Below are 72,089 nucleotides of genomic sequence, written 5' to 3' on the forward strand. Positions count from 1 at the left end.
TGGCCCAAGGTCACCCAGCATTGATGACAGCATCTGGAAGACAGCCCTTGTCCTGACCCCTATGGCCTCAGGAGTTTGGCAGCCCATGCTAACAAAGCTGAAGGCCACTGAGACGTCAGGACAATTCCCAGGCCTCAGGAGCCTGCCCTAGGGGCACACAGCATCCGGACCCAGTACCCTGGGGTCACTGCTCCCCAGAACAGCTTCTGGGAAGTTGCCCAGTCCTTCACTGGCCGCTATGGTCGAAGCATCTTAGGATGTCCCAGCCCAGAGGATGAGGCGAATGTGGGGATGGGGGTGGGCACAGAGGCCAAAACAGCCCTTGCAAAGCAGACTTGGCTCTCACTGAGAAGATGGGCCCCCTTTCCTGCCCCTCAGGGGCCTGAGATTATAGACCCCAGCCAAGACCTGCAGGAGGCACCACTGCTTAGACTTGGGGGAAATTCACCTGCAAAGTCGCAAGCAGGAAAACAGTTTCAACCAGAGCTTGGCAAACTTTGGCAGTAAAGGCCCAGGTAGGAAATATTTTAGGTGTTTTGAGTCCAATATGGTCTCTGTTCCATACTCTTATTTTTCTTTACAAGTCTTTTAAAAAAATGTAAAAATCATTTTTAGCTCAAGGGCCCGGGCTGCTGGAATTGGACCTAACGCCCCATAGTTTTCCGACCTCTGGTCAGCATTTCCTCGTCCCCTGGGACTGAGGTGGGGGTCTGGGCTTATATCTCAGCAACTTCTATTTATATCTCAGCGACTTCTGTTTATATCTCCTTGGCCCTACAAATGAAGGAAGGTGTGGGGAAGTGAGTATTTTTAACCGTGTACATTGCTGCCCCAAGTCTAAGGCTAGGGTAGGTGCTGAGCTGGGGCTGGGACTAAGCTGGATGCAGGAGCCAGGGTAGCGAGGTTTCAGTTCCAACCGAGGCTGGGACTGGGGCTAGCTGAGCTGGTGCTGGAGCAGCTGTAATGGAGCCAGACCAGATCCCCACATTCTCCCCTCAGCGAGAATCAATAACTATTTGAATTTCTTTCATCTGAGCAGGGATAGCAACACAGGCAAACACGAAGAGGGGAAAGGCATTGATCTTCCCAGCTGCTGCCAACCCCTCCTTGGTGTTCTCACCGCCCCCATCTTGCCATCTGGCCTTCCCTCCCCCCAGGCCTCTCTGCTCGACATCCACATCCGCTCTCTGTCCCACACTCAGGCACCTGCGGGACCTCAGAGGCAGTGAGCGATGCAAGGATGTTTTGGTCCCCACAGCAACAAAGCCCATCCCGTTGGTGTGGATAAGAGGACCCCACTTTGCAGCTGGGCTCTCCTTGGGGAACCTCCAACTCTTCTCTTGGGGCAGCCTGATTCTTATCCCCTGGGCCGGCTCCCCCACCCTGCCAGCTTCAGAAATCCATTTTCATATTCATGCATCTGAGAGACAAAGCAGGTATTTCATGATTGGCTTCTTGTGCAGACTGTGATTTCAGATTCAGCCAACATTGGCGTGGTTCCCTGAGGTGTTAGATAATGGATTTCATGGGGAGATGCTGGAGGCAGGGTGCGCAGCTAGGAGAATGAGGCACAGGGACGGACGGGAGATGGTGGAGGCCTGAATTGGATATGAAGGAGGAGAGGGGGTGGATTGAAACAGATCTGTGATATGAAAACTAGTAAGATTTAATGACAGGATGAGGGAGAGGGAAGACTCTGGGACAATCCACAGGATTCTGGTTTGGGTGAGCGGTGGCACGTCACTTACTGAGAGAGGTGACCAGGAGGAGAATTGGGTTTGCAGAGGAATATGGTGAGCCTGGTCTTGAATCTGTTGACTTGGAGTCCGGAAATGAAAAAGGCTGGAGGGTTGTTATATGAGTCTAGATCTCAAGGAGCATCCTGGACTAGAAATAGGAATTTGAGCATCCTCATTTCTACCCCCATCTTCTTGTAAAACCCAGTGACCCTTGCCATCTAGTTATACGGCCCTCTCTTGTTCCAATTCTCTATTGACCACTCTTCCTCACTCACTGAAGGCTTAAGATCCTGCAGCCCAGTTCGGCTTTGGGCAGCTCAGTTAAAAATACTGACTTCCTTACATGCCCTTTCACTTAGAGTGGCCAACTACCCCAGCTCCTTCTTGATGTCCTGACTTCCAGATGGGGAATCCCTCCACACGCTGGCTTTTTAGTTCTTGGCCTCTCCATCTCCCCTTTCCCTCCTCTACATTTTTCACACCTTGTCACCCCCAGAAACTGTCCCACCTCTGAAATAATCATTAAAAATACCCACTCTCCAATCAAAATCTATTATCATTCTTGTTTCTTTCTACAAGTTCCTGTAAAACTTGTAGAAACCAATGACTCCTCCAAGTCATTGGTCCTTCCACTTTCTATCCTTTTTTTTTTTTTTTTTTGGAGACAGAATCTCGCTCTGTCACCCAGGCTGGAGTACAGTGGAGCGATTTCTGCTCACTACAGCCTCCGCTTCCTGGGTTCAAGTGATTCTTGTGCCTCAGCCTCCCCAGTAGCTAGGATTACAGGCTCATGCCACTACACCTGGCTAATTTTTTGCATTTTTAGTAGAGATGGGGTTTCGCCATGTTGCCCAGGCTGGTCTCAAATTCCTGAGGTCAAGCAATCCACCTGCCTTGGCCTCCCAAAGTGCTAGGATTACAGGCATGAGCCACCACACTCAGCCTCCACTTTCTATCCTTAAACTCCCTATGTAGCTTTGAAATTGTCTTTTACTGGAAATCCAACTATGGCAGCTTAACCAAAAAGGAGCCTATTTTTCCTCCCCGAACAAGATGTAGACAGACAACAGCTGCTTAAGGAAGTCATCAAACTCCGCTGGCTTCCTGGTCTGCATGTTTTGAGGGTAGCTTTCATGCCCCTTGTAGTCCCTTGCATTACCAACCCCGGTGCTTGACCCCTCCCTGCGGCCCACCTGTTATCATGTGACTCTGAAGTTCTTCCCACTAAAGGAGACAAATAAATGTCTCCACATCCTGGCTTTGGGTTTCACCATGCTTCGGCCAACAGGATGAAGCAGAAAATGACTGCGTACCAGTTCTAAGCTTAGGCCTTAAGAGACTCTGCATTTCCACTTGTCCACTTGTTCTCTTGGGCTTTTTCCATTGCCCATGAGAAGAACATACCCCAGAAGGAGGATGAGAGATGCCTGGAGCAGCGCCTCCCCAGCTGCCACAGTCTGAAGCAAAGCTGAACAACCCAGCCTGGCCTAGAGCAGTCAAATCACAGCCAACCAGGAGATTCATGGGAAGCTGAGTTTGGGGGTAGTTTGTTTGGTAGCATTATTGTGGCAAGGGTTAACAGATACATGCATGATCTCAAGATGGAAGGTTCCCCTCCAAGCCTTTCATCTCATTCTAGAATAAAGAAGGACAAAGAGAAGAAGGCACATCCCAGATGAGTTTTTCCACTTTAAATAGCCTTCATAGAAGTCTCACTCAGCAGCTTCTGCTGACATCTCATTGGAACTGTTTCTAATGGCCACTCTAAGTGGAAGGGCAAATAAGGAAGTGAGTATTTGTAACTGAGCTGTCCCCAGCCAAAGCAAACATCTTTTTTTTTTTTTTTTTTTGCCTATCACTCTCCCCCATGACTTAATTTTCCTCCTTATCTGGCTTAGATTTCAGAGTTTGTCATTATAGTCCCTTCTTTCAAATCTCAATTCTCTTGCCCATCCTTCTGGCCATAACTGACATAAGAACCCAACTTTGAATAAAACCAACTATCTGTCTTCTCAGCGCTTGACCCAAGAGACTGAATGTGTTGAAGAAATCACACCACTGGGCAACCTGAAGCCATCATGAATCGATGATCACCTACCTCCAAAAGAAAATCTTACTACATTTAAATTCACCCTACACGTTCCACACTCTATCATTTGCCTCTGTTTTCAAACCTCTAATGTCCCCTTCACCCCCTCACTCTCAGCAGATAAACTTTTCTTACAGGTCACAGAGAGACAGAAAGCATCAGATTGGGAATGTCCTCCACTTCTCGCCACCAGATCTTCTAATCCGCCAGCAGTCGCGCTGGACTTACCAACTCCTCCCATCCTCATGACTAAGCCTATATGTCTCTGTACTGAGATCTCCCAAGCCTCCCAACCCCAACTAGACTAGGTTTCCTGGCTTACACACACCTAGTACTACCCAGTACTTCCCCAGTATAGCACTTATTATCATAATTATACATATCTGTATAGTTCTTGCTTATTGTCTCTTTATTCCATTTATGCACTAACAACACGTATGTGTTGCATGTTTACCATTATTTTAGTTGCTGAGGAAGCAGTAATGAACAAAACAAAGTCTCCCGTCTCATGGTGTTTACTAATCTGTGAGCTCCAAGAGGGCAAGTACCGTGCTTGTCTTTCTCATCTATATTTTCCCAGTACCCAGTCCAGGATCTGGCATCTTCTGGGAGCCCCATAGTTTTTGAATCAAGGGCTTTGCAGGAAGCTGAGAGTTTAGATGAGCAGATAGTGAGCCCACGCTATAACTCTAGGGAGCACTAACATTGAAGGATAGGAACAAGAAACAATAGTCTACCAATGACAGTAAAAAGGAACAGTCAGAAAGACAGAAGAACTAGTAATATGCAATGCCCAGAAGCCAAGGGGGAAACGAGTTCATGAGAGAAGGAGTCTATTGCAGCAAAAGCAACAGCTATCTCCAGCAGTATAAAACTGGGCTTGTCATAAGGAGAACATTTATTGCCTTTACCAAAGAAAAGTGATGGCAGCCAAAGGCAAATTGTAGTCAGGTAGGGAGTGCCTGGGAGTTCAAGAGGTAGACTCAACGGGTATGAAACAAGGCTGGGCATGGTGGCGCACACCTGTAATCCCAGCACTTTGGGAGGCTGCGGTGGGCAGATTACTTGAGCCCAGGAGTTCGAGACCAACCTGGGCAACATGGTGAAACCTTGTGTCTACAAAAAATACAAAAATTAGCCGGGCATGATGGCATGCACCTGTAGTCCCAGCTATTCAGGAGGCTGAGGTAGGGGGACTGCTTGAGCTCAGGAGGCAGAGGTTGCAATGATCTTAGATTGCACCACTGCACTCCAGCCTGGGTGACAGAGCGAGACTGTATCTCTAAATAAATACATAAATAAACAAACAGGTATGAAACAAGAACTCTTTCAAGAAGTTTGTCTGGTTGTTGAGGGATACTTTGGGAAGAGTATCTCACTCAGACTCATAGGATCATAGGGCTGGAAGAAGTTGGTTAGCAAACAATGAGAAACTACTACATACTAGACATTAATCTCGTACATAATGTAGATAGAACCCCTGCCTATTCGTGGGGAGAGATAGAAAATAAATACATTAGTAAAAAAGATAATTTTAGACACCCGTAAGTGCTGTGAAGAAGATAAAATACGAATAATAAGTTAGAGGGTAACTGGCAGGTCTGCATTAGCTCAGAGGGTCAGAGAAGGCCTCCATGACAGGGTGGCATGTGAGGTAAAACTGGAACAAGACAAAGGAAGCAGACAGTCAGACAGAGGAAAAGCAAATGTAAAGGTCCCAAAGTGGGAATGCATTCAGCATGTTGGAGAAACAGCAGGAAGACTACTATGGCCGAGGTGCAGCAAGTGAGGGGAATGAGGTCAGAGAGGAGGGCAGGGGCCACTTCTTGTAGAACCCCCAAGACTGTGATTAGATGTTTGGATTTTGTTCTAATTGAAATAGAAAGATGACTTCAGCTGCTCTGTGGAGGAGGGACCATAGGGACAAAAGCAGAATCAGGGACACCATTGAGGAGGTGGTGGTTGTATCCAGGCAAGAAAGCTGTGACAAACAAAGTTGTAGGAAGTGCTCATATTCTTGATATATTTTGTAGGTTTAATCACCAAGGTTGATAGATTGGATGGAGTTGGGGGCAAAAGAAAAAGATAGGAATCAAGAAATGATTTCTATTCAACATTGTATTGGAAATCCTAGCCAATGCAATTAGGCAAGAAAAAGAAATAAAAAGCACACAGAGAGAAACAAAGAAATATATCTGTCTCTATCTGTGGATGACATGATGGTCTACATAGAAAATCATGCAAATTGTAGATTGTCTACAAATAATCTTTACAAAAGTTATTAAAACAGATAAGATTAGCAAGGTCATAGTATACAAAGTCATATACAAAAATTAAATGGCACAATCAGTTAGCATGTGGTACTTATACAAAGTCATATATAAAAATCAATTCTTGTTCTAGATGCGAGCAATGAACAACTGGAAATTAGAAACTTAAAGGTATCACTTACAATAACACCAAAAAATTTAAAATGTTATTATAACTCTAGCAAAATATTTATGTAAAAATCTACCAAAACTGATAAAATAATTCAAATATAACAAAAGAAATTGAGAGATATATTGTTTACATGGATTGGAAGAATACTTTTAAGATGTCAATCCTCCACAGACTGATCTGTTGATTCAGTTCAGTACCTATCAAAATCCCAGAAGAAACTTTTGTAGAAATCAACAAGTAGATTCTAGACTTTGTATGGAAAAACAAACAAATTATAGTACCCAAAACAACTTTGAAAAAGAAGAACGAAGTCAGAGAAATCACACTACCTGATGTTAAGACTTACTACAAAGCAAGAGTAATCAAGATGTGGTGTTGGCAAAAAGATAGAGAGATCAATAGAATAGAATAGTGTCCAGCAATAGACTCCTATATACATGGTTAATTGATTTTTGACAAAGGTGAGAAGGCAATTCAATGACAAAAGAACAGTCTTTTAAACAATAGTTCTAGAACAATTGTACATAAATATGCAAACAATAGAAAAGAAAATTTAAAAATAAAATTGACCCACACCATGTACCATATATAAAAATTAACACAAAATGGCCAGGCACAGTGACTCATGCCTGTCATCCCAGCACTTTGGGAGGCCAAGACAGGTGAATCACCTGAGGTCAGGAGTTCGAGACCAGCCTGAGCAACATGGAGAAATGCTGTCTCTACTAAAAATACAAAATCAGCTGGGTGTGATGGCACATGCCTGTAATCCCAGCTACTCAGGAGGCTGAGGCAGGAGAATCACTTGAACCCAGGAGATGGAGGTTGCGGTGAGCCAAGATGGTGCCATTGCACTCCAGCATGGGCAACAAGAGTGAAACTCCATCCAGAAAAAAAAAAATTAACACAAAATGGATCATAGGCCTCATAAAACTTTTAGAAAATAAGAAGGGTGGTGGAGGTTTGGACTAGGAAAAGATTTCATAGATATGATACTAAAAATATGATCCATAAAAGAAAAAATTGATAATTGAACTTCAATAAAATTTGAAAGACACTGCTAAGAATGGAAAGGTAAACCATAGCTGGAGGGAAAAATATTTGCAAAGCAGACATCTGATAAAGAATATGTAAAGAATTCTTAAAACTCAGTAATAATAAAAGAAAACAATCCAACTTAAAAATGGGTAAAAGTTTTGAACAGACGCTTCTCCAAATAATATATAGATGCCAAAAACAACAATAGCAACATATAAAAAGATGTTCAACATTATTAGTCATTAGGGAAATGTAAATGTAAATTAAAACCACAAGGAAATACCATCTCACACCCATTGGAATGGCTAAAAAGTTTTTTAAAATAGGCAGTACCAAGTGCTGACAAGAATACAGAGCAACTGGAACTCATATACATTGCTGATGGAATGCAAAATGGTATAATTTGGAAAACAGTTTAGGGCTTTCTTATAAATTTAAACATCATTTTCCTTATGAAGAGCAATCTCACTCCTACGTATATTTACTCAGGAAAAATGAAAACACGTTCACTCAAAAACATCTACACAAATGTTTATAGCAGCTTTGGTCATAACTGCCAAAAAATGGAAACAATTCAGGTGTCCTTCAGTGAGTGAATGGATAAACGATGGTACATCCATAACATGGGATACTATTTAGTGATAAAAAATAAACCTACTGCTGATACATGTAATCCCCAAGGGTGAATCTCCAATGCATTAATCCCAGTGAAAGAAGCCAGATTCAAGAGGCTACATATTGTTTTTATTCAATTTATATTACATTCTGGAGAAGGCAAAACTGTAAGGGAAAAAACAGATCAGTAGCTACTGAGGGTCTGGGGATAAGGGAAGTGAGTGACGATAAAGAGGCTCAAGGGAATTGGGGGAGATGCTAGAAACGTTCTGCCTCTTGTCTACAGTGGTGGTTACATCGATACACATGGGATATGTATGAGACAGATACAATTCACCCAACTGTATCCCTTGAGTAAACTAAGCCAATAAACCTGACTTTTAAGAGATATTTCCAGGTTTTTAGATCATCTCAACCAAGTTCAAACATCCAACAGAAGTTAGTTTTATGAAGCATGGAGGAAGGAAAAGAGATGTGTACGTACATGGGAGAATCAATAGGTGAGTCAACTAGGTCTGACTAGCTGACCAGCTGGCTGGACAGACAGCTGGACCATCATCAGAGTGGAGATATAGACTGGGCTGGACAGGGCAGGAGGCTGCAGGGAACAAGCAGGCAGAGCAACAGCAAAAGCACTCACTGGTCTCAGGGCTATACCATTTCCAGGTGTGCGACCTCGACAAATTCCTTATTTTCTCTCTTGTAAATGGAATAAGAATCATCCTCTATCAGCTAACCACATTTATCCATTTAGCAAACATTCACTTGGCACCAGCTCTGTGCCAGGTATCATTCTAAGTGCTTCACCTATGTGATCCACACAACAACACATCCATATTCCTGTTTTACAGAGGAGAAAACAGATGTACAAACAGGGTGAGTGACTAGCTCAAGGTCACCCAGAGAGTGAGTTGTGGAACTGGGACTGGGGCCAAACAGTATGACTCTAGAGCCTGAGCTCTCAATCCCACACCATAGCCCCAGCCCAATGCAGGGGTCATCACACCCATCAATGTCAGGTTGGACCAGATGAAATTGCTGATATGTGATCACTTCTGACTTACAAAAATGGCATTTTTATCTGGTTCCGCCTAATAATAATACTATTAGTAACCACTGTTTATTGAGTACTTCCTGTGGCCAACATTGTTTCTAGCACTTTGCATACATTATCTTATTTAATGTTCCCCAAAACATTCTGAGATAGGCATTAGCATTCCCATCTTATAGATGGGAGGGCACTGAGCCTCAGAAAAGCAAGCATCCTGGACACATTCAAACAGCAATTGGCAGAAGTAAGACTGAATTCCATCCATGACTTCACAGCCTGGAGCACCTCTGTTCCCTGATGGGGAAAAGCCAGGTGCTGAGTCTTGACCCTTCCATTAAGCCCATTTCACTTCCTGGAAGCCCTGGAAACCACCCTTAGTCCTTCCAACCTTCCTCCACCACGTCCCATTCCCCATAGGGATCAGCAGATAAAGGAGAGAGACCAGCTGGCAGGGAGATGCTGTTGGGCTCCTCCTTTTCACAAATTTAGGAGTTTCTAAACTCTTTGGCACCACTAATATTTCAGGGCCTGCTCAGGTCATTTGTCTCCTTCCTTCCCACTGCTTCCTCCAGGGCTCCATAACCCCCTGCAAGGCCAGACTCCTGTGCCATCCAGGTTATGAAAGGTTTAAACATCTGGGCAGCCCTGCTTCAACCACTGGGGTCCCAAGCCCTGGCCCAGTCCATAGCCCCTGGCTGGCCCCCAGCCCAGCTTTGAATGATGACAAGGAAGGCAGCCTTGGTGACTGCCAGCTTCTGTCCCTCTGTTGGTGCATTGCTGGGGCTCCAGTGACTCAGACCTCCCACATCCAAAGTTGACCTCTGCTCCTGGCCTCTCCAGGCCTCAGCCCAGGCCCAGCTGAGCTTCTGCCCTGGATCAGAGCTGAAGGAAATGGTTGTTGCTGCTATGGCAACGAGGCTTTGTACTGTCTGTCCAGACAAAGAGGGTTTTCTTGTCCCTCTTTGGGTCCCAGGGTGGGGGAGCAGCTGCTGTTGGGCAGAGGCCAGGAGGATGCTCTGTGGTATCTGACAAACCCTGTACCCAGCATTCTGTAAGCACCAACAGCTAAGAAAAGCCCACTCCCTCCTAGCGACTTTGGATGCTCAGGAGCCAGGAAAAACACATTTCCAGTCCTCTACTCTGTCCTATGGCAGATCTCTGAGTAGCATTTTCCATCCAGGACACAGGGATGCCCCCCTTTCCTAAGGTAGATACATAAAAAAGAATGCGGAGGCTATAGAATGTGGCCTCTTTCCCCAGTTCAGAGAATCAAACATGTGTTTGCTTGAAAGTATCCCAGCCCCTTCCATTCGCTATTCAGATAGACACCCTGAGACAGGCAGGAGATCTAGGTCACATAGCCGATTTTCATCAGACTAGACCCGGCAACCAATTCTCCCAGCTCTCACGGCAGCCCCCAGCCCCAGCTCCTCACTACCTCCTGCTGATACGGTTTGGCTGTGGCCCCACCCAAATCTCACCTTGAATTCCCATGTGTTGTGGGAGAGACCCAGTGGGAGGTCACTGAATCATGGGAGCAAGTCTTTCCCCTGCTGTTCTCATGATAGTGAATAAGTCTCACGAGATGTGATGGTTTTAAAAAGAGGAGTCCCCCTGCACAAGTTCTCTCTTTGCCTGCTGCCATCCACGTAAGACATGACTTGCTCCTCCTTCCTCGCCTTCCACCATGATTGTGAGGCCTCCCCAGCGACCTGGAACTGTAAGCCCAATTAAATCTCTTTCTTTTGTAAATTGCCCAGTCTCAGGTATGTCTTTATCAGCAGCGTGAAAACAGACTAATACACCTGCTATGCACAGAAGCCTATGATTCAGGCTTACATGCCCTTCCTTTAACTGTAACAGCAGCCAGGTGGCTCCTGGACTCCCATCCTGACACCAAGGGTCCCTGAGAGGCACACAATCTGGATTTGTAGCTGGATGATGACCTCCAAGCATCAAGCACAGGCTGAGCTTTGGAAGATCATCGGAGTTAGGTAGTAGTGATCCCCAGAGCAGGATAGCCAAGAAGTTCTTAGGTACAAAACAGTCACTGAGGCAGAAGCATCAAAGAGTCAAACTTAGAACGGAGGATGGATGGAGGGATAAGATCCACAGATGGAGTACAAGAGCAACAGGCTTGGCAGAACCAATTCTCCCAGCTCTCAGGGCAGCCCCCAGCCCAAGCTGTCAATCTGTACTGTTTGGCAGTCAGTAAATAACAGAATGTGACAATTAACATATGTTGAATATATGTAAGAATGAATGAATGAATGAATGAAGAAACTGTGAGGCGGGGGGTGCTTAGCTTCTAACTCTTGGCACCAGCAGCAGGCCAAGAGCATTGGACCTGAGGAGGCTCCTGCCCCGCTCCAGGCCTTACCTGGTGGCACCAGCCACCCCCAGCCACTGATGGGTGATGCTGCTTCCACTGACCCCCAGTAGAGAGCACTCTGCAGGGAATACCTGTAAGTGTCTAATTTCAAATGCATGGTCGGGAATTGATCCTCTTCTATGATGTTTCTCTGTTGTTTTTAAGCAAATTGCACAGTCAGAACTTTTCCCGAGCTCTCCTGAAAAGAGCAGACCGCTGTGAAGCAGGAGAACATGGTTTCTGCAGAATCTTGTGTATGCCTCATTGTGGCAGCACTTCCACTCCCTTGCTCCGGGACTTCGGACGATCCTCTGTACTTCTTTTTGCCATCTGTTAACTGCAGGGGTTAGCCAGGAGATCTCTTCACTTTCTTCCAACTCTGAAATTCCATGGGACCAGGATTCCAGCTGCTTTATTTGTCTTAAAATCTAAATGATTTGGGATTGGGGATCCTTAAATTGTTAGTATCAGCTAAGTTTTGGGGGTTATAGGTAGATATGATTGATAGATAAAGGGTGGGGAGGGGATTCTCCATGCCTTTTCCCTTAGAGTCAACAGCCCACTGGATCTGAGATCATATCCTGACTCTACACTGGGAATGACCTTAGGCAACTTATTTTTTGAACCTCTCTGTGCCTCAGTTTCCTCATCTTATAAAATGATGCTAATAAAAGTATCTGTGCCACTGGGAGGTTGTGTTTTCAAAGTAATAAAGTGTATAAAGTTCCCAGCACAGGGCACGAGGGTGCCCCCTTTTCCTAAGGTAGATACATGAAAAAGGATGTAGAGGCTACAGAATACAGCCGCTTTCTCCAATCCAGAGAATCAATGATGTGTTCGCCTGAAAGTATCCCAGCCCCTTCCATTCAATAGTCGGACAGACACCCTGAGACAGGCCGGAATTCTCCTAGGTCACACAACCATCTTTCATCAGGTTAGACCTGGCAACAAATTCTCCCGGCTCTCAGGGCAGCCCCCAGCCCAAGCTGTCTATCTGTACTGTTTGGCAGACAGTAAATAACAGAATGTGACAATTACATATGTTGAATATATGAATGAATGAATGAATGAATGAATGAAGAAACTGCAAGGTGGGGGGTGCTTTGCTTCCAACTCCCTGCACCTGCAGCTTGCCTCGGGTGTGATTCAGGGCCATAACTTCCACTCCAGAGCTCCCCTGCATGATCAGACTAAAGCTCGTCTCTGTGGATTTTGTCTGAAATCCCACTCTCGGTGGCTTCCTCTTCTTCCTTGCTCTGTGTCTGTCTTTTCCTTACTGGCTTCCCCTGGAGCACTCTATCTCAGGGCCTGCTTTGGGATACCCTGACTTAAGACTTGTCTCGGCCAGGGGGATTGCCCACGCCTGTAACCCCAGCACTTTGGGAGGCCAAGGTGGGAGGATCATGAGGTCAGGAGTTCAAGACTAGCCTGACCAACATGGTGAAACCTCATCTCTACTAAAAATATAAAAATTAGACTGGCGTGGTGGCACATGCCTGTAATCTCAGCTGCTCAGAAGGCTGAGGTAGGAGAATCGCTTGAACCCAGGAGGCAGAGGTTGCAGTGAGCTGAGATGGCGCCACTGCAGACTGGGTGACAGAGTGAGACTCCATCTCCAAACAAAAAAAAGAAAGAAAAAAGACTGTCTCAAGGAACTTAGTTGGGAAGGGCATCCTAACGCGATGGCAGAGCAGGGAGAGAGTAGCGCGGAAGCCAGCCCTGGGAAGGAGGAAGACGTTGGTGCATGGGTAGAATGTGTGGGGCTGAAGTTACTGAAGTCCAAGTAGAAAAAAGTAAGCCCTATTCTCTGGCAGCTGTTCATCACCCCATGGGTGAGCCATACCCAGTGACCTTCAGGGCAGTCACATTACCCAAGCTCAGCCAATCATGTTCTCTCTCCTGAGAATTGGGACCTGGAGGTAAAGGGCAGCTAATTAGTCTCCTCACATGTCTGTAACTATAACGTGGGCAAATAAACATCAGACAGGGCTACAGAGGTGGTCAGCCAGAGGCCAGAGCACTGGAGCAGGGGTTCTCAGCAGAAAGCGGATGGAGGCTCAGGTGGCAGGTAAGGGCCTAAATATGTGGACAAGGGCATGTGGGCAGGATCCTGGGCCAGAGAGGGAGGGTTGAGCAGCAGACAGGGAGACCAGGGAGGACACCCCTGGGATAGGACTGGGAGAAATGCCTGGCTTGTTCAAGAGCCCAGTGACTTGGGTGGGGACACAGGAGCACTTGGGCAGACCCACAGCCACGAGACCATGCAAAGGTCCTGGTGCCCAACCTCTGGATTCTTACAGGCCCCATCCTGGGGCAGAGCCAGGAGCAAAGCTGAGCCTGGGAGTGAGGGCAGAGCAGCCTGTGGGGATGGGGCTCTGGAGCCAGAGCAGGAGGGGAGACTGAGGACCGCCCCACCCCATCCGGGAGAGACAACCTGGCTCTCCAGGGTCCTCAGCCCAACAGCCTCGAATTATCCTGCCATTAGTGGTGATCCATCCCTTCTGAGCACTGTGCCATTTCATCACACCATCTCAGCATCCAACATTAGGAGATAAGTGCGCTCACAACATATGTCATTACTCATTAAGGGACTTTTTCTGGATTATGGCTGGGGCTTAATGACTTGTTAAAGATGTTTAACACTTACAATTTTGTTTTTAATTTAGGAAGCAGCATGATCAAACTGCGCCCTGAGACTCTCTCCTCGATTTGGTGAAATCTGGAGATGGGCCGGCTCAGAGGCTGTCTGTGCAGGGGAGGTGATCCTTAAATTGAATTGCAGCCCTCCGAGGGGTGTTTGCCCCGTCAGCGGCTGCCAGGATCTGACATGTTAATGGGGCTGAGGAAACAATGGGTTTCAGAGGTAATTGCTGAAGCAATGACTTCCAGGCAACATTTGACTTAAAAAAGGAGGGTTGCTGCTGCTATTGCTGCTGCTGCCGCCGCTGGGAAGGGGCGGGCGGGGGCTCTGCTCCAGGCCTGTCTCCAGAATCCCAGCCAGGATTGCCTACCTCAAGAGCTCAGGTGGGTCCGCGCTCCACAGCGGCCCAGGTGCTGACAGACCATTTCCTTTCCTGCCTGCCCTTGGTTTTGCCCATTGTCTACACTGGGAGTTGTTTCTGAGGGGGACTGCCAGGCAGAAAGATTGGAATAGCAAGTTCCTGATTACGAATTTCATAAGAAGATGGACATGAGTCAGAAAGGGCTGTTCACACTTGCCCCTGCCGTGCAGGAGCCAACTCTGTGGGTCGGGGTAAGGCACACTGTCGTGAGGATTCCATGAGTTACTCCCTTCAACTCTTTGAGGTGGGAAATATGATGTCCGTTTTACAGATGAGGAAATTGAGGCCCTGAGAACTGAAGTGCTGGAGCCAGAATCCAAATTTAGGCAACTGATTGCCACTTTCTCTTACCTCCACATTAGATCCATTGTTAGGCAGTCGCTGCTTACTGGTTATGTGGCTCAGCACAAGTCACTTAATCTTCATGTTGGGACAAAGTTTATACCACAAGCTGGTTCTCCTCCCTGTCGGGCTGCATTTGGGCTTCTTGGAGAGTCTGCAGCCTGCCAGGAATGCTGGACTCTCTGATACGGAAGAAGAATCTGAGATCTCTCAAGTGTCTTTGCTCAAGAAGGAAAAATCGGGGAAATCACAAAAGAAACTTTAGTAGGCCAGGCGCGGTGGCTCACGCCTGTAATCCCAGCACTTTGGGAGGCTGAGGCGGGTGGATCATGAGGTCAGGAGATCGAGACCATCCTGGCTAACATGGTGAAACCCCATCTATAAAAATTAGCCAGGCGTAGTGGCGGCCACCTGTAGTCCCAGCTACTCAGGAGACTGAGGCAGGAGAATGGCGCGAACCTGGGAGGCAGAGCTAGAAGTGAGCAGAGATGGCGCCACTGCACTCCAGCCTGGGCGATAGAGCGAGACTCCGTCTCAAAAAAAAAAAAAAAAAAAAAAAAAAGGAAAGAAACTTTAGTAAATGTGCGGCTGCCTGCATTAGGAAATAGGTCTGAGGCACGTTCTGGGCATAAGCGAGTTTAATATCAGCCTCGGACGAGGAGGTAAGAAAGAAGAATGGACCCTAAGCCTGGCTTCCTGGAAAGGACATACCAGATGCAAGTGAAGAGAAGCAATAACCAGATGGAAGTCCTGAGTGGAAACAGAGGCTCCTTGGTTACTAGATCATCCATGCCTACATTCATCCACTCAACAAATATTCAGCCAAGTACCTGTCGTGCATGTGGCTCTGTACTGGGCAATGGTAAAAAGACAGAGGCCCTTGAACTTCTGCAGCTCACAGCCACCATCGACCAGTGCTTATTGAGTGTTAACCTCCACCTCGGTCTTCTTCCGGCCCTTGATCCTGAGCCTGCCGGACTCCTCAGCTCTTGTTGCCATGGCCATGAGTCTCACTAGTCACACATACCCTCTCCACCCAGCAAAGAAGAAAGTCACTCTCCATCATATGACTCCCAGGACTCTTAAGGGACTTGTTCTGGATTATGGCTGGGGCTTCATGACTTTTTAAAGATGTTTAACACTTACAGTTTTGAGCTGCACTCTGTACCCTGGCAGCAACTTCCCAGGCCTCAAGACCAGGCCTCAGGAGAAGGGAGGTTGGCTGTTCAGGGCCCTCCACTACAGGGGAGTGACTGGGAGTGTGCAAGTTTGGGAACCAGTTCCAGAAGCCTCTGAGCGCACTGGGCCTCTGCCCTGAGCCCTTCTGTGGATTGGGCTTGGAAGGAGGCCCTGGTGGGCAGGCAAGCCTTTACCCACTGAGGATCAGGGTCTAATAAGATGGCCTAGCTCCCTCACTGTGGAAGCTGCCGGCCCAGCCAGTGTTTGACAAAGCCTTCAGATTTCTCAGGAGACTACTGCTAAAGGAGGGAGACTTTCTATGTCAAGAAGCCCCGACAGTGTTCTCGTGTGGCCCGAAAGTCCTGAGCACCTAGCATGGGTATACAGCAGCCCCAAGGTAGGAAAATCCCAGCAGGGGGTGGGGAGTGGGGGGAAGCCCAACTCACCCCTGTCTGGCTCAGGGACAGAAAAGGCCTTGGAGCCATGGCTAGTGTCCTTCAAATCCTACACCAATGCCTACAAAGAGGAGGGCTCCCTCCACCTCAATGGCTTCATGTGAGTCATAGAGAAGCCACCACAGGGAACCCAAACAGACCAGAGCTTCCTGAGGCAAAGGCAGGGCTGTCCCCATCAGCATGTCACCTCTTCATGCTGATGAGGTGACATGCTGACCCCGCCTCCAACAACACACAGAACCACAGGCACGAGCTTAGCTCCCAGGCCAGTGTGCCTACTTTGCTTTTGTCCTAGAAAGCTTCCCACACACCCCCAACCACTTATCCCTCCAAACTAGGATGCCGCCTCCTCCATGAAGCCTTTCCAGATGTCCTTTCCTCTGGGTTCTCATAGTACTTTGCCCAAACATCTATTATAGGATGTAACTGTCAGTTCACACACATGTCCCATCTACAAGACTAAAACTCTTTGACAGCAGAGATCTCATGTTGCTCATCTTTTGTCCCAAGCATCAAGCACAAAGTAGTACATCACAAGCATTCAAATATATTTGAAGGAGAGAGAGGGAGGGAGGGAGGGAGGGAGGGAGGGAAGAAGAAAGAGAAGGAGGGAGGGAGGAAGGAAGAGAAAGGAGGAGGGAGGGAAGGAGAGAGACAGAGGGGGGAAGAAGGGAGGGAGGAAGGAAGGGAGGGAGAGAGAGAAGGAGGGAGAGAGGAAGAGAGAGAAGGAGGGAGGGAGAAAGAGAGAGAAGGAGGGAGGGATGGAGAGAGGCAGAGAGGGAGAAGAAGGGATGGAGGGAGGAAGGGAAGGAGGGGGGAAGCAGATAGATGGAAGGAGAGAGGAAGAGAGAAGGAGTGAGGGAGGGAGAGAGGCAGAGAGAGGGAAGGAGGGCAGGAGGGAGAGAACGAAATAGAAGGAGGAAGGGAGGGAGGGAGGAAGGAGGGAAGGAGGAAGAGAGAAGAGGAGGGAGGGAGGGAGGAAGGGAGGGAGGGAGAAGAGAGCAGAGGAGAGAAGAGGGGAGGGGAGGAGAAGAGAGGAGAGGAGAGGAGAGGAGAGGAGAGGAGAGGAGAGGAGAGAAGAGAGGAGAGGAGAGGAGAGAAGAGAGGAGAGACGGGAAGGGAAGGGAAACATAAGCAGTGAATTGTAGCCATCTCCTGCTGTGGAGGTCTGCATTCCATCAGCTCAGGATATAGTCATAACTCGACTAAATTATTTTTTGTGAGGGAGGGAAGAGCCAGACACATCTGTCACGTTCATGGTTTCTATTCTAGTTCATGGGTGACTCCCATTCAGCCACTCACAGTTTTGCCCATTTTTTCTTTGTTTTTACTTTCAATCTTGATGGAAAAAGAGTAACATTTATACCTTCGTGGAGCAAATAGAACTATGACTTCTGTTTTGGCGGTTTTTTGCGTGTATTGCAATTTAGAGGGGAAAGGCTTATTTAAACTTGCTGTGTTACAACAATAAAGTACCCTCAGAGAAGAACAACACTGTCAGGAGGCACGCCTTCATTAGGAAAACATCACGTCAGCAGTGCCATTGCAAGCTTTTGGATAAGAGTGATTGTGTGTGTTTATACACACACACACACACACACACACACACACACACACATAAAATTGCCCTTTCCTCATTCTTCCTTACTAACTGTTAAAATAATCTGTTTCACTGTTTATGAAGCAAATTTCTTCTTTTAGTCTATGACTTTCTCTATCATCAGAGTTTCTCCTCTCCAGGAATCATCAGGGCAGGCATGGACCTGAGCTTCCTCACACCCCAGTCTAAAGCTATGTTTACGGCTAACGGGACCTAGGAAACAAATGCTTCCTGGAAAGCGTTCCCACTGGGCCTATGATGGGCAAGGCTGAGGTTCCAGAGGAGGGACATGGAGGCCCCACATACTCTCTTCCCTCCCAACACCATCCCCTTTCCCACAGGGAGCCACAGGTGCTACAACATCAGCAGTGTCTGAAATGAGGCCAGGATCTCTAAAAGCCACTGCAGAAAGGGAGTAGACAGCATTGAAACCTACATGTGCTGGCACTAGAGTGGGATAACAAGACTCATTATTTAATCCTCAAAATAACCCAGTTTTACCGATGAAGACACCAAGGTCATAGAGGTTAAGAAATAAGAACCATTCAGCAAATATGTGACGATATCCACTGTGGACAGGTAGTGCAGCAGGCCTTGGGGATGTCAAAGAAGGAAACAGACAGGCCTCTGTTCCTATTGAGCAGGCATCCTAGCTAGAGGTGAGGGACCACAAAACAATAAACATAATCAATACATAAAACAAAGCAAGTTGGAAGGTGATTCATACAGAGTGTGTACACACACAAGGTAAGGAGACCAGGAAGGGAATGCCTGTCATGGGGTAGGGGAGGGGCATTTGAAGTCCAAGGATCAGGGTGGAGCTCACTGGAAAGGTGACATGGTGGAGGTAAGCATGCGGGCCCCATGGATAGCTGGGGAAGAACCTTCTAGGCAATGGAGCATGGAGTGCAAAAGCCCTGGGACTGAGGTGGTGAATGATGCCGAGAGTCTCTAGAGAGGTGGTGGGGAGATCAAGGGGGGATACCAATCCCGGGATGGGGGGGTGACCATGGAAGCGTCCACAGCCATTTCAGACTTTGGCTGTTACTCTGAGTGAAGCACAGGAGCCACTGCAAGGTTTTGAGCACAGGGGAGTTATGATGTGAGTCGTATTTTACAGGCTGTCTCTGGCTATTGGTTGAAATACACCGTAGGGGGCAAGGGTGGAAGAAACACCATCAGTTAAGAATGCTGTTGCAATAACTAGGTGAGAGATGACGGTGGCTTGGACCAAGGTGCACCTTGTGATATATAGGCGGAGGGTGTTCCAGGCAGCAGATATGGTGAGAAGTGGTCAGATCCTGAAGATATCAGGAAGGAGGAGCCACTAAGGCTTCCTGATTGATTGGATGTGGCAGATGAGAGAAAGAGGGGGTTCAGGAGGTCCCCAAGCCTTCTTGGCCCGGGCAACTGGAAGGACATGTTCGTTTTAGGTGGCTACAAGATATCTAAGTGGAGACGTTGAGGGGCAGTGAGATATATAAATCTGGGGTTAGGGGAGAGCACCAGGATGGAGATACACATTTGCAAGTCATGAGCCCAAGGCCGTATGTAAAGCCATGAGACTGGATGCAATTATGAGCAGTGAGGGTAATCAGAGACTCAAGGAGGAGCTGGGACTGTGGCCACTCCATGGGTAAGAGGCTGGAGAGAAGAAGGTGAATCAGTAAAGAAGACCCAGAAGGTGTAGCCAGGGAGGTGGGAGAAAAGCCAGAAAACCACAGCATCCAGGAAGCAAAGTGGAAGAAAATGTTTCTAGAAGGAAGAGGAAGTGGTTCACTATGTGCGGTGCTGTGGGTAAGACCTAGCAAGATAGGAGCTGGCCATTGGATTTATGAGCCCTGGGTCCCAGCCGGTAGATGGCAGCTGGGATTCAAATCCAGGTCTCTCCCACAATCAAGCTGCAGGTTTTGCCTATTTCACAGCCTTCGGAAGGGAACCATGCAGAGGACCCTCCATTTTCACTTATTGGATACCCCCGCTGGTGCCTGGAGAGGAGTCTCCCACAGCTTAGCCAGAACCCCAGAAGGCAATTGAACTTATAAAGAGCAGGCTTTGGAATCAAGTGTGCTCCATCCACGTCCTGGCCCTACTACTCACTGGGGCGGGGCCTCAGGCGGGTCTCTGAGTGAAGAGACTTCATCTCTCTGGGCCCCAGTCTCCTCACTGGGAAATGGGAGTGGGTGAGACAGTAGTGCAGAATACTTAATGCAGTGTCCAGGCACATGGTCAACATTTTTTTTTAAAAGTAGCCATTACAATGATGAGAGAATCAGAGCAAGAACAATGGAGGAGACACAGGCATCCCACATCATCACTGGGCCTGGGTGACCCCCTCCCTTCTCTCCCTCCCACTTGCTTCCTTTATCAGCCACAAGTCACTCTTGAGAGCATGTTGGCCATGAGATGTTTCCTGAGGGCCTGTTCTGAACAAAGCATCTACCGCTGAGGCCAGTGGGCAGCAGCACACCAGACCCAGAGGCACACCAGGGCCGTAGGCAGCGCTGCAAGAATTTCTGTTCATAACCATGCCCAGGCTGTTGCTTTAGGAAGGGTAGCAATGAATGGCACTAGTGTGCATTTCTGGAGGGGATGAAGGCAAACGGGGGCTTGGGCTCCTGCCCCGCAGAGGCATGACACATTGAGGTCTTCCCCCAGGATTACCTGGGGCTGTGGGTTAATTGTCTGTGTTTCTAGGGAATGACAGCAAGTGGTATTTCCAGCCTCTGGAAATGGTGCTGTGGACAGGGGTGAATGAAGACGTATGTGTGAGTGCGTGTTCATGCATGTGTGTCTTTACATGTACATCGCGGCGGGTATACAGGTGAGTGGCCGCACATACATGTGGCTGTGTACACTCATGGGGGTGAGCATATATGTGAGCTATGGCTGCACTATGCCAGGCGACTCCTTGCCCAGTGTGGAATCTCACAGAAGTGGTGGGCAAAGGCCCACAGTCTGAGGGTGCCCTTCCAGGGAGGGCAAACTGGAGCATTGTGGTGAAGTGGAGAACATGCCCCAGGGATCCCACTGGCTGAGCTGTCTCTCCACGTCACACTCAGGCATGTGCTGCCACCTCCCCTGGCCTGGGCAGGATTGTCCCACTAGGACAGCCACAAATTGGTAGGAGAGTCCTACCATGGTTTATATGGCCAAGTCCCTAGAAGCCTTTCCTGGGAAAGGTCTCTTAGACCTGGTGATGGCCTCTCAGTCTTCACACTGAGAACTCAGGGTTGGAGGAGTGGGAAGTACTGGGCCACACTCCAATGTCAACTAAGGTCCCTGAGCAAGGACTCCACCCATCTTGACAAGGCTGGGGCTCTCTGCACTTCCCTATGCAATCGACCAAAGTCGCAGCTGCCCACCTTCTGCCCTTGAAATGAATCATTTAACATTCCCCTTTCATCCTGGAACCTCTCAAACAGCCTCATGAGCTGTGAGCATGTCTCCCTAGGTAGAATTTAAGGCAGCTGCAAAATGCCTCGATATTTTCAGAGGCCTTATTGTGCTTAAACTCGTTAGAGAGGCCATGGAGTTAATTAGTATATAGATTTTCCCATAGAAAGCTAATTTTCGGAATGATTTGCAGCCACTGGATCTGTAACAGACTGCGATCCATTTTCTTCTCAACTTTCTGTTTTTCAAAAGAAAAGTCCAAATTGTGGTGACCAGACGACTTCTTCCATGCCTCAGTCCCAGCTCACCCACCCCTTTAGTGGTCTGGAGCCCCTCCAAGGCTGGCTGCTTCCCCATCATCCTGCCCAGCTCACTGGCTCTCCACCATTCATCTGCCTTTCCATAAGCACCAATGCAGGCTGCCTGAGGCTGGCTTGAGCAAGGGGAGCAGAGTGAGTAAGCTGAGGGTGCATCTTTCAGTGGTACAGGGTGCAAGGGTTAAGTGCACGAAACTGGGTCAAATAGGGACAAACCCAAGCGCTCCCTTTCTGGCAAGTTACTTCACCTCTCTGTGCTTCATTTCACCCACCAGTAATATCAGGAGAGTAATCATGACCTCATAAGAAGTGTTATAAGAATCATTATTAATATTTATTTTTTTAAAATGGTAACATGGGCTGGACAGGATGGCTTACGCCTGTAATCCCAGCACTTTGGGAGGCTGAGGCAGGAGGATCGCTTGAGCCCAGGCACTGGAGGCCAGCCTGGGCAACATGGTGAAAATCTCTCTGTACAAAAAATTAGCTGGTGTGGTGGTGTGCACCTATAGTCCTGGCTTCCTGGGAGGCTAAGGTGGGAGGATCACCTGAGCCTGGGGAAATCAAAGCTACAGTGAGCTGTGATCATGCCACTGCACTCCAGCCTGGGCAACAGAGCAAGATTCTGTCTCAAAAAAAAAAAAAAGAGGCAACATGTTTTGGTGCTCGCAGTTTTCTAACTGGACTTCCATTCCGCTGAAATTCCATTCAGCAAACATTTCCTGAGCATGCAAGAGCCAGGCCCTTCACTGGGCAAGCTCCCACCGTGTGCCAAGCCCCATGAGTGCTTCCTTTGTGCCACACCCTAGGCTGGGTGTCACCACATACACCAGCACCTATGCTAGGTAGACACCAACTGTGTGCCAGACCCCAGAATGGCAGGGCTTCTGCCTATTTCATGGGAGGAAACTGAAGCTCAGAGAGGTTAGATAACTTGCCCAACATCACACAGCTAGTGGGTGACACAACAGGGTTTTGAATCCAGGTCTGCCTAATTCTAGAGCTCTAAAGAGATGAAGTAACTTATGGGAAGGGGTAGTTACTATTATTATTATTATGAATACAGCTACTACTGTTACATTTTCCCCAGAATTCTAAGCCTTCCCTTACATTTCATGGGATTCTGCCCTCCTGTGCTCCTAATGGTGGAAAAGTAAGAAAATCAGACTCTCAGCACTGGAAAGTCCCCTAGAGATCACGAAATCCATCTCTCCCCCTTGGACAGGTGGGGAAGTTGAGGCCCAGAGAGGTTCATAGAGCGACCAAGGGCACGCAAGGAGAGAGAGCAGGCCGGGCTCAAGGACTGTTGACCGCTGGCCAACCATCTTCCTCCGCACGGAGCCCGCCGCTTTGCTGTATCAGGAATTCAAGCTCCTCAGAGGGCCTCTCAACATGCGAAGCCAGGGGAAGAGCTGACACCTGACAGCCTAGTGATGGTTTGGATGGTTTCTGAAGCCCTCTGCTGAGTGAAGGCAATATTAGTCATCAGAGATCTGCACGCGCCTGAGCATCCTTGTCAGAAAATGTGATGACTTAGTGGACTGAAAATGTATTTCCCTGCCTTATCACACATCTGGAGTTCCAGCAGAGCAGCCTCTGGGCTGGGGAGGCAGTCAGCCTCAAGAATTTGCACAGATATTGGTGTTTATCAGAAAAAGTCCAAATGGAGGCTGAGTCGGAAAGGTGACGGGAGTAATAGCTTGAGAACATGCCGATGGTGATAAGGAAACAGTATCTGCTCATTACCTTAGAGACCTCGCCCATCACCCCCAACCTGCAGCCCTGTCTGCTCCTGCCTTTGAGAGGGGATCACATTTGCTTTTTCCACCGGGGTGAAGGGAGGGAAAGCACCGCCTACTCTGACTGGGGAGAAGCCAGCTGCTCTCCCAGAACTGGGCTTCCATTCCACTAAAATTCCATTCAGCAAACCATGTCCTGAGCACCCAAGAGCCAGGCCCTGCTCTGGGCAAGCTCCCGCTGTGTGCCATGCCCTAGGCTGGGTGTCACCTGCATACACCAGCACCTATGCTAGGTAGACACCGATGGTGTGCCAGATCCCAGAATGGCAGGGCTTCCGAGGTGCACCAAGTCCTATGCTGTGTGGGTACCTCCCAGCAGGTGCTGTTAATGCCAAGTCCTGGGCATAAAGCTCAGTCAGGTGCCCATAAGGCATTTGTAGTTTGTCCAGGAAGAAAGACATGTGACTCATTAGCTAAAACACCCTCTGAGCTATCCATTGCCAGTTGGTTAATAAAGTCCTGTAGGGGCCAAGATGGGTGAGAGATTTGTTCTGCATAGGGCTCTTGGGTGAGGCTTCCTGAGAAGTCAACTTGAAGGTATAAGCTGGAGTCTTCCAGTCACAGAAAAAGGCAAGAGCATCCCAGGAAGAGGGCACAGCTTCAGCAAGGCAGAGAAGAGTGACAGGACTTGGCACAGTTGGGAAATGGCAGGTTGGCCAGTGTTAGGGAGGAGGAGGGCAAGAGGAGACAGCAGGAGATGAGACCTCAAAGGAAGGACAGAGGCATCTCATGAGGGGTCAGCCATGCTCTGAGGAGCCTTGTGGGTCTGTAGAGAAACCTTAGAGGGAAGCCGCGTGGGTAGACTCTGGGAACTCCACCACATTTCAAGCAGAAGAGCTCCATCTTTATTTCATATATTTGGCACCTGTGTAAGATGACTCTTGAAAATTGGGTTTGGAAGGTAGGAAGGAAGGGGGGAAGGAGGGAAAAAAACACGAAGGAAAGAAAGAGAGGGAGGGAAAAGAGAGGAGGAGGGGAAGAAGGGGAGAGAAAAGGAGTGGAGGGAAAGAAGGGAGAAGGAAAGGAAGGGAAAGGGAGAGGAGGAGAGGGAGGAAGGAAAAGATAAACAAGGTTAAGTCCAAATTCCATAGGTTGCAAAGATAAGGAAACTGAAGTCCCAAGAGATTAGTTGACCAAACTTGGAGTAGAACCCAGATCTTCCCAGGCACTGTTTCAGTGTTTGGCCCCAAGCCTGTTCACGAGTAGAGCCCAAGATAAAGTTCTGCTAAGCACAGACGTCCCACAACCTACTAGAGTGCAACAGTGGCTGCATCTCCCAAGCCACAGAAAGCACCAAACCAATAGACAGAATGTTTCTTATTTACAATATTTCACCAAAAAACTCTCCTAAGCCTTTGTCTTGGCTTTCATCTGCTCTTAGGCAGGCTTGAGGGAGAATATACCCCGATGGTTTACATTTTCCTGGTGTCTGAAGTAGTGACTTCCAGCTGCTCTGTCGTTTCCAGATAAGGAATCTGAGATGCAGAGGGAAGAGGCATTGTGTCCAAGGTCACATGGTGGGCAGTGGCAGGGACAAGGCTAGATGCCAGGTCTGTTGGCCTGGCACCAGGCTGCTCCACTGTGTCTGCCACTGCCAACAAGCCCCAGGAGACACTGTTAAGGCCTACTGGATGCTAGTCACTCAATGTGACTGTGTGGGTACCTTCTTGGTACAATCAAGCCTAGACTAGACACATGAGTGCTCCAGGAAGGTTATATTTTGAACCACCTTCAATCTGATAGACTTAAAGGATTTGCTCATTATTTATTTTGAGGATAAATTGAACCCCGCCTGATGAAAGGTAGAGAAAGCAGACGTGTGGCCTCTCCTAATTTGTGTCATGTTCATTATCCCAGCAATTACACTCCACCCCAAACTTGCATGCCCTCATTTAGCAAAGCAAAAGCCCTGGATTCAGCTAACCCACTCTCCTTAGAGGGAAGTTTAGAAGCCACCTATTTTTCCTTTGGTTTCAGGCAGGGGGAATGGCAGTGCAAGGAGATACCTTATCCCTGCCCCTCACTCCCAAGCAGCTCCTGTTCAGCCATACCCAGTGTCCTCCCTGAGACAAGTTCTAGAAAACATAATTGACCCCATATTATTACATTTCCAGCATTGTTACATGCCCTAGCCTTGGTCAGTGGGAACTACCATGGTGAGGTGGATCAAGTCCCTGACCTCAGGAATGAACATTCATTGAGCACCTACTGTGTGCCAGGCACTGGCTAGTGGCTTTCATATCGTTCATCTCATCAAACTCTCACCATGGCCCCAAGATGTAGGAATTGTCATCCTCATTTCACAGATGAAGAAACTGAGGCTCAGAGAGATGCAGTCACTTGCCTGGGGTCCCACAGCACAGGACCAGGGTTTATTCCCAGTTCTGCATGTCTGTTGCCCACCCTATCTCAGGGCACAGGATTTCTTTCTCCCTCCTCATATGGGTCCCACTTCCTAGATGGTGCAAACAACTCCACAGGAATAAACTGTCTGAGCCTGGTTACTCAGAAAACCAATCCTTTCTCCCACGGTCACTTGGAAACCCTGGGGTAGAGGGGCAGTTCTCTAGCTTGCAGTCCAGGTGGGCTTTCTGTGACCTCTGCCCTGCAAACCCCAACTGCTTAAATAGTACCTTCATTCGCAGAGACTGGCCCCCTTACTCCCTGACTGCTATTTAGCACCAGTTCCCCAAAGGGTTAAAAATGGGAACCAAATAATTTATTTCAAGATCTTCAAAAACAAATTCAAATTTTTTTTAATTATGTCAAATTAAGGCCATTAAAAGTTAAGCTGTGTACCCAGAGCATTTTCCTGGGAAAGGTGCTGTAACATCATTATTTCTCCCCAAAACGCACTTACTGTACATTTCTCAAAGCCATCAGCCTTGATTGAAGGCTAATGAAAAAGCTGTCCTGCGTCAGTTTATTCCTTGTATCCATTAAGAATAATTACGGCTGAACAATTTTTGATGCCTGTAACCTTCGAAAGCGTTGCTAATGGCATTATAAATTGCTCCTTGTCCAATGACTATGGCGAGATGCTTAATTCAAAGGCGCTCTGTCAACAGGACTGATTTGTGTGGCTAATGAGTGCGTTTAAAACAACAGCCTCGGCTCATGCATCCGAATGTCAATAAGAGGACGAGGTTCAATAAGGAGGCTTGTCCGTAATAATTAGCAGGGACAAGCGCTCCAGATCAGGCCCATTGTGGCTTTCACAGCACTGTTCTCAAGACAGCGCTAGCATCCCTGAGGCCTGCCCGGGCACAACTCTTCACTCTTGGACTGGAGTTAGAACCAGGACCCAGAAGACCAGGGCAAGGGACAATGGCAGAGGAGGACATGGTGACCACGGTGTTCAAGACAGTGATAAGAAGAAGCCTAGAAGCATTTATTAAGCACTTCGTCATTAATTCTGCAGACATTTATGGAGCACCTACTGTGTGCAGGTGCTGGGGGAGACAGTGGTAGGATAAACACAGATCCTGGCCTCCCCATGTTCACCAACTAGTGGGGCCAATGAACTAAGCCATCACTGGTGAGGCTGGCAAGTGTCATGCTGGGAAAGCAGAAGACGCAGCAAAAACAGCAAGCAGGGTGCCCAGACAACCTAGTACCAGGGGAAGTGGTGTTTAAGATGAGACGGAAGCATCACTGAGAGCCAGCCAGGCAAGAGAGCTGCCATCGAGGGAACAAGACAGGATGAGGAAACTAAAGGAAGGCTCACCTGCTGGAATGGTGGGAGGTGACACTGCTGGGGTTGGCAGAGTTGGTGGGGGGATATGGAGCCGTGGCTGCCATGCACATGAGGTGTGGGTGAGGAGATACCTAGGGGACACTGAAGCACTTTAATGTACACCTCTCTCCCCTGTCTCAGAATGCCCTCTCCTATCCCAGCCCTCTAAGTCTCAGTGCCAATGCCATCTCCCCCAGGAAGTCTGCCCTGATTTCTCCTTGTTTTCTTGTTTGGCTACAACCCCTGCTAGCATCAAGGCTGCGCTTGTCAGCACCTCCTTGTGTCCTGCGTGTCATGTAGACAGTCATCTCCTTAAGAATAGAGACTGATGCCTTAGTTTGCTGTTGCCCCACAGAGCCAACCACAAAGTCAGACACATAGCTGGCCCTCAGTCGGGGCTTGCGATCTCCCTGTTTAATTTTTCCTGGTATTCCCACTGCTATTGCTATTCCCTTGGTTAGCTTTTTATTGCACAAACATTTGTTACAAATTAGGATAGGGGAAGGAACAGGAGTAGAAGAGGAGATGCAGGAGTTGGAGGAGGTGCTCAGAGATGAGAATGTGAGCCCTGGCCTCCAGGACCCCCCACCTTTGTCCTAGATGTGAACACACACAGCATGTTTGCTGAACAGCACAGCTGGCCAGAGGCTAGGGTCTGAGACCCGTTTGAGGGAGGATTACAAGTGAGGCCTCGAAGGTCCAGTGAAGGCATTTGGCTTTTAATGTACAGCTAAGGAAAGCCAATGCTTGCTTTAGGCTTGGGAGTAACATCATAGGTAATATAAGGAGATGCCTCTGACTGCATGTGAGGACTGGATTGGAAAGAAAAAATCAGAGGGAAAGAAAGGGCTAAGAACTCAGGATCCAACTGCCTGGGTTCAAATCCCTGCTCTGCCATTTACAAGCCATGAGGTTTTCAGCAAAAGTTATTTGCCCTCTGCAGACTCAGTTTCCCTCTATTTAAGATGGCAATAATAAGAGAACCTACCTTACGGAGTTATGGAGAGGGTAAGGTGAGAAAATGTGTGTAAAGGATTTTGCATAGTCCCTAGCACTTAGTAAGTACTGTTATTGCTATAGTCATTGTATATCAAGCACTCCAAAAGAAAAAAAATGGAACCTTGTTTTACCAAATGAGGAAACGAAGATGCAAAGAGGTGAAGTAACTGGCACAAGGTCACTTAGCTGGTATGAAGCATGAGAGGTGGCTCCAACCCAGTACACTTTCCTCTACTCCAGGGGCCTCCCCAGCACCGTGAGTGATGGTTTACAGCAGCCGGGCTGTGTGTGCATGTGTATGCATATGTGCGTGCGTGTGTGCATGCGACACGGGTATTTGCAGGAGGAGCAGGGCGTTGCATCAGAACTGGATATGGTGCAGTCACACAGCCCTGCTTCAGAGTGGGGCTCTGTCCCAGGACAACCCTGGGCCTGCTAGGAGGGCTCCAGGTGTTTGCCTGCAGGAGCTGAGGGGAGCAGTCACGTGGGGGCCACTCCCCCGCCCACCCACTGGTGCCCCCTGCCTCCGGGGGTTCTCCAGGTGTGAAGGCAGCAGACAGGTTTCAGAGGATAGGCTGTCATGATCTGTCTTCCCTCTTTGGATGACAAGTCTCAGATTCCTATCTCAGCAGAGAGGTGCTAGTGAAATCCCGGAGGAAATGATAAACGGGGTGCTTGCTCCAATCAATCTCCGAGGAGAGATTTTGTTTGAATGCTTTCCACTTCCTCTCCTACCAAGAGAGTGAGGAAGCTGCTGTTGAGATCCTGTGCTTCAGTCTTCCGTTTTCTCCAGGACGGCGGGTGTTTGAGGCAGCCCAGTCTCTGCCTCAGTAAATGGAGCAGTTTTTAGTCCTTATCATAGAGGACCCCCTTGCAGCCTCTGACGCTTCTCACCTTCCGAAAGCATTCTCCTCCTCTGGCTTCCATGACAACTCTTCTGAGTTTCTTCCAAAATCTCTGGCTGGTCCCTCTTGGTTTCCTGGACAGATATTTCTTCCTTTGTCTTTCTTGGAACTATCCACATTCCTCTTATTTCCAACCTGTGTTCTCTTCCCACTCCAAGCCTTCTCCCTGAGTGAGTTCAGCTTCATTTGTCACCTAAAGGCTATGGCCCCTAATCTCTCACTCTGGCCAGTGCTCTGCTGACTTAGACCTAATGTTGCCAATTGCCCTTTGAATATCTCTATTCAGGTGACTTACAGCGATCGCAGCAAATGTCATCATTCACCATAGTCCTCCCCAGCCAGGTTTCTTCCTGTGTCCTTCAACTCATTAAAATAGTACCATCATCCATCTGATTGACAGATAGATGATATCTGTCTCCTAGAAACTTGACCTAAAGAAGCTTCCCAAAATGCCCCTCCTCCCACAGAAAACTGGGGAGCAAGAATGTTTGGGTTTAGATCCAGGCTCTACCATTTACCGGTTGTGTGACCATAGCATGTCACTTAACTTCTCTGAGCCTCTGTTTCCTCATCTACAAAATGAAGCTAATAGGCCCCACCTCAGGAGTTGCTGTGAACCACAAATGAGTTAATATATGCAGAGTTAAAAGAGAGACCCCTATATCTAATTAGTCACTAATTGGATCAGTTCTAACCCCTAAATGTTTCCTAATCCTCTACTTCTTTCCACCATATTGTCAATACTTATAGTAAGTTCAGGACTTACTGCAAAACCTGCCTAATGATGCTCCCCTCCATCTGTCTTGCTCCCTTCATGAACGGCCAGAGTGAGTCTAGAGGACATATCAGATCATATCCCTTCTGAGGCTCCTCATCACTGTGTGACAAAGTTGAAGATTCTGACCTGGTTTTGTCAAATGGGGCCCTTCAGGGGTTTTTCCCCCTGTTTACTTACCCAGTCCCTTCTTTTGCCACCCTCCTCTGAGCTCTGGGCTTGAGCCACATTAAATTACTTGCTCTTTTCCCAAAACATAAGGCCTCTGAGCCTTGCATATGCTGTTCCCACTACCACCACCACCACCATGAACAACAATTTCATCAGAAGCAGTCTTGCTCCTTCTTCAAGTCTGGGTGTAGGCCTTGCTCTCTGGGAGGCCCTCTGTAGTGGATACTGTAGTGTGCTACCCAGATCTCCTCTCAGGACCAAGGTGCTCATTCCCAGCTGCTGGGAGCAGGAGCACTGGCTGCCTCCCTCATGGTTATGCCCCATCCCTGGGGCACCCACATCCAGTGACTGGTTGGTATAGTGTATAGGCCTAGCCCCTTGCCTCAATTCTGGACAACTCTGTCCTTCCCAGCTCCAGGACTCCCTGTGAGACTGGCTGAGGCCTCTGGTGCAACTGCTTAGCAATTAAACCTCTCCTGGGCCAGGGTGCTCCCTCATCTTCTTATGGGCGTGACTTCCCAGAACCCTCTCCTGTAAACCTCCCCCATACAAATCTTCATCTCAGAGTCTGTCTCCAGGAAACCTGACCTAAGATCCTTCTTAAAATGCCCCTCCTCCCTAGGCTGGGCTGGGTTCTCTTACTTACTGTGGCTCCCCACAAAGCAGTCTCCCTCTGCTACCTTTATTAAACTCCTGCAACACTGGATAAAATCAGTGGTTTCCTTGTCCATCCCCCTCATTAAGTGGAAGCTACCTGAGAGGAACCACACTCATTCCTCTCTGTCTCTACAGTGCCTGGCCTGGTGCGTAGAATGGTTTCATGATACTTAGACTCAGAGCTTTGTTTTGTTTTGTTTTGTTTTGTTTTGAGATGGAGTCTTGCTCTGTCACCCAGGCTGGAGTGCAGTGGTGAGATCTCAGCTCACTGCAACAGACTCAGAGATTTTTATGGAGCCATCTCCAGAAAGGATTTTTGATGTGGCTTATACAACAAATCATTTAACATTTTGTTCTTGGTGGTTATCAAATAATAGGTATGATAGCCATCTCAGAGCATCATTCCATCCTTGGACCTGAAGGATGTAGGAGGCTTGAGGATGCTATAAGAGATGGTAAGAGGCTGGTGGCTCACGCCTGTAATCCCAACACTTTGGGAGGCTGAGGTGGGCAGATCACCTAAGTCTGGGAGTTCGAGATCAGCCTGGCCAACATGGTGAGACTCATCTTTACTAAAAATACAAGACATATATATATAGGACTCAAGGCTCAAGTTTCTTCATATATATATATATATATATATAAAGAGACTTGAGAAAAGATGGTAGAGACCAGAGAGAGTGAGGGACCAGGAAAAAGATGAGGATTAGTGGAGCATGCCTGATAGTCACGTGACTTGGTAATGGAAAACAGCATCTTTCACACTTTGATGCAGCCAGTAGGGTAGCAGAGCAGCCATATAAAATATGCCTCATGCCCTAGCATGGCATATACTGGGTGCTCTCTAACAGTCTATTCAATGGCTGCAGTTGCCCCCCTGATAAAACCTAGACTGCTTAGCAAGTCTCATCATGGCCCTACGCCAGCTAACCCTTGCCCACTTTTCTGGTCTCATTTCTTGCCCTGCCTCCTCACATAACCTCCTGTTCACATGCTCCTGCCTATGCACAGGCAGCTCCTGCCTTTCCCCATTTTTGCCACTCAGGGAATTCCTATGCAACTGAAGCCCTCCCAGATTGCTCCAGGAGGCCATTTCCTTTCCTTCTCTGATTGGTTTTGTATCACTCTGCATTGGGATCACCTGTAATCTTGTCTGTCTCCCCAAGCAAACCGTGAGCTTCCTGCACGCAGGGAATATGACCAATCTGTCTCTATCTCCAGCACAGCGCTTAACCTAACCCAAAGCATAAGATCACACATTGTTGGCTAAGGAGACGGATGAAGTTTCTCTGCATCTGAGTTGGCTCAGGGCATGCCTTTGGGTATGATCTTCAGCTCCCTGGGACATAGATTGAGAAGAAGCTTAGAGCACTCTGGCACCTCTGGAAAGCATGTAGTTAGAGACCCAGCCACAGTCTCCAGAGAAGGTGCCATGGACTTGGTGAGTAGAGCCACAGGTTTCATCTAGATCTCACTTGGGGGCAGTGGGGACCAACAGCCCTGACACTGACTTTTAGAGCACCTGCCCCAGCACCATCCCAGCCCACAGTATCTCCACTTCACAGCAACCCTGCAGTCGGGTGTGATGCTAGCCCTATTTGACAGACGGTAACTAAGGCTCCTAAACTCCTTACAGCTCCACCATTCCTTGATTCAATGACTCTTCCCGGATCTTGTCCATCTGTGACTCTGGCCAAGGAGAGCCATGGAACCCAGTGCTGGCCCTAGCTCTAGAGCCCTTTGCTGAGAGCCAACTCCTGCCCAAAGAGCGGCAACAGGACTGGGGAACAGAGGAGGCATCTCTTTCCTTTAGAAGGGCTTACCCTGACCCTCCAAAGTTGGCTAGCATTTCAAGACCCTGCCAGCTTACCCTCCAGTTTGGGCAGGACTTAATCCACACTTGGTCTCATAAACCTCCCATGGATTCTGAGGCCAACCTTGAGATGCCATTTACAGGACAACTGATACAGCATGCATGATTGGGCTTTTGGAATTGCAGAGTGTCACAAGGAAGTTATTATTATTATTGCTGCATTGTTATTTTCATATATTTTATTTTGGGGGAAGAGGGTTCCTGGCATCCCTTTGTTCATAGAAATATATTCAAGAGCCATCCTGAATATGGAACATTTCAAATAAACCATTGAATAGAATCTGTGATTACTTTTTAAAATACAGTTTTTTATTCTAGAAATATCTCAGCTGGGTGCAGTAGCTCATGCCTATAGTCCCAGCACTTTGAGAGGCCAAGGAGAACAGATTTCTTGAGCCCAGGAGTTTGAGACCAGAACTAGGCGATATGGTGAGACCCCATCTCTAAAAAAAAGAAAAAAGAAAAATCTCAAACTTGTCAGAGATTAAACAGAAAGATAAATGATCAGGATGATTTTGAAGTTTTTTTTTTTTTAGTTTGCAAATGTATTTATATATTTTAACTCACAAATCATCTGTGGGGGCTGGGAGTATTGTATGTGTGTATATGTGCACACATGCACACACAGCCATCTGAATACACATGTATGTAGATACACCTTGGCTGTAATGTCTAAATTTTGAGTTCCCCAAGGGCAGAGACTGTGTCTTCTTTCCTGTCCCTCACACAGAGCCTGGCACATGACTGATGCTCAATAATTACTTGTTGAGTGAAAGAAAGTGAAGACAGTCCGGTCAATAACAAAGAGCTGATGTAGCAACCTTCCCCTGGGCAGCATCTTGATGGGCCGTGACCTTCTGTCAGTTACCAGCAGAGGAATGGGGCAGGAGAAAGGGACTGAATTGCTAATGCTATGAATCTGCAAAGTACCAGGAACTATTTCCCAAGGTTGTCATTGTGCCCACCCCTGCACCCTCATCAGAGGTTGGCTTTCTTCTTCATCCACCACACATCAACATGTGCACACACATGCATGCACACACACACAAACAAACACACACTGTCTCCTCTAAGGGCCCGAATGGCCTCTACCATTCCTGATATTGTTGTCTTCAGTGCTCTGTGACACCTCTCCTCCCTCTTTGAAGACCTTAGCACCTGGATCTCAGTCTACATCCTAGAGGACCTGTGTTGGGGCTGATGGTCTCTCCAATCCCCTGGACTCTCAGGTGGCCTTAACTGCAGTAGATTGGAAAATACCTCTTCCTTGTGGCTTCTCCCATAAAGATGAGGAGATTAGTTCTTGTCCCCTTCATTTTGGACAGGACTCCATGCTCCCTTTGGCCAATGGAAAGAGGCAGAAGTGATGTTGTGCACATTCTCAATCTGGGCCTAAGCTGCATGACGAGACAGACACACAATGCCTGGTCATCTCCAACACCCAGCCAATGGCCAGTCAACCAACCCCCAGCCATGTGAGTGAGGCTGTCTGAGACCAACCATGCCAGCTGACCTCAGACACATGAGCCAGCCCAGCCAAGATCAGCCAAGCCTGGCCAAGATCAGCAGGACCTCCCAGCTGACTCTAGACATGGGAGCAATAACAAATGGTTGTTTCCAGCCACTAGGTCTCTGGGTGGTTTGTCCCCCTTTAGTGATATCCCTGCACTGTGTCTCAGCTGCCACTCCATGACCCTTTTACAGTCCCTTTTACCTAGAGCCACAACACCCCTGAAATGGGTGACCTATCTATCTACTCTTGGACCTGAGCCCCTGGGCCCTCCAGCCCCTCCACCCTCTTATTTTCACTGCACCTGTCCTTTGATCTCCACAAAACCACCAACTTTTTCTTCCCCTCTGAGTTTTCCCAATCTGCCCTTCCAGGCTTTCCTTTCCTCCCAATTCCACCGAGGTCCCATGGTCTATCCCATCATCCATGCTTTGCCAGTGGCTTTGGTTCCTTTGTCCCTTGTCTTTCCATCACACCCTTAGAAAAAACCCACTCCTGGGTCAACCCAATGGTCCCCTTGTGTGCTGCAGCATCTGTGCTGCTGAAGGAACTCACCCACCCGCAAGTTCATGCTTATCAACAGCAGTCCTCTGCTGCCCACCAGGCCCTCAGAGTTTTCTTGTCACATGGCCCTCTGAGACCTGTCCAGGCCCTCACCTGTCCTCCCTCCTTACTGAATGCCCTGCACATCCCACAAGCAGGCGACCTCCCTTCCTACTTCACAGAGACACAAGGCCATCGACATCCTGCAGCCACCTGTAAATGTGTCTGCCTCCCTATGCCCCCGTTTTCCTCCCACTTTCTACAGTCAGAAAGTCATCCTTCTTTTTGCCCAAGACTTCCTCCTACCTGGACTTCCTACTCCAGAACAGTCAGGCTGCCAGGGTGGTTAGAAGCACAGGATTCAGTGTCAGACGATCTGGGTAGGTAGAAAGTACCCTGCACACATGACCTGGCCTTGCCATGGAAGGGTGACCTGGAGAGCTGAGAGCTGAAGGACCCATTTCTCTTCCAGCATAAGATCTCCTCCTGTCTCTCTGTCTCTTTCTCTCTCTCCCTATCTCCCTTGTCTATATGTCTCTGTGTGTGTCTCTCCCTCCAGATGCTCATCGTGTGTGTGTGTGTGTGTGTGTGTGTGTGTGTGTGTATACATATGTGTGTAGAGAAAGAGAAACACCCACACAGACACAGTAGAGTGGAGCCTGGAGGATGAAGAGGGATGATCTTGGAAAGGTGGGGAGGAATCCCGCCAGGGTCTGGTGAGGAGCCTTGAAGGATTTTAAGCCAGGGAAAGACATGGTTCAATTTGCATTTTAGATAAATCGCTGTGAGAGGAGAGTGGAGAATGGGGTGAGCTGGAGACAAAGAAGCCAGCACAGAGCTGTCAGGAGAATGCGCCTGGCCGGAACCCAGGGAGCCTCACTGGAGAGGGGCAGGGGGAGGCAGAGAGAGACAGACATGGAGGAACAGGAAAGACCCACAAAAGAAAGAAAACAGAAAGAGATGGAGGTACAAACCAAGAGAGCATCTCAGAGACACGATGAGAACACAGAGAAGCAGAAACAGAAACAAAATTGGGAGGGGAAGAGAGAGACAGAAATTCCATCCATCCAAGGAAAGTGTGGCAGAGAAACCAGACAGGAGATGCAAGCAGGTGCTGGTGATCTCTGCAGGACCGGCCCTCATGGGACCCCCTCCCTCCACCCTCTCTGCCACCCCTGGAGGTACTGAGCCTGAGGGAGAGAGGCAGAGAAGAGAAAAATTTAAAAAAGAAATAGAGAAGAGGATGGGGTGGGATGGAGGAAGGGTGAGGGAGGGCGACCTCCATGCAGGCCAGGCCCAAGAAGCCCAGTGGCCATAGCCCCAGCCAAGCTCCTTAACAGGCTGGCCTCTGCAGTTCCAGCCTCTACACATCCTGAGACAGATTTATACCTGGAAGTCTATCTGAGTTTATCAAGCAGGGGAGCAAGGCGGAGTTGGATATTTCTCATTTTGGTGGTCCCCAGAGGCCCATGTCTGCATTAGCGAACTGGAGACATCATCGGAGATTCATTCCCCTGCCCTTCCTTATAAAGAAATGGGAAGAAAAAGCTAAAGGAGAGAAATGCTTGCCTCAAAGAACAACACAAAAAGCCAACTAGAATTGGGAGGCCCCATTCGGAACAGGGAGGCCATCTACTCCAGCTGGGGCCAGTGACACGGATACCTGCCCCCAACTCCCACGTGTCCTCCCCAGCATGGCTTTACCTCCTCTGCTCTCCTCCTGCCCAAGAGAGGATAAAGACTCCAGTCTAGGCTCACAGACTCTCTTTGCTCCTCAGAGAGTAGCCATGGAACATTGGGACCTCTCCCAGACGTGCGGAAAATCTGTGCCTCAGAGTGAGGCCAAGTCTGCAGGCCCACCCCACCTTCCAATCATTAGGTGACCCAAGACAGATCACTTAGCCTCTCTGAGTTTACCTTTCTTCATCTCTAAGATTGAACCCCAACCAGGTGCCTGGTGCCAGACTTGAGTGGATCTGGTGAAATCATCTATGTGAAAAAGCCTTCTGTAAACTGAAGAGGGTGGTGCCCGTGTGATCTGTCCAGGCAACGGAGAAGACCATGTAGCACTTCCTCCAGCATAGTGCCTGTCTCCTCTCCAGAAACGTGCCAGGGCATCAGACCTCACACCCTGGCCCCTGGCTCACATCCCCCTTACTCTCTTTGTGCAAGTCTTATCTTTCCACACGGTCAGAGTGATGGAGGCTCAAGGCTCAGGAGGCAGGCCCAGGGCCAAGGGAGGAAACATCCACTCAAGCTGCCTGTCACGGCGCTCGTCAAAGAGCTGCCAGGCCAATGCCAGGGCTGGGTCAGGGCAGCTCTGGAGAGAACAGAAAGGGGCTCCTGGGAAGAAACCAAGTGATGGGCGGCTGCCCAGGGCAAGCCTGGGCCATTTCACAAAGAAGAACAAGGCTTGAGACCATCTGCATTTAACTGAGGGTCTCTGGCCAGACCCCAAGCAGCCAAGGAGAAGCAGGCTGATGAGTGGAGGCCCGAGGAGGGGACCCCCGTCAGCTGGGAAGACAGCCTACGCACCTCCAGGGCCATGCCGCACCCACCGCACCAGATTCAACAAAAGGAACCAACCAGCCATGCTTGGGTTGGTGGGGGCGGGGGTGGGACACAAGGCCCAAGACAAGTGTGAGGAGGAGCGGGATTCTGTCCATAAACATCTCAATAGCGTGATTAACTGAGCATCGCAAATTGTAACCCTTTCCTTTAATGCACTTTCCCTGAATTACCACAGGAGCCTGTGGTGGAGGAGCCTGTACAAATTGCTGGAATGGGCAGTTAAGCGGGGAGGTCGGAGGTTAAATGAACACGGTTGTTTATGAAGACACAGCCCGAATCCATTTGCATTTTAATATTCTCTCAGTGAGACGGAAAGCCACTTTGAGGACAGCTTGTTTGGAAATCCCATTAACGGGTTATTTATGGGGCTCGTGGCTGCGTGACCCTTGCCCTTGTTTTGTTAAACATGAACCAGACATGAATCAGACGGGCAGCGGGCTAGCTGCTATTGTTTCCTGTAGCACAAAATGTCATCGGATTCAATTATTCTGAGGCTGACACTTTCTGAATTATCACCCTCATAATGCTCAATTTTCCCTTTTTTCCCCTTTGGTCAACCTGATTATTTCTGTCTTTGTAGAAAGCTGAAATCTTGAAGCAGCCATTTCACCACCACTGGCTGTCAAGGGGGCTGGAGGCACCACCGTTTGGGGCTGGATGAGGCCCCCGAGAGGCTGCCAGCCTTGGGGGATGGATGGCGCAGGTGGTGTTGGGGAGAAATCCACCCCCTGAACAGCTGGCAGCCTCTCCACCCCACTTTTAGGTGTGGGGACAAGCTCCGGGGCCCTGTGTTTCCTTGAGAACTGAATTCATGGGCTCTGTCACCTGGATCTCTGAAAAAGCCTTTTGATCAACATTGAAATTGACTTCTCTGAAAAAATGAACCGGAAACTTATCATAAAGAGGGAGGTGGGCACGGAAAGTCAAGGGATATTCTGGCATGAAAAGTTCAGTGGATTAAAAAGTCTTATTTTAACTCACATGATAAAACAGAGGCAGGGAATACTCCAAAGTGAGGAAACAGCCCAGAGTTTAGTCTCACGCTCAGATGTTTGCCATGTGGAGGCAATTCACTAGTTCTCAGATGGATTTGCCTTAAAATGGATGTCATTTTAAAAGTAAAAAGGGATCCTGATGTCCTGGACCCCAAGTTTGGGCCATGGCCTGGGGCCATCTCTCCTCAGCACATTCTGGCTCCCAGCCTGGGCACATCCAGGGCTAGTAGGGCCACTTCATGGGTGTGGTATCCATGGCTTCTCTCTGGCTCAGGAGACCAGGAGGTGGTCAGTCTGTCTGGCCAGAGCTCGGCCTTGCAGCCCCACAGTCCAGCACCATTCAGCAAGTGTCACTGGCCTACTAGGCCCAAGAGCCAGATCTGGGTGCTGGGAGAGGTGACAGAATCAGACTGACATTGTCACCTTCCCCCTGCCATAGAAGCCATTATTTCAGAACAAGGAAAAGCCTTGAAGGGCATCCCAAAATACCTGGGGATATTGTGACCCAGAGAGAGGGCAGGAGGAGCTCAGGCTGACAATTTGCCAGGCAAAGAACTGGGACTAGAACATAGGGCTTATCTCTTTGGCATGGCCCCTTCTGTGACACAGAAAGCTGACATGGCACCTGCCCGTCTGGAATAAAAGAAGAGCTTGATGGCCAGGCGTGGTGGCTCACGCCTGTAATCCCAGAATTTTGGGAGGCTAAGGTGGGGTGATCACTTGAGACCAGGAGTTCAAGACCAGCCTGGCCAACATGGCGAAACCCCCTCTCTACTAAAAATATAAAAATTAGCTGGGCATGGTGGCACATGCCTGTAGCCCCAGCTACTCGGGAGGCTGAGGCAGGGAATCTCTTGAAACTGGGAGGGGGAGGTTGCAGTGAGCCGAGATTGTACCACTGCACTCCAGCCTGGGGAACAAAGCAAGGCTTTGTCTCAAAAAAAAAAAGAAAAGAAAAAGACGTGCTAGAACCCAAGGAAGTGCCTTGGGATGGGGTTTGGGAATCAGAGAGAATACCAGTAACCAGGTAGGATGCGCTAGATCCCGTCACACTGACCACTCCAGGCTGTACCTGCCTGGCTCCCTACAACCTCGCAGAGGGCTATCTCTGGCTGCTGGAGCCCACGTTGCCACCTTCAGGGTAGAGATGAGGGAAGCCAAGAAATGAAAACCAATACATTTATGGAGCAGCCCTCCATGATGCCTTTTAGGATTGGGCGTGATAAACAGCCCAGCTCCCCAGCCCTCGTGGAGGCTAACTCTAAGAAGCATGGTCCCCTCTGCCTCTGGTTGCCCACAGGCGTGGCTGACTTGATGCAGGACTCTTTACTGGCCCCCCCAGTCCCCCAGCCCTGACATCTCACTTCCCTGCTCCCCTCCCTCACTCCCAAATAAGCAATTTGTACTTAAATCACTGTCTAGGGGACATCTGACCTCAGCATTTACACCACTCAAGGCTGTACCCAAAGGGGGCCAACCTGGGGTGGGCATGAGAGGGCTCAGGCCTGAGCGCCCTGCTCCCTCTGCCCAGGTGCAGGGACTGCTGCGAGAGCACCTGCATCTTCTCAGGAACTCTCTTCCTAGCACTTGCCGCAAAAGCCTTTCCACCAAGTTTAAAATAGATTTCTCCTTATGAATGGGCCGTCTGAGGAATTCTCCTCCAGTGGTTAATTCAATCTTAATAGAAGCTGATTTTTTTTTTTCTCCCAGAAGAGAAGGGAACAATACATCTTTAGAACGGGGTTTATAAGTGTCATGATTTTTCTACTAATTTACGCTGCATTCTCTGCTTTAAAATGTGAAATTACCTCATTGTGTCTCTGAATATCCTCTGTGCTTGGGCCTGAAATTAAGCTTGCCGGAGAGAGGCCTAAATGACCACAATTTGCTGTGTGAAATGCCCTGATTGCAAGAGCAATCCCCAGCAATCCCCAGCTCCAGCGCAGCCCAGCTCACTCAGGCTGATTGGCCTTCCCCACGCAGGAGGCTTTGCCAAATACACCTGGTGCCACCTGCTGCGTGGGGGAGGGGCGGTGGCGGGGAAGTCGCCCGCCTGGGCCGATCCATCTCCAGTCCCCACACAAGCCACCTCCCAGGAACCAAAGAGGATATGCTCCCTGCTCAGCCACCAGGTAAACAGGGTGGCCCCACAGATAAACACGGCCCACGGCCCACCAGTCCTCTCCGACCAACATCTCACCTCCAGCACAAGTGTTACTAACAGCACAAGTGTCCACAGCCTCTGGATTGCTCCTCGTTCTTCATCAATTGCTCTGTGGTCCCCAGCTTTTTCCACTTCTCCCAGGGCTTAGCCTCTCATGAGAAGATTCTGTGTCACTGGGTGCCAGGCCCAGCCTGGGGTGGGGGTGAGGAGGTCAGACTCCTTGAGTTCGAATCCAAGCACTTACTATGTGACTGTGAGTCACACATCACTTCCCCGTGTCTCAGTTTCCTCCTCTGTAAAATGGAGACAGTAATATGTGCAAAAATAGCATTGTCAGTAGGATGAAGAGAATGCAGTGAAAGTGTCTGGCTGTGCTGGGTACTCAGTCAGTATTAATGGGTCTGTTTCAGGCCACAAACTCAGGTGTGCATAAATTTGAACTTTATTTTTCTATAATGCACACTAATGTCTCCTTTTTCTATAACACACACTAAGTGGATTCATTTCCATGCAATGAAAAACACTTTCATTTGGGAGAAAAGCAAGTTGACCTGGGAGAGTCTAGAAGCTGAAATTAGCTCAACACATGCATCTTCTCTCATGTGCCCAGAGGCAGACATCCCTGCTTTCTGCTCTGGGTTTCCAGGTGGGGGTTCAAGACCCCCAACCCTGAGCAATGAGTGGCCCTCAACCCAGCACCAGAGCTCCGCCTGGGCTCATATACTTGGGACCAGCCCCCTCCTCCACCCAACTGTCCCCAAAGGACCAGCAGTTCCTCCTGGGCCTTTTTAACCATTGTGGTTTGGGAACAAAGACAGCCAGTGGCTTCAGCTCCAAGGTCCTACCTGCTTGGCTCCCACCCTCCAAGGTTTCCTGGAGCAGCAGAGAGCAGATTCACTCATTCCAGCTGGTCCCTCAGGCTGAATCCTAGCTTCATAGACTCAGGGAGTGTCCGAGTGGGCGGGGCTCCAGCTAGCATATTCATTTCCTGGGACTGCCTTAACAAAGCACCACAAACTGAGTGGCTTAAACAACAGAAACATGGGGTCTCACAGTTCTGCAGGCTGGAAACTTGAGATCAAGGCACTGCCAGCGTTGGTTCCTTCTGAGGGCTGTGAGGAAGACTCCGTTCCTTGCCCCTTTCCTAGCTTTAGGTGGTTTGCTAGCAATCTTTGGTAATCCTTGGCTTGTAGACACATCACCACAATCCCTGCCTTTATCTTCACGTAGGGTTCTCCATGTGGTGTGTGTGTACAGGGTATGCGTGTCTATCTACAAATTTCCCCTTTTTATAAGGATGCCAATTACACTGGATTAGGGCCCACCCTAATGACCTCATTTTAACTTGATCACCTCTGTAAGACCCTATTTACAAAAAAGTTCACATTCTGAGATGGGGAGAGAAGTTGGACTTCAACATATGAATTTTAGGGGGACACCATTTAACCCCTAACAGCTAGCCATTCCCTTATTTCACGGATGGGGATGCTGATAGCCAACAGGGAAAGGGTTTGCCCCCCTCCATCAGCAACCTAGTTTCAGAGGTGGGATTCCAACTCAGGACTCTCTTAGCCATGACACATCTCTGACCTCTTGACATTGTAGCCTGGGAGAGGTGGGAGAGGCCTGAAGGAAAAGACTTGGCTGTGACCCAATAGAGCTAACAGTGACAGCATCTCTGACCGGTCCCATCCAGGCCCAGAAGCTGGGCCCACGCACCCCGCTCCAAGCTGAGTGTTCCTAGTGGTCAATCAGGCTGTACCAAAGAGCTTTTTAACAAACATCATTCATCTTATTCCGGTGCCAGCAATGGGACTGGCTCGCACACAGGGAACGCAAATCCTAAATGCAGCATTAAAATGATTTTAATGTTCACCGTCAAGTGCCAAAGCTTGGGGCTCCCATCTCCACCACAGCCCATCTTGACGTGGAAGTTGGGATCCTGAAAGGCAATTTTGTTAATGCTACTGGGAGGAGCATTCAGGTCTGGAAACTCATCCATCATCTTAACACACTTCAGGATGGACTGGGAAGATAAAGCTTTCATTTTCTCTACCAGGCAGAGTCTCTTCAATTAGGCTCTGAGGGATGCAGGGGAGGGTAGGAGCAGGGATGGGCACCCTGAGGGTGGAGGGAAGGGGTGGAAATTCCTTGTGTACAGAACAGCTTGGGGTCAGGGGAGTGGCACAGACCCTTCATCCTGTAAAATAAGGAAGCAGGCTGGGTGTAGTGGCTAATGCCTGTAATCCCAACACTTTGAAAGGTTGAGGTAGGAGAATTGCTTGAGGCTGGGAGTTTGTGATCAGCCTGGGCAACATGGCAAGACCCCATCTCTACAAAAATTTTTTTTTAAAAATTAGCCAGGCATGGTGGTATGCATCTATAGTCCCAGGTACTCAGGAAGCTGAGGTGGGAGGATCGCTTGCGCCCAAGAGTTCAAGGTTACAATGAGCTATGATCATGCCACTACACTCCAGCCTAGGTAACAGAGTGAGACCCTGTGTCCTAAAAAAAAAACAAAATAAGCACAGTATAGAAAATGAAGGGCTGGGTCTGCCCCAGCTCTGGTAGGGGAAGCTCAAGGTCTGAGTCTCAAAGCAGCCCCTGGGAGAGTGAGCAGAGGGGTCAGAAAACAGCAACCTCAGAAGGGGTCCCGGCTGACCTCTCCATCTGCAGCTAGGAAGGGAAAGGCGACAGCTCCAGGATATGGACAAGAGGCCATGGCTGTGCCACAAAGAGAAGTCACCAGACTCAGAGGCTAACCTAAGTAGACTGCTGGTGGGCCTGGAGCAAGCCAGGAGGACTTCCCCAGAGGAAGGGCTAAGTAAAATGCAAAGTTTGCCTGAATTTGGACTTGGGGCAGGGTATTTGCACTGCCACTTACCTGATATATTGTCACCTGCCACGGCTGGACTTTCCCAGAGTCAATTGATTATTGATCAGGCTGCCAATAAGTCAACTAGGAATTTACTGAGCAATATCCACTAGGTGCTTAATGGGCCTTGCCCTCTACCGATCAGCCAAGAAACATTTATTGAAACTCTGCAGTAACAACAACAACAATAATAATATGACAGCTGCAGCTTATTGAGCACTTACTATTCATTTTAACTGCTTTACATGTACCATTCATTGCTTTTCTTGCCTGCTTCACCTTCCATCTCTCCCTGCCTCCTGCTTTATGCCCCAGTAATACCTGTCTGCCCACATGGTGGTTCATATCTGACACCCATGCTATTTCCCTGTCCAGAGCACCTTGCCCATCCTTCTTCAACTGACTATCCTCTTACTCATTCTACAGATGTCTGCTTAGAGATCACCTCCCTAGGAAGCCCCCCTGAGCTCCAGCTGGAGCTCAGAGTCCTTCCTACATGTTCCGAACTGCTCCCAGCTGAGAAGGCAAATGGAATCATGATATTCCCATGGCTTCATCCATGACAGACATCACTAATAGATCACCACACTGTTTCTGAGAACTCAGGGCTCGGCTAGAATTGCCTGCCATGAATGTACAAAACGGGTGATTAAATCAGAGAGCTGACCTGCAGAGCTTAGCATAACACCTGGGTCATAGTGGCACATGTTCAGTGCTGTTGCATCATTGTGTCCCAACACTGACCCCCACCCCACCAAGGACCCACATTTTGTCACTTTGGTGGGGTAGTGGAGGGGAGAGGAGGCCTAATAGACAAAGAACAGAACAAGAAGAGAAGGGCCCTTTCTAGGGAAGAATGTGAACTAATAAAAGCAGGGGAACAAATGGCCCGTGACTTCTGCCCACAGCTATGGGTGGGTATCTATCTGAGCCTGGGTCAGATCAAACAGTAGAGTCTCTTGGAAGGATGGGAGAGAAGGCCAGACTGGGGCATGTGGTTGAGTTTTTGCTTCCTAAACCTAAATAATAACTACCACTCGCAGATGCCTTACCTACCCAGCACTGCACAAACCACTTTACATGCACACACTTCATCTCTTCATCCCCAAAACCACTCCATAGAGTCGATGTGATTATCCCTATTTTACTAGTAAGGGAAACTGAGGCCCCAATGGATTCCTTGTCAAATGTCAGTATGTCCTGCATCAGCAGCTCATGGAGGGTGGCACTGGGATTCAATATGGGGCTTTTGACTCCAAAGCTCTTCTACAGCACACCTTGCCTTTCTGTCCCATGACTGCTCACCTTTGAAATAAAAATTCTGCGTGTGTGTGTGTATGTGATGGGAGTAACAGGGCTGGGGAGGCTTGGCAGAATTTAAAAACAGATCCTAAAGGTTCACAAGGGCATATGTAAATAAGGAATAAAATTGCTCTAAAAACAAATACAGAAACTAAATAGCATGTGCCTGCCCAACACCTCATTTCTTCCTTTTGTTCAGCCTGCTTTCCTCCCCCAGCCACCTACTCGGTCTGATGGCCCCTTCAGAGTTGCCTAGAAAATGGTAGGAAGGGCAGGAGGCTCCCTCATCCCGGATCCACGCTGTTTCAAGTGACCGGTAACCAGGAGTCTCCTTTTTTCTGAAAACGGAGCGGTTTCCTTGTGTTCTATGTAAATCAGCTGTTTGTAAATGTGCATCATTAATGGAGGAGCTGTCAGGTTGGGCTAGAGGATGGCTGGGATGGAAGAGGACAATAGATTCCACGCTCTGGGGTCAGGCCTGTAGGGAGGGGACTGTGGGGCTCAGGAGGCTGGGAGAACAGGAGCCAGATGCAGGGGTCGGAGAGCAGGAGTGACAAGGCCCAGGGCTGAGCCTTGCTGAGACCTGGAGCCTCAGGCATCAAGGTGGCAAGGAGCAGGGAGCCTGTAGTGACAGCTGGGCTGGGGGAGTGCCATGTGCTAGGGTGAGGAGGAGAGGCCTCAGGCTCTGGGGCAGCTGGGCCACCCCCTGGGTGCCAGGAAAAGGCCTCAGGGCAGCCTCAGAGCTCCTTCAGCAAGGGTTGTGTGCTAACCGAGGTACTGCAAGTGAGTGAGGGGCCCCATGTGGCCTGCACTGCAGGAAGTGACCTGCTTAGGTTCCACAAAGCAGGATAAGGCTCCGCACAGCCCCTGATGGATACAGTGGCGCTCAGTAAATGGTAGTGTTGATATTTAAGACTTTAATTGCAAGTAAAAATAAGGCCATTCTCATTAGCTTAAGCAGAAAGGAGGAATTTATCATAAGGTCCTGGGGTGTCTCCTGGATGCCAGGGGGAGGATGGAGCTGGGGCTGGCCTCTCTCCGTCCCCTGCAATGCCTCTCAAGTCTCCTCTCCCTGCAAACCAGCTCCTTCCACCTTAGCATGGGGTGAAGTGCCACCCCACCACCCCTGAATTCACAGGTCTGAATTTCTGCCCCTCCACAGCCTCATCAGCTCTCAAGCCCAGTTCCAAATTCCCCGGAGAGACAATCTCGTTGGCCCAGCTTGGGCCGGAGGTCTAATCAGTCTAATCCCAGCTAGGGAAGCGGGCATTGCGTTGCCGTCATTCATTTACTTAATCATTTGTTCATTTAACAAAGATTGATGGAGAACCAGCAATGTGCCATGTCTGCTATAGACGCAGGCAGCCAACAGGAAAAGCCTCTGCCCTCAGGGAGCTTCCGTTCTAGTTCAGAGAAGACAGAAAAGAAACAGCTGACAAAATGCACAGGATGTCAGGACAGCAATATGGCAGGGCAAAGAGAGAGGTGGGTGGTGACAGGGATGAAATTCCGTAAGGTGGACAAAGAAGGCCTCATAGACAAAGTGACATTTCACAAGAGGCCTGAAGGAAATGAAGGAGACAGGCAGTCCGGATTGTGAGGGAAGAGCCCTCCAAGCAGAGAAAAGCAGGTGCCAAGGCCCTGGGGCAGGAGGCTTGAGAAGGGCTGAGGACAGGCAGGGCTTTCAGTGCTGCTGGAGTAAAGCTCACCATGAGGGAGAGGAAGGAGCAGAGCTCAGAGAGTGGCAGGGCCCAGATAGGGCAAGGTCTGTGGGCCAGTATGGGGTGAGACATCATGAAAGTTCTGAATGGCATAATCTGATTTTCTTTTCACAAGGCGTCTCAGAACCTCCTATGCACGGCCTCAAGTCCTCTGGGCCTCACTCACCATCACTAGTGCGCTTGACCTCTTGTTTTGCCCCAGCTGCTGCCGCAGGGACCAACTCCCCAAGTGAGCCGCATCCCAGCCTCAGCTGCAGGGACCCTACAATTCTGTAGCCTGGGGCCACCTCCAGGTCCGCAGGATCCTCCCTCCACTTCTGCACCCAGAAAAAAGTTACACCAAAAGGCATGTTTTCTGATTTCTTCAGGGTCACTGAAGGGGTGGGTGACACCACCCAGGAGTGCAGGAGAATTGGTGGTCCATGGGGCAAGCCTTTATAGGAGATGGAAGGAAATCTGAGGATAAATTCTCTTTACAACCCACTCCCATCACCACATTTTCAGGTCTATTCAGATACAGCGTGGATGGCACAGTCCAGTTTCATGCTGCTAATAAAGACATACCTGAAACCGGGTAATTTATAAAGGAAAGAGGTTTAATTGAATCACAGTTCAGCATGGCTGGAGAGGCCTCAGGAAACTTACAATCATGGCAGGAGGGGAAGCAAACACATCCTTCTTCACATGGCAGCAGCAAGGAGAACTGCCGAGCAAAAAGGGGAAAAGCCCTTATAAAACCATCAGATCTCATTAGAACTCACTCACTATCATGTGAAGAGCAGCATGAGGGTAACAGCCCCCATGATTCAATTACCTCCCACCAGGTTTCTCTCATGACATGTGGGAATTATAGGAACTACAATTCAAGATGAGATTTTGGTGGGAACACAGCCAAACCATATCAGATGGTCCTGAAAGCAAGAAGATATACCTGGGACCAAGCCATCAGCTACACTTGTTACAAAACTGTGTATCAACAAAGCTCAGCATTACGGTTCCTTTGGTTCGCTCTCCTTCTCTCCCTGCCTCACTCCCCACTGCCCTCAATCTTGCAACCAAGAGTCTGCACTTCTCATTAATGTGATTACATGAGTTTCTGCCTCAGGCTCTGTCTTCTGGGAGGACTAAGGCGGTTGGTACTAGGCATGGCCCTCAGGATGGGATTTAGGAATCGGATTGCCTACCCATGTGAAGACAATAGGGACCCCATTGCTGCTGGTAAATGGAGTGGTGACCTCTGGAATGCAGGGCTTCACCAATGCTAAACTTTCACCTATAGTTAGTGAGATGCGGTACAAGGAAGAAGGCGAGAAGCTTCGGTGCTTGATCAGTCTGGAGGAAATTATAAGGACTGTGGTGGGGGGTGGCTGTTTTTGACAGCCTCGAAAGCCTTGCAAAATAAAATGGGGGGTCCGGGGAGGCTAATTGCCAGCTGAAGGCATGCCTTGGAAGGCAGAGGATCCCATGGCATCTTTAAAGGAGACTCATCTCCTCCTGCCACAAAGCAGACTCTGCTGAAAATTGGGCTCAGGATTTGATTATTAAGGGAGAGACCTGCAAAGGAGATGAATGCATAGTCTCATTGGTGACCTTCAGGTCTGTAACACGTAAGACGTGGAACCCTGACAGAATGGAGGAGAATATTTGTATAGATAAGCCTGAAAATCTTGAACCGCAAATTCCCCTGGAGCCCTCTGTACCAGAAGAAGCAACCCCTCCCCTTTTCTGGTAGAAAACAACCTGCTTTCACCTGGAGACCATGCAATGCCACCACCCACAGCAGAGTGAGCTGGAAAGGTAAGGTGGTGTTCCGAAAGTGGGATGCTTGAGATTGTGGAGGGGATACAGTTAGTGTTAGTGATAAGCACTGGTGTGTGACCTTAAGAGTGACAAGTGGAACTAGGTGGAATGAAAGGGGCCAAGGAAGTGAGAAGCAAGGCTCGGAGAAGGATCGTCTCTATGTATGATCACCAAGAAAGATCGTCTCTATGCATGATCACCAAGAAGGATCGTCTCTATGGAAATCACCAAGAACTGAGACAGGGCAGTGTTGCAGAAAGAGTGCTCAGCATTTAAATATCTTCGGGGAACAGTAGAGGGGAGTGACTAGGGCTCTATATATGACTGCAACTAGGAGTATCAAAGAGGTGTGGTCTGACGGCACTACTTCAAAGCCACAGTTTCGCGGGGATGCGCAGGAACAAATGATCTGACAGTGGCAACAAGGAGCAGGGAGGACACCTACCCCACCTGCCAGTGGTTCAGGGGCTGCGGGAATATGAACAGTCACCACTTGAGAGGGATTCAGGAAAGGCAGCGTCCTTGAAGGGGAGCTAAGTTTTCTCTAGTGTAAGAAGGAGAAGGGGAATGTTCAGGGACAAGGATGAGGTTATAGGATAGTTTTCTGGTAACTAACCATAGGAAGCCCAGTGGAAGGATTTGGGGAGTAGGAAAACAAGAGAGTTAGGTCATGTTAGGGGATGTACAGAGCCAGATGAAGATCAGAGGGCAGGGGATGAGGAGTAAGCTAGGAGTGTGGGGATTTCACAATGACTAATTTCAAAAAGGGTAAAAGGCATAACGAGATTTGTCTGGATAGCCTCCAAGGCGGATGGTTGTGGTAAGGCTGTAAGTGTTGGGAAGAGAAAGAAGGGGACCTTGAGGAACATGGAGTTCTGGAGTCCTCCCATTTTTGAGACAGGGTCTTGCTCTGTCATCCAGGCGGGAGTGCAGTGGTACAGTCACGGCTCACTGCAGCCTCGGCCCCATGGTCTCCAGTGATCCTCCTGCCTCAGCCTCCCTGGTAGCTGGGACCACAGGCGTGCACCACCACACCCAGCTACTTTTTTTTTTTTTTTTTTTGGTAGAGATGGGGGTCTCTCTATGTTGCCCAGGCTGGTCTCAAACTCCTGGGCTCAAGCGATCCTCCCACCTCACCTCCCAAAGTGCTGAGATTACAGGTGTGAGCCACTGCACTTAGCCTGGGGGCCTCCTCTTTACTCTTGCCAAACGCATACAGACCTGACTGCTGGGGCCCAACCCTGAGGATCAGAAAGAAGAGAGGTCAGATTCTAGAGAAGGCATGGATAGTCATTGACTGGAGAGACACCCCAAAAGGTTGAAATCTGAGTCCAATTCCTCACTCTGCCTTAGCTGAGTGATCTTGGGCAAGTCCCTGAGCCTCTCTGAGCCTGTTTCCTCATCTATAAAATGAAGAGGTAATACTTCCATCATGGGATTATTGGGAGGAGTCTATAAGATGGGCAGTAAAGAGTACTGAGCACAGAGCCTAGCTCATCCCAAGCCCTTAGGAAGATGTCACTCTTTGTTTGAAGAGACTGCGCACTTAAACCATGCAATCTGGTGTGGAATCTTGACTGCAAATCTCAGAAGGTCTCCCCAGTTCTGATCCCTCTTTCCTCGGCAATGTCTGTTGGAGTTCTTTGGACTGAATATTTATTTTTAAAATGGCTAGACTGGGAATGAATGAAACCATCATGGAATGAACCACATAGTTTTCTAAAATGTTAACTTTGGTATACACATAGACATGGCACACTCCAAATACCCTACAGAATGGGTCTGATGTCTATACCTGGGCTGCCACACTGAGGTTGTTGTAAACCTCCAAGATAGAAGTAACTGAGGTCCCTGCCCCAGCACCTGAGAGTGCTCCTTTGTGTCTAGCATGGATTCATTCTAGATCCATCACTTCCTTCTATCAAGGCATGTGTAATCATTTAATAATTTTTTGAGTGCCTATTGTGTGCCATGACTTGTATCAGACAGTTCATTCAAGAAAACAGAAACTGGAATTCCTAGGAGACAGGTACTTAAAAAAAAACTTTGAAAGGGCTGGAAGGACATACGTTAATGAAACTCACCACTATATCTTAAGAAGTTGCATGAAATAAGGAAAATGGCCAAAATGGTTGTTTCTACTTCCAGGGCTAAGAAGGATACTTTCAGGGAAACCCCAGAGCCCACTGCAAACATGTCATATTTACCAAAACCCATGCATCAGCCCATTGCTTCTGGAAGAACAGTAATATAGATTCTGCTTCTCTTCCACCTTCCAAATCTTATGTGTGCCATCAGCAGAATCAAAATAAGAATTCTGGAAAACGTAATTTCCAAGTGTCTAGCCCTTATGATACAAGAATGTGCAAAGAAGAGGGGAAATGGTGCTGAGCTGCTACCCGACAGTCCAGCATAGGTCTATGCTAGGTGTGGGGCTATGATGGAAAACAGACAAAGCTCTCACCCTCTTGGAGCTTATATTCCATGAGGAAGCCAGATGAGAAAATGAATTTAGCACAGATAATGTCATTAATGAATGTTATGAAGACAAATCTGGGTAAGGAAAGAAAGGGACAGATTAGGATGTCCTTTTAGTTAGGGTGGTCAGAGACTTGAATAAAGTAAGGAAGCCATGTGGACATACAGGGGCATAATGTCCCCCTTCTGAGGGGACAGCAGGTTCAAAAGCACTGAGTCAGGAGGATGCTTGACCTGTTCAAGTAACAGCAAGACCATTGTGGACAGAGCAGAGGAAGAGAGGGGCACAGTGGTGGGAACTGAGATCAGAGAAATGGGCAGAGTGGGATGGCACAGGGCCTTGTGGGTGCTTTTCTCAAAGTGTGATATGAAAGCATTTGAGCAAAAGAGTAATATGATCTGACTAAGTTTGTTTTTTGTTTTGGGGGTTTTTTTGAGGCAGAGTCTTGCTCTATTGCCAGGCTGGAGTGCAGTGGCACGATCTCAGCCCATTGCAACCTCCACCTCCCGGGTTCAAGCGATTCTCCTGCCTCAGCCTCCCGAGTAGCTGGGACTACAGGAGCGCAGCATCCCCAGCTAATGTTTGTATTTTCAGTAGCGACAGGGTTTCACCATGTTGGCCAGGATGGTCTCAATCTCTTCCTCGTGATCCACCTGCCTTGGCCTCCCAAAGTGCTAGGATTATAGACATGAGCCACCGCGCCCAGCCCTGACTTAAGTTTTAACAGAATCACTCTGCTGTGTGGGAACTGGGGAGGGTGAAATGGGAGAAGTGAAGCATGGGGCCCGATGAGAAGGCTACTGCAATAGTCCAGAAGAGAAATGTTGGGCACAGCTGGTGGGAGCGGGGTAGACCAAGGTGGTGGTAGAAGAAGTGGTGAGGAAAGGTCAGATTCAGAATCTGTTTCAAAACAGAACTGGCAGGACTTGATGAATGGGAGGTGGACTGTGAAAGAAACATGGGAGTCAAGGATGACTCCAAAACTTTTGGCCTGAGCAACCAAGAGGTTGATGATACCATTGACTGAGGTGGGAAGAAGCAATGGAGGACAAGGGAGACAAATTAAATATTTGACTCCTGACATGTTCAGTTTAACATCATTTTTATATATCCAAGTGGAGATATGGGGTAGAAAATTAGATATACAGGTACATAATTCAGGGAACAATTCAGATCCAAGGACAGACATTTGGAAACCATCAGCCAACAAATGATGTCTAAAGCCATGGGACAGGAGGAAATCACCCAGGGAGTGAATGCCAACAGGAGAGAGTTCTGGAGGCCAGATGTCTGAAATGAGTCTTCCAGAGCTAAAATCCAGGTATCAGCGAGGTTCCCTCGGCAGACTCCAGAGGAAAAGCCACTCCCTGCCTTTTCCAGCCTCTAGTGGCTGCTGGCATCTCCTGGCATTCCTTGGCTTGTGGCTGCATCGTTACAATTTCTGCTGCTGTCATCACGTGGACTTCTCTTCCATAGTCAAATCTTCCTCTGCCTCCCTCTGACAAGGATGCTTGTGTTGATGTTGAGCCCTCCCAGATAATCTAGGATAATCTCCCCATCTCGAGACCCTTATCTGCAAAATCCCTTCTGCCTTATAAGGGAACATTCACAGGTTCCAAGGTGACGGAGGTTAGAGCAGGTAGGACCTTAGCCTTGGTCAGGGTTAACACTAGCCGCTGCATCACTAAGTCCTCCAAAATCACAGAGGCTTAACAGGGAATCTCTGCTCACTTCCCAGCTTAGAAACTCTCAGGTCCTCCAGGCCTCCAAGTGCTTCGCGGGGTCTCTCATATTCATTTGACAAATAGAGGAAAGAAACAGCAGGGATCTCTCCAGAAATTTTAGGCCCCAGGCCTGGAAGCCTTGGACATCATTTCTATCTACTTTCCAGTACCCCGAGCTAGTCATATGCCCCCTCATAGATACAAGAACGAAAAGAAATATAGTCTTCCTTTGTGCCCATGAGAAAAATGACCTGGCTTGGTAAACCTATAGCCTTTTCTTTGCCACAGCCCTGTAGGACATTGTAAGAATTTCAACTTTTACTTAAGGGAAATGGGAACCCTCAGAAAATGTTGAGCAGAGGAGTGACACGCTTTGACTTAGTTTTTTGAAAAAACACACTGCCATGGAAATGTTCCCTATCTTGATTGTGGTGGTGTGAACTTGACGGTTTACATTAGTCAAAACTCATTAAATTGTACACTTCAAACTGGTGAATTTTATTGTATGTAAATTACACCTCAATACAGCTGATTTTTTAAGAAAAGGACCACACAGACTGCTATTTTGAGAATAAATGGGGTTGGGGTGCAAGAATAAAATCAGTGGGACTAGTTGGCAGGCTATCGCAATAATCTTGGCCCAAGGTGGTAGCCGTGGGAGTGGCAGGAAGGATGGGTTTGGAGTATGGTTTGCAGGTAGAAGCAAACAGGATTTGCTGATATACAGATATGGGGAAGAGGGTTAAGGCACAGGCTGTAGGCTGAGGCTTCCCAGGACTGAATTGTGGCTCTACCACTTATGATCTTGGGCAAATGGCTTAATATCACTAAGCCTATCCAGTACCCTGAGCTAGTCATATGCCCCGTCTAGATACATAGATACAGATTTTTCTGTGAAATAAGGAAATAGAAACAACTTCATAGCGTTGTTGGGAGGTTAAAAGGAGATAATGTATGAAAAATACTGAGCAGAGGCCCCGGCATAAAATGAGGACTTGGTACATTTCAGTAGAGGCGATAGCTACCCTGGACTGAGTGATTACAACAAGCCAAGCCATGTGTACATTCTTTACATTTCTCTTCCCATGATGTGATGGCCAAAGAGCTGGTCTCCGTGTTTTTCTGGTCCTGAACTGCAGTGACCACAGCTGGAGACTTTAGTGACCAGAACCTGGGGTCAGAGTTCCCAGCTCAGACCTCACAAGGTCTCTTTCAGAGAAAGAACCCCCAGAGAGCAGACCTGCTAACACGAGAGGCAGAATTCAGGCCTGCCACCCCACAGGGAGGGCCAGAGCACTTCCTTGTAGGAAAAACACAATTTTACAACAAACTCTTACAGATTTTCTTTGGTTTTGTTTTGTTTTGTTTTTGAGACACAGTCTTGCTCTGTCGACCAGGCTGGAGTGCAATGGTGCAATCTCGGCTCACTGCAACCTCTGCCTCCCGAGTTCAAGTCATTCTCCTGCCTCAGCCTCCTGAGGTGCCACCAATCCCAGCTAATTTTTGTATTTTTAGTAGAGACAGGGTTTCACCATGTTGGTCAGGCTGATCTTGAACTCCTGACCTCGTGATCTGCTCACCTCAGCCTCCCAAAGTGCTGGGATTACAGGCATGAGCCACCACGCCTGGCCAATGTTTTTTTAAAAAAAGAAACAAACTACAGGAGGCAGTGGGAACTTGTCACTTCAATTGCTTGAACAAGACCCTCTCTCTCTTTGTTTCTTAGCAATTCTTAGATTCTCTGGGAATCGCTAAGGGAGAGGCAGGAATTAGCATTCTCTGAGCGCCAGCTAAGTTCCAGAACCTAAATAAGATGCTTTCACAAATCACAGGCAACCTCAGAAGAGCCCTACGTGATAAATAATCACAATTCCCATTGTCTGGCAAGGAAGCCGAAGTTCAGAGAGGGTAGGTGACTTGCCCAAGATCACATAGCTGGTAGGCTATAAGGGTGGAATTTGCCATTTTACGGGGAGCCGTGATTTACTCAAAGTGATGCAATAAAATGGCAAGTCAGTACAGGGGTTGGGAGCACAGACCCTGGAACCACATTGCCTAGGTTTGCAGCCCAGCTCCACCTCTGACTGATTGCAGGGACCTGTGCAAGTTACTTAACCCCCATGTGCCTCAGTTCCTTCATATGTAAAATGGGAATAATAATATTGGTTCCTAATTGTTATGGATTAATTTTATGTGTCAGCTTGACTGGGTTAAGGAAGAACCAGACAGCTGGTAAAACCTTCTTTCTGGGTGTGTCTGTGAGGGTGTTTCTGGAACAGATTAGATTTGAATCAATGGTCTGAGTATAGAAGATCCACCCTCACCAATGTGGGTGGACAGCCCAATGAGGGCCCAAACAGAACACAAATGGGCAGAGGAAGGGGAAATTTGCTCTCTCACTTTACATTCTCCTGCCTTTGGATGTCAGAACCCCAGTTTCTCAGGCCTTCAGACTCTGGGACTTACACAAGCATGCGCATGCACACACATACACACACACACACATTCTCTCACACACACACATACACACACACAGACACACACACACATATACACACACACACAGATGCATACATGCATATACATACACACACATATACACACAGACACACACACATATACACACACAGACACACACATATACACAGACACACACACATACACACACACACACGGACACACACACATACATACATATACATACACACAAACACACACACAGTCACATACACACAGACACACACACATACACACAGACACACATATACACAGACACACACACATATGTATACACATACACATACACACACAGACATACACACACAGAGACACACACATATACATATACATTCACACACATACACACACATATACACACATGTACACATACATATACATACACACACATATACACACATATACATACACACACACACAGAGACACACACACATACACACACGTACACACACACAGACACATACACACACATACACACACACACACATACACACACACACTAGTGGTTCTCAGGCATTCAGCCTCAGACTGAGAGTTATATTGAAACCGCCTTTGCAAAATTATGACCAAGACAGTGAAAGAGATCTGACCTAACCGACTTCATCTTGGTTCTAACCTTTAAGCTGTCCTTGTTCCTTTCTGGGTGTAGGCTGAACTAACTTTGGGAGGAACATAGTTTATAGTTTAAAACAAAGATGATAACAGCCCTTTTCCAAAACAAACCTCCTTCTTGCCTGGGGACTAGACTGCCTTTGTAGGACTAACAAATTAGCCACAAGATTAGAAATTATGGTTTAGGAGTCATGCAGCTGGAGGCCAAGATTCTGACCCTCCCTAAACTGCTCCTAAGATCAGTGCTTGAGATACTTTGCAGACCCTGCAGTTGATGGATCAGCTGGCACCACCCAGATAGATAAGCTGGCTCATCTGCTCTTGTGGTCTACACCCAGGAACCAACTCAACGCAAGAGGACAGCTTCCGTTCCCTTTAATTTCATGTCCTACCTAACCAATCAGCACTCCTGGCTCACTGGCTTCCCCCCACCTACAAAGCTGTCCTTAAAAACTCTGATCCCTGAATGCTCGAGGAGACTGATTTGAGTAATAGTAAAACTCCAAACTCCTGCGCAGCCAGCTCTGCGTGAATTACTCTATCTCTATTGCAATCCTGCCTTGGGAAATCGGTTGTGCCTAGGCAATGGGCAAGGTAAACCCACTGGGTGGTTACCACTGGCTCCCCTGTTTCTCAGGCCTTCCGACTTGGACTGAATGCACCACCAGCTTTCCTGGTACTCCAGCTTGCAAACAGCAGATCATGGGATCTCTTGGCCTCCATAATCATGTGAGGCAATGCCCATAATAAATCTCCTCTTATACACCTCTGTATATGGCCTATTGGTCCTGTTTCTCTGGAGAACCCTAACTAGTACACTACTTGTATTATTTCGTTCTCATGCTCCTGATAAAAACATAGCAGAGACTGGGTAATTTATAAGGAAAAAGAGGTCTAATGGACTTACAGTTCCACATGGCTGGGGAGGCCTCACAATCATGGTGGAAGGTGAAAGGCATATCTCACATGGCAGCAGACAAGAGAAGAGAGCCTGTGCAGGGAAACGTCCTTTTATAAAACCATCAGATCTCATGAAACTTATTCACTATCATAAGAACAGCATGGGAAAGACCCACCCGTCCCCCACCTGCCATGATTCAGTTACCTCCCACAGGGTCCCTCCCACAACACGTGGGAATTCAAGATGAGATTTGGGTGGGGACACAGCCAAACCATATCATTACTTTTCAGCATCATTGTTAGGATTAAAGGAGTTAAAACACAAATAAAGAGCTAAGAAAGGCATGTGGCATATAGTGAGATTTATGTAAGACTTAACTCATTATTATTGATTATGGCAGGCCCTCATGCCAGTGCTCAGCCCAGCACAATAACTTAAGGAACAAGAAGAGAATCATAAAATTTCTCATTGGAAGAGCCTTAGAATAGGGGTTAGTAAATTATGCCCCCTGCACCATATCTGGCCATTCATCTGCTTTTATAAATAAAGTTTTATTGAGACACTGCAAGAGTCATTTGTTTGTGTATTGCCTGTGTCTGCTTTTGCCCTATAACAGTAGCATTGAGTAGCTGGGACTGAGACTGTGTGGCCTGCAAAGTCTAAAACACTTAATTTCTGGTCCTTTATAGAAGAAGTTTGCTGGTGCCCCTAGGAGATAGCTAGTCCAATGCCTTATTACCTCTATCATTGCCACAGCTGGACTTGATGGAATAACTCCAGAGATGGAGAGTGTTCTCTCTTCCAAGATAGCCCAGCCATGTTTCAGTCAACTCTAACGTTTAGAAGATTCTTCTTTAAGTTGATAAAATCTACCTCCCTGTAACTTAAAATCATAGGACATTATGAGATCCAACCTTTCACAACGGGAGCAGGGAAACTTGCCTAAGGCACTCAGTAACAGACTTCAGAGCTAGGATTTCAACTCACTCCTCACCGTTAGACTATAGATTCCTCACGTCACAGAGGTAAGCCTGGAAGCCAGTTCTCAGTCACTAAAAAAAAAGTTACTCCATGTACTGCTTCCCAAGACAGAGAAGTATGTAATATATTTAAGAAAAACCTTTACCCTCCAAAACTATTTTAAGTTTACAGTTTCAGTGTTCATAGGAGTAAAACTTCTGCTATTGGTAATCTCTTAAGAATGACTCATTTTTTTTTTGTAAAATAAAAGACTTTCTTTTTAAAAGGATGGAGGGGGCAGATAATAGAGTAATTGACAGCCGGGGCTGAGAGGTCAGACAGACCTGGTTTTCCATCCTGGCTCCACCACATAATAAACATGAGAAGGTAGATTCTCTGAGCCTCAGTTTTGTCATCTGTAAATGGGAGCCACAGTGGTACCGATCTTCACCGGACTATTGTGACGGTGTGACGATATAACACAGGTAATGCACCTAGCACAGTCCTGGCACTACACATCTGCTCCATAGGTATCTGCCCTTATTATAACTGAACATGTACTACGTGGCTTTCTCCTGCCTTCCTTCTCCCTTCCTTCCCTTCCCCAAGCTGGCATAAAAATTATTTTCCGTTTCCTTGCCTCCAATTAGATATTGATTAGAGTATCTGATTGAGAATGGGCACTTAATAAAAGTAAATAAGTTCTGACATTTTATTTTTACTCTTGAATAAAAATGCTCACCATCCTCCTGAAAATGAGCCGTCACATTTTATTTAACAGCAGAAAAGATTTGTACATTTGGCCCTGCAGGAGCTGAGGAATCTATTTTCATTATAACAAACATTGATTTTGCATTAAAAAGTCTCATTATTTGAGATAATGACTGCTGGGCTCCTTAGTTATTCTTTTGGTTCCTAAATCATTAAAACTCTAACATTTAAAGAGCAAGTGGGACCACAGTGACTCCCAAATTATTGCCAATGAGTCGCTCCCTGGGTGACCTAGTCACGGACAAGATTCAGGAGCAGGGCAGGCCCCAAAGCACACGTGGTGAAGTCCAGTTCTTTCTTTTGCAGTTTCAGAATTCTAAATTCCAAATGGACTTGTTTTTCTTTTATGACCATTTTACAAAATGAAAAGAGAAGGGGAAAAAAACCTCTAGTCTCTGTGTTTACGTGCAATCAGTTCTTTGAACAAATTCTAATCTTAAAAGAACTGGAAAGGAAGAAAGCAGCGCTCATCCCCAGGACTGGGAGTTGGTGGCATATTGGGTGATCATGGCGGTGGCAGAGGTGCCTGGTAGGCCTACCTTCCACCAGCAGCAGATGAATTATTGACTTCAAGAATATTCCTCAGTGGATGGTTTTCCACTGTTACACTCTCTCTGATCCAGGGCATGTATGCTGCCTGAGACCCGCTGGACCCCTCATTGGCAAGCCACGTGTGACATAACTGAGTTTTGCAGAATTTCAACCACATGCACCAATTTGGATAATGTATTCTTTCAGATGCCAGGACTGAGCTTTAAACAAAACATAATCCTGCCTGCATATCAATTTCCCAGGACTGTGAGAAGGAAAAGGAAAAAAAAAAAAAAAAAAAAAAACCCAGAACCACGATGCTTTCAGCCGCAGCATTTCCATTTGGGGGTTAGCAGTGGGGACGTCCGAACAGTATGCACAGTCTCCTGGTTCATTAGGAGGAACACAAGGAAGGAAGGGGGGAAAGGTGGGGAGTGAATCATAAAATATGAAAGGGCTTCCCTGGAAATTGGCATCAATGTGATTTATTCAATCCAGACCTATGCTCGACTATTTAAAAATAATTGAATAGTTAATACCCACTGCCACTTGCAAGTGGTGGGAACACGGGCCGGGAGTGCAATGAAGGAAGGTGCTGGGAGGAATTTGAGATGTCCCAGATTTCAGCCCTACCCAGCCTTCTGAAAGAGGAAAAAGAACTCTCCCTAGACCCCGCCCTAACTACCAGTCACTTCTTGTGGGATGCTCCTCATTCCATTCCTGTCCACGCAGACGTGAGTTTCTGTAGAGTTGTAACCACCATATGTAAGCAATTTTGCATCCTACCGTCTATATTTGGCATTGTGTTCGAAGCATTTTCTCTTTGTAAAAATCATTGGTTTTAAAAACATTACATAAGCAATATATGCTTATGGTAACAAATGCAAACTATGCAGAAATATATGATATAAAAAAGGGAACATTGCCCCTCCCCAATAGACATCCATTCCCTAAGATTGCCACTATTAACAGTTTAAGGCTCATCCTCCAGACATTTTTCTGTATCTATAAACACACACACACATACACATACATGTATACTTTAAGACATTTTTACCAAAAAAAAAAAAAAAACAAATTCTGTTTTGCAAGTTTTTTCTGTAAAAATGTTGTGAAAATATTTCAAGTCAGTATATATGGAGACCCACTTCTACCTTTTGGTCTACTTCATACATTCCACTGCTTATTTCACTTACCCCTCCATTGCCAGGTGATTAGAATATTTCCAATGTTTATCGCACCGTGCCACCATACATCCCTATACATACATCTGTGCAAATGTTTCTGGAGAATTGATTCCCAGAAGTGAGAGTGCAGATCTGAGCATGTGACCTACAAATGTTTTCCATGTTGTTTCAGGCATCCCAATGATCACTTTTAATATCTGCAGAACCACCTTTTGAATCCAACTTAGCTGACTCGCATAGCGGAAGGGAAAACAAATCTGTTTAAAGCTCTCCTTTCTGCAACGTCCTTCCTATAGAAAAAGGAAAATAACTTGGTGAGCCCCTGAGGGTGTGAAATGTAAAGTGTCCACCCCAGGACGTGGTCTGGAAAGAGACGGCACAACTAAGAGACGGTTGAATTGTGTGTAGAATGTGGAGTTTCCCAAAAGATGTGGGAGAAATGGATGTGTGGGGAGTTTATGGAAAGAGAATACCAGCAATATGGCAGAAAACTTAGGGTGCTATGAAATAATTCCAACAGCAGGAACTTTCCCAGCATGGGTTTGGGCTGAGGGGTTTTTATACAGGCCCGGATATACAATCGTCACTTAAAAAGTGTGATTTGAACTGTGCATAATCAGTGATATTCCAATGGGGGATGAAGAACCAACTCTAGGGAAGGGCCCGAAAGACCTTGATGTGCAGCATTTGCTGATTTCCATGATCTAAATACCCCTCCCACGGCGCGAGTCTGCTGGAGGGTACAGAATGCCCCACCACTGTCCTGTAAACCATCGACAAAAGTCTACTCCACCCAACCTCCCTGGGCCAGTGGACTCCCGGAGCAGAGGAAATCAGGCAGGGTCCAGCTTGGAGTGAAGAGATCAGCAAGTGAGGACAGGTGCTACAGGATCCAGAGGGAGCTGGGCAGCCGGCTGCAGTGAAGACTGAAAAAAGGATGGGAAGCCTCCCTTGAGAATACTTAGGGGCTTCCACTGTGTGGAAAGGGCTTGAGTTCCTCTTTTAAATGTAAAGGAATGACCCCAAAGGCCTGGAAAATGTGGGGACCCCTGGTGCCCCGTTTGGGGTGACGCTAGTGTTGCACACTTGAGCCTCTTGCACTAGTGGCTATTTCAGCTAACACTGGGATGAACTCTTTAGCATTCGTCCAAGACTTTGCAAGCTAACCCTCAGTTCCTTTTCCACCCTACCCTTCCTCTTCCCACCTGCACACTCTCTGTTCCATGACACCACAGTCCTTGCCAGTCCCCTAATACACGCTGCATGCACCCAACTGCAGTCTTTGCCCAGCCCTTCCCTCTTCCTAAACTGCCCTTTCCTTCCATTTGGGCTAACCACTGCTATATCCATTCCTCAAGGCCCAATTCAAATACTCCCTCCCCAACAAGCCTTCTCAGGCAGAATCTGTCTCCCTCTCCCCTGAAGTCCCACAGTCTTTTGTTTAAATGGGTTCCATACCATTAGCCCAGAGAGCTCCACTGAGGAGGAGACCTCACTGTCTCCCTGTCCTCAGACAGCACAGTGGTTTCCACAAAGCTGATCTTGAGTCACCATCTAAGAAGCTTGTTATGTACTCTGAGCCCTACCTCAGCATCTGACAACATCTATGTGATGGACCCCGAAAGGTAAAAAGAATTGTTCTTATCACAGAGGGAAAGAAGCTGGGCTCAGAGAGGCTTGGCACCTTGCTTTGTCATCCAGCAGCAATGCTAGAGCTCGGGTCTTGCCCTTAAAGTTCAGCCTTGCATTCTGTCTGTCCGAAGGAGGAGAGATCTGCAAATGATCTATCCCGAGTGCTTCCGACCTGGGGCCTCAACCTCCTGGGGATTTGCAGGTTTATTTAGAGGAAACCTCGTGTTCATTTGCACACAAAGGACAGATGAGAAAATCCATGTCTCTTTGCCTCTTTTTTGTTTTGTTTTTGTAGTTTTGGGGTTTGGGGTTGTGTTGTTGTTGTTTGTTTGTTGTTTTTGTTTTTTACATTGAAAGAGGAACCACTGAGGAGTCCATCCCAGGTTTTACTGATGACAAACCTGAGGCTCAGAGAGGGTCAAGGACTTGGTCAAAGTCACACAGTGAATGTGGAGGCTTTGTCCTGTATCAACATGGCAAAGCTGGAACTACATGTCCTAGAATTTCCTTCCCTGCACAGCTCTGGGTTAGGGGTGGCCACAAGAGAAATTTGTGTGAGATTTGGAAGGTGGAAGTGGAGCAGCAGCTTCGTTTGCACTCAAGGTCCATGTGGGTTTGGGTGATTCTCAGCTCATGCATGTGCAGCCCACCTGCTGGCTCACCTTATTGGCTTAGGATCTTGGGGTAGCAACCCCAGATCGATCTCCTCTTTCAGCTTCTCCAAACTCTGGGCCAGGCTTGTGTGCGGCTTTGTGGAAAAGCGGGCTAGTTCTTCTGCAGATCACCCATATCATCAGTTGGAGGCTTAGAGGCAGTGGGAGGCCACCCAGGTCCCAGTGAGAAGCAGATGCTGTCCCAGCAAGCCCTCGACTGGTGATGCTCTTCCTTTTGTGTTCAGGCCATTCTTTTGGGTTCTGCCTTGTCCTTGCTCACTTCCTCTTCCTGTCCATCTTCTCTTGCTGACCATCGGCCCTGCTGACTCCAAGTCTGGAGCAGACAGGTGGATACAGGCTGACACCACTGCCTAGCAGCTCCCATGATCAGGAAAGGCCTTGCCCTGAGCATAAAGCCCTCGGATCACACACGTTCTGCTTCTCTGATAGAACTCTGATAGAACAGTGAGCTCATGCAGAATTAACAGCCTGGGGCTCCTGCCCCTGTTCCCAGACTCCTTGCCACTCTCAGGAGCTAGGATGATGGCCTGAGCCCGAGGCCCCAGGCCCCAGGCCCTCCCCAGCGAGACCACTGCCTCCATCAAAGGGCTGAGGCTTTCAGATCTCCCCCAACCCAGTGGCCAAGGGAGAGAGATGTCTGGCCTGTCCCCCACCTCATCAACATGGTCCTGCAGGCTCCAGGGATCCCAGTCCTTTCTCTCTTCATATAGCCCCCAGCAGACTGCGGGGCAGACATCTCATCCTGGCTCCACATCTTCCCCCACCAGGCTGGGGTTTTTGAAGGCTATTTATTTCTCCTGGTCCCCAAGCCCATAACCTCAGAGCTGCCTTGGATGCCTGCTGTCCCAGGCACTCTATAAATAATCAGACAGTAAAGATGTCACACCACCAGCTTGGGTCACTGCCCAAGCAAGCCTGCGGTTGGCCCTTCCTCACGGGCACCTCCACCCGCACGCTGAGCTGGGACTTATTACCGCTCGCCCCATATAGGGTTCCTGCAGTCGGGCAGGACAGTCTCCACCCTGCAGCACTGAGCAGGGATTTCAGGATCAACTGTTTTCTCCTGTCCTCACCAGGCCCTTCCTTTCTCTGGAAAGCCCCAGGTAGCCCCGGAGACTCTCCCTTTTTGGAAGCTACTTCGAAGGAAAAGGTGATGGTAACACTGTGGAAATAGATGGATCTGGATTCCAGTGTCTCGACTGCCACTTGCTAATTCTGGGACCTTGGAGAAGTCTCATAACCTCTCTGGGTTTTAGGTACCTCATTTATAAAATGCGGATATTAAGATGAACCTCATAGGAATGTTGTGAGGATTCAATAAGGTGCTAGATGAAAGCACATAGCCCAGGCTCTGGGCATGTTATAATATATTTTACAAATGGGCACCATCTTGTTATTATTCTTATTTGTTTTTTATCACTATGGCCACCAAATTGCATGCTCCATGAGGATGAGGACTGTGCCCGACTTGTTTTCTCACTCCCTAGGACAGTGCCTATCACATAATAGCACTGAATACCTACTTGTTAAGTGAATGAAGGACTATAATGATGCTGACTGATTAGGGCCAGTGTATGTTTAAAGTAGCCAAGACTGGAGAACATTTGGAGATTTCAGTAGGTGAGGTTGCTAGAACATTTTTTGTCAAGTGTGACCATCTGTGTTCTCTTAAAGTTTTTCTTTTACCACCTGTGGACGACTACCCCACAGGCAGTGACTGCACTGGAATTCACCCATGGGGCGAGGACTTCCACACCTGCCAACAGTGCAGAGCCAAGCAACACCTTGCTCCGGGTGCTGCACCTATAATTAGGGCAACTTTGACCCCCAGCCCAGCACTCCTTCACAGCAGAATGCAAACAGGGTCCAGTCCAATCAAAAGGTACACCCTATTAATATCACCCATGTAACAGAGGAGGAAACTGAGGCACAGAAGGGTTACATAAACTTGTCTAAGGTCACATGGCTAGTTAGCACTGGAAGTAGGATTCAAACCCACCTATTGCTTATCATAGACAGATCATATGCAGATCTTATATACTGTGTAAGGTAGCTATTAATATCTTCATATACAGATAAGGAAGTTGAGGCTCAAGGAGGGTTAGTAACTTGCCCAAAGCCACACAGCTACTACAGTTATCTTATATAGCATATGAGCATTTGATTCCAAAATTGGTACATCAGGAAAAAGTTGCATAGAGTTCAAATTGCTCTTCAGTTCCCTGAAATCGGCTCCTTGGTTTTCTTTTTATATAGCCTAGTACAGTAATTTTTACCTAAACACCTTTGAGTTTGAGAGCAGATGAGCTGAACTGAAAGAAGGACAAGAAGGAAAGTCTAGGCCAGGTGCGGTGGTTCATGCCTGTAATCCCAGGACTTTGGGAGACCGAAGCAGGCAGATCACCGAAGCAGGTCGAGAGTTCGAGACCAGTCTGACCAACGTGGAGAAACCCTGTCTCAACTAAAAATACAAAATTAGCCTGGTGTGGTGCCACATGCCTGTAATCCCAGCTACTCAGGAGGCTGAGGCAGGAGGATTGCTTGAACCTGGGAGGCGGAGGTTGCGATGAGCCAAGATCACGCCATTGCACTCCAGCCTGGTGACAGAGCGAGACTCCATCTCAAAAAAAAAAAAAAAAAGAAAGCCTGGGAGAAGGCATCAGGACATCAGGACACAACATCATTCAGCTGCTTCCCCCTTTTCTATCATGATTAGCCCCCTGGCACACATGAAGCAGGGGAGGCGATGTGAAGCATTCCTACCAGGCTCACTCAATTGAAATTTAATGTTAGTGCCCACTGGTCTTAATAGATATGAATAGATGTCATTGCTAAGCCAATTAAATGTGTAACATATGTAAAAGCACCTGCACAGTGATGGGCCTAGAGTAGGTGCTCAATATATGTGTGCAAAATTTGAATCTACAATCGTTCATTCGTTCAGTATGTATCGAATTTCTACTAGGGGCCAGGCCCCAGGGGAACAGCAGAGAACAAGACGGACAAGATACCTGTCCTTATGGAGCCAACATTCCAGTCGAGGAAACACACAATGAGCAAGGAAACTACTAGGTATACAATAAAATGTCAGGTAGTGATGGGAAGAAAAATAAAATGGATGGGGGAGAGAGAGTAGTGGGGGCGGCTCTTAGATAGGGCAGGGAGGGCCTCTCTGAGGAGGTGGCATCAGAACCAAGAACTAGTCTGGCCCGGACAAACCGCCCACACCATTGTCTGAAAAGTACAAAACCTGGTCACCTGCTCCCTGCCTTTCCAATTTCACATTTTATTTTGTGGCCTCCACTGAACAACCATCACTGCCACGCCCTTAGGCGTTGGGCTCATGACCTCTTACAGTGGGATGGTAGGGGTAAGGAGGGGCTGCTAATGTGACTCCTCTGTAAAAGGCAAATCAGGCTCATGCCCATCCGCCTGACACCAGGGCCCCAGGTCTCTGTACCACAACATGGCTTTGGTGCTAGAAAAAATCCAGCTGTAGCTGTGGAGACAAGACACAGCAATGACTTGAACCAGAGTATTGATTCTAGAATCTCATGATGCCTCTGATCTACAGGGTTCTGGACCCAGGAAGGGTCCTCAGACACACCTAGCACTTCACATTCACTAAGTCATGCGTGATCATCATCTCATCTGATTAATTCCCTTACTCTACAGGTAGGCAGACTGAGGTCCAGAGGCCATGAGACTCCACAAACCACAGGGCATCAGTGGTGACTGAGATAAGAACTCAGCTCTCCCAGCTCCCAGTCTGGTGCTCTTTATACCAAAAGTCCACCTTCCAGTTCACGGGTAATGCAAAACTTTTGTTTGGTCTCGGGTCGTTTCAACAGTAGATGCACTTGTCTCTGTGCAGGACCTGCCTCCCAGAGGAATAAGGTAGAGGCGAGAAGAGGGTGCGGACGGACCAAGGGCTGAAGATGTCCTGGGGATGGGGTGGCGATGGTGAGTGTGCCTGCTGAGCCCAGGAGATGGACCACAGCACCGGGCAGTCGGGTGGGGTCCAGAGGGGAGGAGCCACCTGCAGGACAGCAAAGCTGAAGAGGGGACAACATAAAGCCACTTCTGTCTTTACCTCGCATTGCCTTTGCACCACGTGCATTTGAGTGCGGTGCAAAGCTTCTCACGTTTTATTCCTAAGTCTGAAACTGCGTAGGGGGAGGAGGGAGAGGAGAGTTCTTTCATTCTCTAAGGGCCCCCCGTGTGCCCTATGCTGGGAACTTCTCCTTTCTCATTTTATTTCCTTCACGCAGCAACCTTGTAAGACGGCGATTCTCATGCCTGTATTACAGATGGGGCCTGAAGCTCAGTGTGGGGGCAGCTTGCGTAGCAGCCCCCTCCACCCTCTCGCCCCAGGCCACCACTCAGAGGTGCAAGGGAGATTCCAGCCAACGTCTGCAGAGCAGAAGCCTGTGCTCTCTGAGGCCTGGTCTCCCACGTGGCCAGCAGGAGGGCTCCTCCGGAAGGGTTTCCAGGGAGGCCATGCGGGCTGTCTAGATTGATAGCGAGCTCCCCACATCCTATAACCCCCTCCCTGCCAGGCCTGTGCCCGTCGCTCTGGCTGCAGGCGGGGAGCAAGGCTGGGCGCTAATTTACACTTGTTTAACTACAGCTGCCGCCCTCCCGCCATGTGTCTATCCGCCATTTATTGCGCTTTCCAAAGCCCTGCCCGGCACTCAGGGGCATTTCCTGCCTGCGCTAATGGAGGAGAATAGACGCATTATATGTGAATAATGGATTATGATGATACAATTTGGGTCTCTTAGCTCTCACCGAGCCTAGGCTGGCCTTGCATTATTGATAACTTACACACACCTTCCCGAGCGTGTTTATGTAAATATTTAATAGGGAAAGCAAGTTAACCCATTGGTTTCAGCCATTTCCATAGCACTAGAAGTAAGGGCCATAAGGGGTGACTTCGGGGGTGCCCAGCAGGAGTTAGGTCTCTTTGGAAAAACCGGGAAGTTGCCAAGACGCTCGCTTGGTCACAAGGAGTGTATGGTCTTGAGGTTTGGGGTTTTCCAAGAGCTGAAACAAAAGGGTAGGGCTGCCTCACTGTGGGAGATCACTTCCAGTCAAGAAGACGAGTTGCCCAACACAGGCAGAGCACGGCGAGGATGTTGGGATGAGGGGTGCAGATTACTGGAACGCAGCTGTGGTGGGTGTCACCACTGAATAAATCGAACCGTTGCTTCCTATCTCACATGGCCGATTTCCTGCGCTTCCCCATGGCTTCCACATTTCACACTCCATTGCGTGTTGGAAGGCAATGCTTTAGAGACTGCCTGGGTTTCACCCTGGGCTCCACCATATGCCCACTGGATGGCAAGTTAGTTAATCTCTCTGTGCACTGGTTGTCACATCTGTAAAATGGGAAACTAATTTATTTGTCTCATAGGTACCCATTGTTGGTACAAGAATTCAGTGAGATAATACATCTGAAGTCCTTTTACAGTGCTAGGCAATACTACCTATTACCATATAAGCTGCCACTGGAAAGATGCACACACTTTCACATGGGTCTTCATGCCACAGCACACATTAGCCGGCAGTGTTTCTGAGTGGTGTAGAACATAGTTGTGCATCCCAGACACAGTGAAATATGGTTATTTTGCTAATATCCTGTTTCTGGCAATTAAACTACTATGTCTCCTTTGGGAAATCACGAGGGTGGGTGTGTGCCCCATCTGCTTATGCAGAGGGTGGAGGACCAGGCAAAATCGGGAGGTCTGAGCTGGCCTCCCTCTGCACCCCGCCCCAGGCACCTGCCTCCTCTCCAGCTTATCTCCCCCATCCCCTTCCCAGGTTGCCATTGACAACCTGCCATTCTCAGAGCATGCTTCTGAGCTGCCAAGTCTTCACACCTGCTGGCTCCTCCACCTGAATGCCCTTCTCTCCATCCTCTTCCTGGAAACCCCAACTGATTCAGGATACAGTTCAGTCATCACCTCCTTCATCCAGTCTTCTCTACTTCTTTGTCTTAACATTGAAATGGCCAGCATGTTCTTCTACCTGCCCGCTAGACATGCAGGCCTAAGGTCCTGGGAGGCAGATGCCGACAGATGCATCTCAGTATGCCCGGCACCTCCACCCCACAGGGGCTGTGCTGGTTGCTGTTGGAATGCTGCAGGGCACAAAACGGATAATGCTGGAGGGAGAAGACAGACAGCAAACACAAGGCTCAAGAAACTCTAGTATGTAAGAAGAGGACACACATGATGGAAGAGGGAAGCCGCCATGCAGAGTGCCTGGTGCACTTTTAAATGGGAGAGTCAAGGTAAGCTTCACTGCAAAGGTGACCTCTGAGCAGAGGTCTGAGGGAGGTGAGGAATGAGAAGAGTGAACAGCCAGTATGAAGATCCAAGGTGGGAGTGTACTCCCGGTGTGTTCAAGGGAAGCACCGAGATGGGCGTGGCTGGCACAGAGTAAGAGAGGGAGGTCTTAGCAAGTGGGAGGTTCTGGTAGTGCAAGGCCTTGTGGCCTTGGCAAAGACTTTGCCTCTTGGAGGATTATAAGCAAGGTGTGACTGGGTCTAGTGTTTGTATTTTAAAGGGATCATCCCGGCAGCTATGTAGAGCATTACTATAGGGGTTAAGTACCGCAGCAGGGACAGCAATTAGTAGGCTACTGCAAGAGTCCAGGTAAGATATGATGGTGCCTTATGCTAGGGTGGGAGCGGGGGAGGTGGTGGGAGATGGCCAGTTGCTGAGGTTCTAACAGAGGTGGAAGACGGAGCTGTCCGGGTTTCCTGACGGTTTAGGTATTTGAAGTGAAAGAAAGAGCAGAATCAAGGACGACTCCAAGGTGTCACCAGAAGGATGGAGCCGTCATTAACCAAGTGGGGAAGACTGTAGGGGTGGTGAGGAACAGGTTTGCAGAGGGAAAGATGAGGAATTCCGTTTGGGATGCATTATTTGACATATTAGATCTGAGATATCAAACATCTAAGGGGACAGTTTGAATGGGCAACTGCTTGTAGGAGTCTGGAATTCTGGGAAGAGGATCGAGGCTAGCATTAGAAATATGAAAGCCATCAGCATACAGATGGATGAGCTCAGAAGTGAGAGAGTGTAAGGAAGAAAAAGCCACCGAGGCCTGAGCCCAGTGTGCTGCAAGGAGTAAGGTGGGGAGGGAGGAGAACCAGCAAAGGATGCAGGAAGAAGCGCCCATGGCAAAGGCGAAAACCCACTTGTTGAAGCTTCAGTGCGTTGGCGCTGTAATAAACAATTGTAATAAAATAGCCGCCATTAATTGAGTACTTACTCTTTGTTAGACGCTTCACATATAGTTTTCCCTTTGATCCCAAGATTTGGCAGTTCTCATTCCCATTTTACAGATAAGGAAACTGAGGCTCAGAAAGGTAAAGCTGCCTGACCAAGGTTTCACAGCTAGTTATGGCAGTGCAGCAAAAAACCCAAGCTTCAAGTCAGCCCAACTAACATTTTTTGACCATCTGCTGAGAGCTGAGTGCTCTTGATAGACATTATCCTATTTAACACTCTCAATACCCTTGCAAAAATACGTGTCATTTCTACCCATTTTACAGATGAGGAAACTGAGGCTTGGAGTCTCATTAAGCAACCTAACCAAAAGTTACCCAAGGAAAAATTGGCTGGCGGAGATTTGAATCCTGGTCTCCTGCCTTCCTTTAGACACTTGGGGTGCTCCCGAGTCTGCATTTGGAGAAGGGAATAGCATTAAGGTATCAGCTGAAGCTTCTCAGCTTGAAATTCTAGTCCTCTTCCAGGGGCCAGATGTTAGGCTGGTGTCATGGGGCTCTCTGCTGAGTCCTAGGCTGGGAACAGAGAGGGAGGGGACTCTGTTACCAAATCCCAGACCGGGCACTCCCAGGGAGTCCCTTCCTCCCCACCTGCCTGGCATCTGGCCTCCGCCAGCTCCTGCCTGGCTGCCAGATGTACCAGCTGTGGCTCCTCTCCACGGAGAGTCTCATTTATTAATTAACGTGGACGCCAAGGGGGCAACTTCTCAGACCCAGCCTCAGAGCAGATCTTGGCACATTTTTCAGACTTTGTTTAATAATTTATCATCTTTTAATCATAAAAATAATTAGCACAAGAGCGATAATCTGTGCTCTGCCGAGAGCAGACCAACGGAGGAATTTTCAGACAGTTCCAGAACCCAGAAAGCAGAGCTTTGGCAGCGAGGAGAGGAAGGTTGGCTCCAGGCCAGGTGTCCTCTCCAGGACTGGCCCCTGGGAGTCAGATGTCAAAGATGCCGTCTGGCTTTTGGGGGAACTCGAGGACCACGCTGCTTTCCCAGGAATTTGAGGCTCCTGCTCCTAACTTTGACTTGGCTCACTGGATAGCTCTCTGGGACGTTCCTTCTCTCTCTGGGTCTTAATTTTCCCACCTGTAAAATGGGAGTTCAATTAGACAATGAGCAAGGACACTTTTGTTTAAGGCGCCACGATCCAATGAGATAGCAAATGAGAAGCAGTGGCTGTGGCAGTAAAGACAGTGAGCTGGAGTGCCCATGAGAGCCATGAAGCCTTCCGCAGTCCCCGCCGCCTCCCACCCCTGTCGGCTTCTGCATCCCCAGGTGCTCAAAAAGCCCTGGGACAGACTCAGCTCCATCAGGCATAAGCCATGTGGCCTGGGGCAAGTCCATCCCCTCTCTGAGCCTGAGTTTACTCAGCTGAAAAGAAAGAGTGATCGCTCACAGCTCTCCCAGAGAAGATCCAAGGGAGAGGATGATGGGGTTGCCCCTTGGAGACATTGATCTCATTCTGCCCCACATTTAACTGCCACTCCCTGTCCAGACTTTGGGTTCTAGAGGGCGGGGCAGGACTGCCTCATCCTCTGTGCCTAATAGCCCTGGTAGTGACCAAATGAGCTAAATGTTCTGCCAATTCCAGCAACCTGTCTTGAGATTGTTCAACCTGTACAGGCAGACACATCCTCCTCGCAGGGTGGCAGCAAGGTCCGGTGACTCTGGATAAAACCACAGCAGTTCAAGAAAGCGACTCCGCCTCTTCTTGTGGGGTCTTGTGCAAGCTGCTTTGCCTCCAGCTGCCTCAGCCTCTTCATGTGAAATTGGGGATATCTGTCTTAGATTGGAGGTCCCCAGAAGCAGACACAGAGACAAGAATTCAAGATCAAGTCATTTATTTAAGAAGAGATCCTGGAAGCTCCAACAGGGAGTGGAGAGGTGAGACTGGGAAGGGGAGGAGAGCAATGAAAGGCGGGTGAATTAGCTGCTGACCACACTGGACCCAGGCCCACTGGGGCCATCTCAAGGGTTGGCAAACTATAGCCCACAGGCCAAATCAGGCCTGCCTCCTGATTTTGTAAATAAAGTTTTATTGGAACACAGCCATGCCCACTCATGTCTGTATTATCTATGGCTGCTTTTCTGCCGCAATGACAGAGTTAAATGCTTACAACAGACACCATATGGTCCTCCAAGCCTAAAATATTGACTCTCTGGCCCTTTGCCAACAAACTTCCCCAGCCCCTGGTCTAGAACGTAGTGTAGAACTGACCTCAGAGCTGTCTCCTTTGAAGGACAGGAAGCTGGGCTTTTTATGCTTCCACCCCAGTCCATTGCTGACTGTTCCTAGGGGCCCTAACACCTAGTCCCCTAAACATACACTTCCAGTGCCAGGGAAGCACACTCTGGCAGCCAGAGGAACCCCAAGGAAGAGTCGTGGCAGGTACGGGGCAGTGAGCGCCCAGGAGAAGTTGGAGACCAGGGCCGCAGCTGCAAGATCTCACTAAACTGTTAAGAGGACTAGATCAGATCATGTTTGGAAGTACCAAGAACAGGGAGTGCTCCCTAATACTCCACACCTTCCATCATTACCACCAGCCCCTAACCAAAGTCTTTCCTGGCTGGCTCATTCCCAAATGATCTGCGTTCACCTCCTCGCTGGGCCTCTGCCTGCCTATCTTTCTTAGGTGCTGCTGATTTCTGAGCTCCAGGTGACTCTGGTCCTGGGAAGAGGGTTCCTCTCCAGGCTCCAGCTCTGGT

This window comes from Macaca mulatta, chromosome 1, assembly GCF_049350105.2.
Source record: "Macaca mulatta isolate MMU2019108-1 chromosome 1, T2T-MMU8v2.0, whole genome shotgun sequence".
Taxonomy (NCBI): domain Eukaryota; kingdom Metazoa; phylum Chordata; class Mammalia; order Primates; family Cercopithecidae; genus Macaca; species Macaca mulatta.